General features: G+C 42.9%; 2 protein-coding genes, 1 non-coding gene and 1 pseudogene across 6 annotated transcripts; 2 read left to right on the forward strand and 2 right to left on the reverse strand.

Annotated features, from left to right (window-relative positions):
* Nucleotides 1–548: 548 nt before the first annotated feature.
* KCNE3 (potassium voltage-gated channel subfamily E regulatory subunit 3) lies at nt 549–31,444 on the reverse strand. 3 transcript variants are annotated; one of them, XM_053561293.1, is made up of 4 exons: nt 31,286–31,437; nt 29,791–30,400; nt 24,290–24,411; nt 17,738–19,977 (listed from the first exon to the last, which is right to left on the reverse strand). In XM_053561293.1, exon 4 carries the CDS (start codon nt 19,941–19,943, stop codon nt 19,620–19,622), a length of 324 nt encoding a protein of 107 aa, XP_053417268.1. In that variant the 5' UTR covers nt 19,944–19,977; nt 24,290–24,411; nt 29,791–30,400; nt 31,286–31,437; the 3' UTR covers nt 17,738–19,619. The 3 variants fall into 3 exon arrangements, 2 of the variants coding, with proteins under 2 accessions (XP_053417268.1, XP_053417267.1); XR_008374201.1 differs by lacking the exons at nt 17,738–19,977; nt 29,791–30,400 and adding an exon at nt 549–2,983 and having other exon boundaries at nt 31,286–31,444; XM_053561292.1 differs by lacking the exon at nt 29,791–30,400 and having other exon boundaries at nt 31,286–31,443.
* LOC128566119 (U6 spliceosomal RNA) lies at nt 2,560–2,666 on the forward strand. The gene has a single exon (XR_008374415.1). It is a non-coding gene; the product is annotated as a U6 spliceosomal RNA (small nuclear RNA).
* Nucleotides 31,445–51,447: 20,003 nt separating the features above from the next.
* On the reverse strand, nt 51,448–53,749 carry LIPT2 (lipoyl(octanoyl) transferase 2). The gene is made up of 2 exons (XM_053561052.1): nt 52,709–53,749; nt 51,448–52,271 (listed from the first exon to the last, which is right to left on the reverse strand). The coding sequence occupies exons 1-2, from the start codon at nt 53,172–53,174 to the stop codon at nt 52,042–52,044; spliced, it is 696 nt and encodes a 231-aa protein (XP_053417027.1). The 5' UTR covers nt 53,175–53,749; the 3' UTR covers nt 51,448–52,041.
* A 15,128-nt stretch (nt 53,750–68,877) lies between these two features.
* On the forward strand, nt 68,878–69,843 carry LOC128564945 (protein C1orf43-like; annotated as a pseudogene). Its single transcript, XR_008374177.1, has one exon. The product of XR_008374177.1 is annotated as a protein C1orf43-like (transcript).
* The last annotated feature ends 1,693 nt before the right edge of the window (nt 69,844–71,536 follow it).

The raw sequence follows: 71,536 nt of genomic DNA on the forward strand, positions 1-71,536 counted from the left end.
GTTGTGGCGTGCGTCTGTAGTCCCAGCTGCTCGGGAGGCTGAGGCAAGAGAATCGCGTAAGCCCATGAGTTAGAGGTTGCTGTGAGCCGTGTGACGCCACGGCACTCTACCCAAGGGCGGTACAGTGAGACTCTGTCTCTACAAAAAATAAATAAATAAAAAATAAATAAATAAATAAAAATAGCTCAAAAGTGGAAACAACCCCAACATCCATCAACAGAAGAATGGATAAATAAATTTGTAGTGTATTCCTAAAATGAAATACTCAACAGCAATGAAAACTAATGAACGGGCGGCACTAGCCGCATATACCAAGGGTGGCAGGTTCAAACCCGGCCCCGGCCAAACTATAACAAAAAAATAACCGGGCATGGTGGTGGGTACCTGTAGTCCCAGCTACTCAGGAGGCTGAGGCAAGGGTATCACCTAAGCCCAAAAGCTGGAGGTTGCTGTGAGCTGTGATGCCATGGCACTCTGCTGAGGGTGACAAAGTAGGACTCTATCTCTAAAAAAAAAGAAAAAAAAGAAAACTAATCAGCCGCATTTATACATGAAAACATGGATAAATCTTACAAACGTACATAGTTGTCACGGGGTTTGTCATGGTTCCCCCAAGGGAGCTGTAGGTCATTTTAATGACCAGTCTCTAAATTCAAATTTGACCTAGAATATAATTATTCAATTCTAATGTCACCTTGAGACCAAAGCCTCACGAGAGAGAGGTAAATATAGAAGCCAATGAAGGGGTCTAGGCATGAGAGGTGCTCAGTCGGGCCAGGGGAAATTACGGAACCTGACATACAGTTCATTACATCAAGGTTGTACCCCCTGTCAGAGGCAGTAAGTTCTGCTGCTGTGGAGATTTACTGAGGGTTGGGTGGCGGAACTATGGAGAAACCTGAAACCACCCAGGAAAACATGATTAGCAAAGTTTTTGAATGATATAACCCACTCCCTCCTGGCTGCACATTTCTGTTCTGTTCTGGTCCCTCAGTAGTTGCCATGCTGCTGCCGCTGTGACTGCTGTTGACAGTATTTGGCCCAGCAGTTCTTGAACCACACCGGTACTTTGTGCTTGCTCCACTTGAGCTTCTGGCTAGTATTTCCCTCTCTTTGCTGCTTGAGCACAGCCTTTCCTCAGGGAGCAGGGAGCAGAGAGTTTCTCCAGCTCTTTCACATGTTCTGCTCTGTAGGTGGAGCATTCCCAATGCTGTATCTAACAAGGAGGCAAGAGTGCCCAAGGCTCTTGCATTCTTTACACTTGCTCTGCTCCCTCTTGGATGTTAAGGTCTGACTCCTTTGTTCTGGTTAACGTAGCATAAAGCCAACTTTGGATCTCCATGTTTGTTTGGGCATGTCTGTTTTGCAGAAATAATGCTCCCCGCATGTGGCCTCCAAGCTTAGCCTTTGGGAAAGGCTGCTTGTTCTCATGTTCTCTAATCCAATTACCAGACATAGATACTGTTTTCCATCTGATTTCCATCTGATTTCTATGTCCAATTCCAAATTATTTCAGCATTCAGAGGAAAAGAGGTTAAGATTATGGGACATCAGTGAAATCTCAACAATTTTTAAAGGCTGATCTGAGACTTGAAGCCTCAAAGGCTAATGTATGCCCTATCACTCTTCTCTTTTAATACTAGGTACCATTTACAGAGCCCCTTCTATTGCCTGCAATTGCACCAGTCACTTTATATGCATTTCTCTTACTTAGCACTCATAGCAAATCTATGAGATCCTAATTATTACCTTATTTTATAGTTGAAGCCTTGAGAAGACAAGTGACTTGCTCAATTTCATAAGGCTATTAAGTGGAAGAGTTAGACTTTAAATAAAAATTGTTCTAATTACAAAGGTCCTACTGTTAACCATTAAGCTACAAGTATAATTTAATAATAGTAATGATTTATTTATTTACTTTTTTTGAGACAGAGTCTCACTGTGTCACCCTTGGTAGAGTGCTATGGCGTCACAGCTCACAGCAACCTCAAACTCTTGGGCTTAAGTGATTCTCTTGCCTCAGCCTCCCCAGTAGCTGGGATTACAGGTGCCTGCCACAACGCCTGGCTATTTTTTGTTATTGTTGTCATTGTTGTTCAGCAGGCCTGGGCCGAGTTCGAACTGTTTAAAAAAAAAAAAAACCTTATGACAGGGACTGAATTATAGGGAGCACTTTTATACATGGACACCAAGTGGACTAAGAAAGAAACCAGAGACCCTAGCCTGCCACGAATGAGAGGGAAACATCAGAAAGACAGTGTTTGTCTGGTGGTGGTGATGTTTGCCAAAGGCAATAGCACAGTCTTTCCAAACTTTTAAGTCTGGGAAACTCTGGTGGATAGACTGCTGAATTTTTTTTGTATCTGCACATCAGAAGTGGAGAGGCTTATATTATAGTGATAGCTGGTATGATGAGTTTTTTTAGGATAATAAGTCTTCAACATCTACATACTGTGTTCACCTGTGAAGTATTCCAGATCTTTTTGTCATCTGATTACTATTGTGCAAATAATTACGAACCATGCAAAGTTCTAGTCATTCATTCAACACATTTTTATAGTGCTCACTTTGGTAGCATATGTACTAAAATTGGAACAATGGAGAGAAGATTAGCATGGCCCCTGTGCAAGGATGACACACAAATTTGTGAAGTGTTTCATATTTTTGAAACATGGATTTGCCAACATTATCCTGAAATCAAAGCATAATCAAAGCAGTGGCTATCAAAAGGTGGAAGCACTCTAGTCAAAATAAAATCAAACAAGTAAGTAAGATAGGTCATGGCAACAATTTTTTTGGATGCTCAGGAATTTTGTTTTTTGACTTTATGGAGGGCCATAGAACAATATCATTTGCTTATTATGAGAGTGTTTAGAGAAAGCAAGCCAAAACTGTAGCAGAGAAATGCCCAGGAAAGCTTCACCAGAGAGTCCTTCTTTACACGACAAGCCACTCCTCAGCTCTTTCTTCAAATGAGAATGTTCTGCAAGAGGACAGATGGGAAATCATTAGGCATCTACCTGACAGCCATAATTTGGCCATTTCTGACATCTTTTTGTTTCCTAAATTAAAAATAAAATCTTTAAAGAGCATCCATTTTTATTTAGTTAATAATGTGAAAATGACTACATTGACATGGTTAATTTTTTAGGACCTTAGTACTCTAGGAATGGACTATATGGCTGGTATCATTGCTTGCAAAAGTGTCTTGAGCTTGATGGAGTTTATGTTGGGAAATAAAGTTTATATATTTATTGTTATCTTTCTGTTTCATTTTACCATGAACTTTTAAAAGTCCCTTCAAATAGTTGGTTCTTTTTTACCCCTTTAGCCACTGTATGTGTCTTTTAATTCAGAGGCTTTAACCATTTACATATAATACAATTATTGATAGGCAATGACTGCCTACTGCTTATTTTTAATTCTTTTCTCTCTGTTTTGTGTGTAAAAGCTATACTTAGAATAATGTGAAAACTTTTTGTTGTAAACACTGTCAACGCTCCCCCTCATAATACACACACACACACATATTTATGCAGCATTTGCCATGTGCTAGGCTTTTTGCTGGATCCTGGGGAAATAGTAGTAAAGGGAAATAGGCATGGCTTCTGTTAATGTCCAGTAGAGTGGAGAAGAGAGATAAAGTAAGCAGGCCATTACTGCGGAGGGTGATAAACATTTTGTTGGGGGAATTATGGGGTACTGTGGGTTGCTTATAGGAAGTATTCCTGACCCAGTCTAGGGGAGAATTTAAATAAAATATATTTTACCTCCTGAAATAAAGTGATATAAATGGATATCTGAGAGGTAAGTAGGAGTTAACCAAAATAATGCCTGAAATTTTGCTGCAGGTCAAGATTAGCTTGCTTCAGTAATGAGCTCCTGCTGAGGAGTTGTGAAGAAAATAAAGCATAAGTAGAATAGAGTCATGGTATTAGAATCATTCCTGACAGCTGAGGATAAGACCAGCCTGTGGCCTGGGACTCGGAGGTGACTAAATGGTAAGATAGCAACACTGACCTGGAGAAGGTATCTCAAAGGGTGACCCAGAGAGACAAAAGAACAGGAAGAAGGTGAGATTAAGGGACAGGAAAAGAAAGGGTGATATAAATGGAAAAAACAAGTGTCAGATAACCTAGAATCTGATCTTCGCTTGGCTATAAACTCCCTTTTAGTATATGATGTTGGATAAGAAATTTTCCCTCCCTAAGGCTCTGGTTTCTCCATCTATAAAATATGTGAGTTGGACTATCTGAAAGGAGACAAGCAGGGAATGCTACAGCACGGAAGGTGAAAGTGGTCAGACAGCAGAAGAGTATTGCAGTTCGGCAACACTGGCACTCTAGCCACAAGCCGACCAGAGCACAGAGGAATTTAGACCTGATGTTGAGTTGGTGAAGTCACTAGCTACCAATTCTAGAAAGGAAATTAACTTTTCTAGATGCTTGCTCACCTTTCTGCTTATTTATTACAGATTTTCAAAAGAAAGCAGACAGTGAATTTACTTAGTTTCCTGTCCTTGTCCTGCATGAGGTGCCATTTTGCTCTCCTCCTTCTGTTATAGGGTACCCAGACCATTTAAGAAAAAATAGTCCTGGAGATGCAAAGCCCAGACCAAAGCTAATTGATTACAAATGGTGGCACTGCAGGTCCCAGTGAGGGAATGATCTTTAGAAAACTGTTAGTGGACATCAATCATTTAGTCTATTGAGTACCCCATCCTTTCTTCTTGGAATAGCACCCCCTTCTTTTTGAACACTGATTCTCCCACTTCAATCATGTAGTTCCAGTAGGGGCTAGAAATCATAGTATTCCTCATCCTTGGCACAGGAATGAATATATCACTTCAATCCAGGGAAAAGAGAAATTTTGTAAATTGGAGATAAGGAGAGGGGTTCAGCCCCTCTCAGATGGCAAAACTGTGAGATGGAGCCAGAAGCTATTAATAGCCATCTCCTTTGCTGTGTGGAGGAAGCCAGTCTGTAGTTGGTAGGCTGACATCCAGAGAGGAGAGGTAGGCAGGATGGGAAAGGGGACAATAACAAGAATGCTACCTACCTTGTGGCATTATTGTGCCCATTTCCAATTGCCTAGCTACCACTTTGCCCTTAATTATGTGAAACAGTAAGTTTGTCTTTTGACATTTGGGGGTATCTTTCCTTATAATCTGACTCAGAAATCTTTAGTTTTCTGCTAAAGATGATTACTTCCTATGTTCAGAAATAATGTCACTCCTGGTAGTCTTGTACCCACTATAGTCTAGGTTCTCTGGAACAGCTCCTTCTCATGTGTTTAGTGTTTTCATACGTTTATCCAATAATACTTCTAAATTGCTCCTCACAATAACCCTTTAAGGTAGACATGGTGGGGATTATCTCCTTTTTGGATCAAGAATACTAAAGTGAAGTGACTTCCCCAAAGTCGGGTAGTTAGAGGTGCAGCAAGGTCATGAAGCGTGGAAGTGACTAGTACTTTTTTCATGATGCCAAGCTCTCTGTCCACTTGGGCAAGAGTATTGGAGTAGCTCAGAATAGGTTGCTCATTCATTCAACAAACACCATGAGCCTGTGCTAGAGCCAACCACCATTCCAGGGCCCAGGGTACAGTATCAGATAAGACCATATAAGGACCTCTGCCCTCATAATGCTGACAATGTAGCATGTGTATAGGGTAGTAAACAGGCAATTAGAATACAGCATGGTAAATACTATGGTAGATGGAGTCCTTCTGCACCAGATTGAGGGCACTAAACCTTTTCTGGTAAGAGTTGGGAAAGGATTCTCAGCAGGGCCACTGCCAATCCATATAGCACCTTTTTGTGAATCAGGGAGAAAAAAATGATGCCCTTTCCTCAAAACACCAACTACCAGAAAATTGCCATAGAAATATGTAAATCCTTTACATCTATCCTGTGAGGGGCACACCCAGGGAACGAATACTACTGTGTGTGGCATCCTGCTTCCCAGAGGAAATAACATCTGAGATCCAAATGGTCTTACCTGTAGGCCCCAGGCATGTCTGAGAATTGGATCTGCAGCCAAACATGCCATTATTTATTTAGGTAGCACAGTCCTCTGTAGCTGCTCTTGTATTCCCACAATCCCTTTTCCCTTTGTTTCAGTCTGATCTCCGTTAGAGCACAGCCCTCTCTCCCTGCAGGTCATTCAATCTCCCTAGACCTGTCTGTAACAGGGACTAGGTCAAGAGTTTGTGTTTCTGGACTATTGCTCTCAGTGGTGCTTAATTCAAAAAGAAACCTCAAGAGAAAACTTGATCCTCTCCAAGCAGCCGTGCCTGGAAGATTAAGTATCTGAAGGCCTGAAGATCACACAGCCTTTTCCTGATTGGCTACTAATTATGTCATTCCCTTGACTGCAGTTTTTTTTTATTTGCTTTGGTTTTTTATTTTGGCATTTTCTTTGCTCAATAAGAAGAATAAATAAGAAGAGATTATGAAACCCTGTTGTTCTTAGAATCCTAAAATAATAGGACGAGGGAAAAAACCACAGATGCTTTCCCCTCCCAGCATTCTCATCGACATGAAAATAAACGGCAAATGCAGATTTAAAGGGGGCTAGAAATGGTTTGTTTTTACAAGAGAACATTCGAGGAAGGTTTGATGAAGGACAGGAAAAGTTTCATCCTCTTTGCTTTAGTGACATTGGTGGCTCATGTGTTGTTGAAGGAATGTATGTAAAACTCAGATCTTTTAGAACCAACTGATAGGTGGAACTATTTTCCTTCCCTGATCATCTGCAACTCTGTATAAAGATAGAACAGTCACATTTTAATGATGTGTATGTCTCGATCAGGAAATTATCTCTACTTTAGAGTTGTTAGTGGCTCCCATTCCCAGAATCTACTGCCTATCATAACAGCTTATTATGATTACAATAGATTAGATTGTTAGGTTATGCTATGCATACTTTACAGGTATTTATATGATATTGTTCTTGGGTTAACAGGAAATTCTTTTCATCTTGTGCCTTTTCTGTTTCATGCCAAGATCTTCCAAGATTATTTTAAGGAAGCTTATTAGAATCCTAGACTGTTGAAATGGAAGAACTTTAAAGTATGTCTGGTTTAGCTCTGTAGATTACAGCCAAGGAGCACAGGCCCAGAGGGGCAGTGACAAAGGTCAGCCAGGGAGTTAGAGGCAAAGCTCAGGTGTCATGTCCAGTGTTCTTTATACTACTGACACTATGTTTTTTGCCAAGTGATTAGATTGGGACGAATTTTGGCATGGTGCTGAAAAGTCTGCTGTCTTACCTCTTCTAGCTACAAATCCCTCTTTTCCAGTTCCTTCCTCTTCCCTGTTTTTTCTTGAATCTCATCCAGGAGCCACAACAGGTGTTGAGCCTGCCTCTCAACAAATCCTGAATCTTGTCTGGCAGTGTCCTGGGGGTGGATCATGCCCTCATGCCAACCAGTTGGCTGCCAGATCAATTTCAAGGTCTCTCCAGTAACCTCCAGGTCCAATTCTACTGAAAGGCTCCCTCCTTGGAGCATCCAGTGATTGGCATAGAAAGTCTTAAAAACTCTGCTCTGAGTTCCCCAAGTGTGAAGAATATTTTATTGCAAAATTACTTAACCTCTCCAAGGATAGTTCTCTTTTGAATTAAGCTTGACATAGGGTTAATGTACAATGGAGGCTATTGAAACATACCTATTATTCACAGGAATGGTAATAAAAACTCACCTGATCACCTGAAACCTCCCCAGACCAGCCCTTTTTATACACCCAATAAAATTTTTAATAAATATGCGTAATGGGCTTAGTTTGAGCTTAAATTATGTCTACTTTTGGAATTCACACAGGTATGGCCATCTGCAGCGTGGTGGCCATAGGGAGTGTGCTGCTCAGATCTCCCAGGGAGAGAGCCTGCCAGGAGAGCAGTCGGCTGCCAGCCTCCAGTAGCAGCACCTGGGGGATGTCCTGCAGGGTACTCATCTAGGTTATGCTCTCTCTAGCCTCTTCGCTGCCACTGACTGAACACTGAGACATATTAAAGCCAGATCATTCCTGCCCAATGTGGAGCTCTTCTAATCCTCAGTTTCTGTTTTGTGGCTTCCAGTTGCGGCTAAGACTTTCTCAAAGCTGCTTTGAAGTCTGAGGCTCCTCCGGCCTAATCCTTCTTCTCTCTCTCCCTTTTTTTATTGATGTCAGACCTGCATCACAGTCTGAGGATCTCCACTTACTCTTGCTCTCTTTTCCCGTTTATTTTTCCACAGGTTTTTCCCCTAATAAATTTATTGCATTTATTTTTTATTTTTTTTGTTTAAGGCAGGGTTTGTCACCCTCAGTAGGGTGCCCTGGCATCCATAGCTCACAGCAACCTCAAACTCTTGGGCTCAAGTAATTCACTTGCCTCAGCCTCCCATGTAGCTGGAACTACAGGTACCTACCACAGTGCCAAGTTATTTTTAGAGACAGCTCTGACTCAGGCTGATTTCGAACCCCTGAGTTCAGGCAATCCACCCACCTTGGCCTCCCAGAGTGCTAGGATACAGGCATGCGCCACTACACCCAGGCTTAAATTCTTTTGTTAAGGGACTGGGCCTTGCTATGTTTCCCAAGCTGTTCTTGAATTCTTGGTCTCAGGTGATCCTTCAACCTCAGCCTCCCAATGAGCTGGGATTAAAGGCATGAGTCACCATGCCCAGATTTTATACTCCTTGGTCTTGGCATCTACTTCCTGGAAGAAGATCCAAATAGGCACATCTGACCTAGTAGGCATAACTCACCAAAAGCTCACAAGAGCTTTAGGTCTCTTCTGGCAGGGCATCCTAAGAGTGAGAAAAGCCAGTGACAGAGTCTTCAGAATCAAAGAGGAGTGGGTCCAAAGCATTAGGTTTATCATGAGATTTGTTTCTTGGCCTTTCTGCAGCCCTACTTCAACCTACCATTGGCTCGTGCTTAGTAATTTGTAGAGAGGAAATGGGAGTTAGGAAGGAATCCACAAAATATAGAAGAGCCGCTTTACTGAAAACTCTATGAGTCAAAGGGTCATAAATAATACCTACTAGAAGCTTATATGACAAAGGATAGCATGATGTGGGGAGAGAGGTAGTCTTCTCTCTTCTGTACATTTCACATAATGGATTCTATGTACTGAGAACTCTTGAAGGATCTATTTCATCTGGCATCTTATCAATACAGCATGTGAAAATTACTCTCTCCACTGCTCAGAAATTAAGAGGAGCATTTCTCAAGGAGTTAGGGTCTTTCATTAATAGGTGAAGGCAAGAGGTTGGAAAAGAATAAATTTGAATCACAGACTATAAGAGCTGAAGGGAACTATGGAGATCATCCCAGTCTCCTGGTTTTCAAGCTATGTTCCATAGAGATTCTCAAGGACTTGTGGGAAAAGAGTGTTACAGATGGAATATAGATGTTTGGTAGTTCAAAGAAGGGAGAGATTAATTTAACTTGGTCCAAGAGTGTACTCATGAGCAGATGAATTAATCCATTTTGGTCAAATGGCTAATAAACAAATGGAGAAAGAACCCTGATTTCCTCACTTCTTGGGTGACTTCATATGGGACTTTAGTTATTACTTTTGTATTGTGGTGACTGTAAGCAAATTACCCAAAATGGAAAGCATTTGGGGTCATGGTGTATGTTTTATTTTCCTATTCCTGGACCAGAGGCATTTTAGACCTGCCTTTTGAATGCAACTGGGTGACTCTAAATAAGTATGCTTTTCCTGGAGTCTGGTTTTCATTATTTTAGTATCCTCAGGCTCACAAGTCAGCTGGGACAGGGATACTGACACAAAGGCCCAAAGGTTTGCTTCTAATTTAGAATAAAAACAACCACACCCCACAGATCAAAACCCATGGAAACTTCCATCACCCTGAAGCACTATATAGAGCAGCATTTCTAAAAGAGTTCTAAGAGATACTTAATATGCTCCCCAAAAAGGATTCCATATCAAATACTTTGGGGCTATATTCTATGTTATATCCCTGTCTTGGAGAGTCAATGTTACACATAGAAAAGTCTCTGGAAAAGAGTTCTATTTAACCTTAACCCAGTGTTTCACAAACTTGCTTGTTGATGGAAACTTTTATTCATGGAATATCCATTACCATCATACAGAAAACACTTGGGAAATGCTGGGAATAAAGGAACTCTGGGTTGTGGTCCTGGCTTTGCCACTAACTTACATCTTGTACTTTTTTTTTTTTTTTTTGAGACAGAGTCTCACTCTGTTTCCCCAGGCTAGAATGCTGTGGTTTCAGCCTAGCTCACAACAACCTCAAACTCCTGGGTTCAAGTAATCCTCCTGCCCCAGCCTCCTAAGTAGCTGGGACTACAGGCACCCACCACAACTCCTAGCTGATTTTTCTATTTTTAATAGAGACAGGGTCTCATTTTGCTTAGGCTGGTCTCTGAACTCCTAAGCTCAAGGAATCCTCCTGCCTCTGTCTCCCAGAGTGCTAGGATTATAGATGTGAGCCACTGTGGCTGGCTCTGTACTCTTCTTTGAACTTCAGTTTCCTCATCTGGCAAAGAAGGTTAGAATCAATGATCTAAAGAGAAAAACTACTACAATTTATCGTACACCTACTTTGTGCCAGGTACTGGATGTGCCACCAGAGCCCATGCTCAGAAGAGCCCTATACTTGGTTTTAAGACTCTTTTGTCACCACACTCAAATTCTTAATAAGTTTTTGGTTTCTTTGTTTTGACACAGAGTCTTGCTCTGTTGCCTGGGATAAAGTGTAGTGGTATCACTATAGCTCACTGCAGCCTCAAATTCCTCGGCTCAAGGGATTCTCCTGCTTCAGCCTCCCGTGAAGCTCTGACTACAGGCACAAACCACCACACCTAGGTAACTTTTTTATTTATTATTATTATTTTTTTTTGTAGAGATGGAGTCTCACTATGTTGCTCAGGCTGGTCTCAAACTCCTGGTCTCTAGCAATCCTCTCTCCTCAGTCTTCCAAAGTGCTAGGATTATAAGCATTAGCCATCATGCTCAGCCAAATTCTTGGTAATTTTTTAACAAGGAGCCCCACAATTTTCATTTTGTACTGGTACTCACAAATTCTGTAACTAGTTCTATGTATCATCATCTCTACTCACATTAATGTAATGAGAGAATATTATTATTTGTGATATATAGATATAAAAGCTGAGAATAAGAAAGGTTAAATGAATTGCTAAAGGTCACATATGGAGTGAATAGTAAAGCCAGGACTTAAATCTAGTCTATCTGGCCCTAAAGCTTTTGTTCTTCCCACTAGGTCAGCTGCCAGTGCAAATGTTCTATGAATCTAAGATTCTTTTGCTCTTTTAAACTACTACTAGATCTGTCTCACTGTTTAAGTAACGGAATAACTGTGTCAATCCCATTCACTGAGTACATGTGTAGCTACATGAATTAATGAGTGATGGACAAAATGTCAGTGAATGAGTGGCTAGGAGACAGGGAGTGAATGGCTAAAGAAGTTAGACATGGAGTCCAGCAAACCTCGTTTTCCCATTTACTGGCCATGTGACCCTGAGTAATCCACTTGACTTCTCTAAGTCTCAATGAGTTCATTTAATCTTAAGTGAAATAATGCATTACCAACACATGGTAATCCCTCAGTACTATTCTTGTATTAACCTGACCAGGCTGTTGCAGGAAAATGAGGCCTGATGGAGAGAAAGAAAAATCCACACCCAAACATTCATGTTTAAAAGAGAAAGGGCTTTATTTCAGCTGGCAGAGCTATGGCAGACTACAGTCCAAAAATGGCCACTCTCCCCAACAGCTCTGTCTTTTCCCTTTTATCTCCAATCAAGAGTTCCTCATCCATGGGTACCCTTCTAATTGGTCAGTTTGAATCAATTAGATTGATTGATTGGAGAAGGTGAGCTCGGCCTTTTACCAAGCGTTAGTTTCCGGGTCCCAGGAAGTTAAGTTTCTGCAAATTCCTAAGAGCTGCCACAGGGATCTTGGTTTTAAGACCCTTCCTTAAGGGAGGAATTTGTAGGTGTGGCCTTGGGCTTCTGTGGTGAGAAGACTTGTGTCTCTCAGACCTTACTTTTCCCCAGTATCTTCTCTCAAGGCTAGATTTGCTGTTGTGATATCAGAGCTATGTAACCCATTTCATTTATTCAATAACAGATAAGTACAAGAACATTGTACTTCTTTTTCTTTTTTTAAGACAAAGCCTCAAGCTGTCGCCCTGGGTAGAGTGCTATAGCATCACAGCTCACAGCAACCTCCAACTCCTGGACTTAAGCGATTCTCTTGCCCCTCCCCTCCCAAGTAGCTGGGACTACAGGTGCCCGCCACAACGCCTGGCTGTTTTTTGGTTGTAGTTGTCATTGTTGTTTGGCAGGCCTGGGCTAGATTCTAACCCACCAGCTCTGGGGGTATGTGGCTGGTGCCTTAGCCACTTGAGCTACAGGCTCTGAGCGAACATTGTATTTCTTTATTTTTTTCTAATTCAAATCAAAGTTTTATTTAATTTAAATCCAATAAAATTTAACTTCATTCCCACCTGCTAGGTTGGTAAAACATGTAATTTCAGAGTTTTTGTGGGATGCAGAAATCCCAGGGCCTTCCCAGTCTACAAAACCTGAATACTATCTTTAGTCTGTTGTAGTTGTGATGAAGATGTTTATTGTCAAGCAGTTATGGACCAGTGAGAAGTATATTGCCTAGTTGCTCAAGGTATTTATTCTTTCATTGTAAAAATGGCCACCAAGAATTCCTTTAGGAGCCATGGTTTGGTATTTATCCCCCAAGTGTCCTTGTACTCATCACTAGAGTACTGGGAGGGCACTAGGAGATAGCCAAGCCAACCATGCTGAGTCTAGGTTTTGTAGAATCCAGCTCTAGGCTCCTTTAATCATCAGAGCTTTGTTTCTCTCAGTCTAACTTGGAAACAGAGACCTCCAAATGTTTTCCCCCTAAGGTAAAGGAAGCTTCCCCACCTAACTAAACTTCCAAATAGTGTATAGAGGAAAATTTCCTTTAAGTCTTTTTTACTAAGTCCACAGTAGAAAGAATTCATGAATTAGCTCACTGAATTACACAATGTCCATGAAGGCTCTTAGGATCCCTTTCTCCCTTGGCCACTATATTTTGCATCTAAGGTGTCTTTTTTTTTTTTTTTTTTGAGACAGAGTCCCACTATGTCACCCTGGGTAGAGTGCCTGGCGTCACAACTCACAGCAACCTCAAACTCTTGGGCTTAAGCAATTCTCTTGCCTTAGCCTCCCAAGCAGCTGGGACTACAGGCTCCTGCCACAATGCCTGGCTATTTTTGTTGCAGTTGTCATTGTTGTTTAGCTGGCCAGGCCCAGTTTTGAACCCACCAGCCTCGGTGTATGTGGCTGGCAGTGTAACCACTGTGCTACAGGCACCGAGCATAAGTTTAGGTGTCTTATCTTTATTACAAACTGGGAAACTGGGGAGAGGGGATAATGGCAGGACCAGACATTATGTTGCTGATTCTCTCCCTTCCTGGGTAAGAAATGTTACACCCAACTGCTTGGAATTCCACATTTCAGATCTTCAGAACCCCTTGGAACATGGAGAACAATGGGTAGGAAACACAGGCTTTGGAGACCTTGATTTAGAGAAATAAGTGTATATGTAATGGCACGGAAGAGTTGCTGCTAGGGTATTAGAACAGGCTAGGACACTGCTGTCCCTGGAATAGGTAAAAGAGAAGGAAGCAATAGGCTAACAAGGTTTTTTCCTAGTGTAGATGATTATGCTGGGTGTCTGCCGGATCAAGGGCAAAATGCTGTAGGCCTGTAGTGCTGGGCCCTCTAGTGGCTAGTTATGTTCAATGAGTATAATGCACACTACTGGTCTCCATTACTGTCTTTTTGGTTTGCTAGAACCCCTGACTGCCTCCATCTGTATTCTGTCATCGCATGCCTCCATCATTACTGACACCAACCTTGGAATAGGCTCAGTATTAGTGAACAGTTGCTGAGGGAGAGATTGATTCCCTTAGAAACAGACTGAGGTGGAAAATTGCATGCGGGTTTGGGGGAGAGTGCTCTTGGGAAATAAGGAAGTGAAGGAGGTGAGGAAGTGAAAGTGGGCAGAGGAAGAAGCTAACTCACAATGTCATGGAAGCCTCAGCTGTCCTATGGTGAGTTCTGGAGCTGAGATGGCCCTTCAGAGTTGTCCCAGATAGAGATAGTGAACCAGTCCACTGGTTTTTGGATCAGTCCATCACTGGTGGTGAGCCACCCCCAGGAGGGTGTGTAACACAGTTCCCTGTGGCCCAGGGCAATGCGTAGCGAAAGATACAGTAGTTCAGCAAATACTGATTTTTCTTCCCTTTTTCTTTCCTGTTCACTAATTGCTGACTCTCTTGTTCCCGGGAGTTTACTCTCCATCACACAGATAGCTCTCTGATTTCATCAGGCAGATCGTGTTCTTGGTTTCTTAGTAATACTTGAAAGAGGATTCTTCTTCCTATACAAGGTTGCCTGAAAGCCTTGCTTTGTCATTTCCTCCTATGCCTAAACCAATATCTTGGATATTACCATTCCAGTGAGAGGAGAAACCAGACTTACAGGTGCCAGGGAAAAAAAGAGCAAAAGTCACACTCCAGGACAGACTTAATTATACCCAAAAGGCTCCCACCCTCACTCCTCATCCCTCTCTCCTATTGAAAACATGATATAATTAAAGTAGCAGAATTTCTTCCTGATTTTTCTTATAGATGTTTTATTTTGACCAGTACTTGGGGAAGTGGGAGGAGGGTATGGTGAAGACCACCAGCTGTCCACCAGAATTGATTCTCTCCTTTTTCTGTAGCAATAGATGTTTGGCTGGGTCATGACTACTCAGATAAGCACCTCATTTGCCAGCTCCCCTTGTAGCCAGTTGTGGCCATGTTGACTAAGCCCCATCAATGGATCTGAGTAGAGATATAGGTAGGTTTTGCCTTGCTTAAGAGTAAATCTCTAGCTCGAGACTTGTATTCTTTCTCTCTCTTTTTCTTTCTCTTTCTTGTATTCTTTCTCTTTTGGTCACTAACCAAAAATACTTCAACAAAAGTAACCTTGGAAGCTACATGTTGAAGATGCCAGTCACTATCCTAGGTCCCTGAATGAGCAGAGGAAAGCCATCCACCTACTTGGAACACTGGCCTTGGACCATATTACATTGGACCTTCAAATCCTGCTAGTTCTTCATATCCTACTACAAATACCACTTCCTTCAAGAAATATCCATGAATACATTCTTCTCCTTGACCAATTGCGTCTGTCCCCGACGATTTCTGGTACTTAGTGATTAGATTGTTTTACTTGGTTCTATTTGGTGTTATTTTTGTTTTTGTTCTTTATTTTATGTGTGTCTCTTGTCTCTCAAACTAGAAGGTGCTCCCAAGCGGTGATACTCCACTTCTACTCCATTTTCCCCAACAGCACAGCTGTAATGGATGCTGAAGGGGCCCCACATGGGCCTCCTTCATAGGTTTCTGTGAGTGTTGGCTGCATCAACTCAGTGGCAACCCTTTCTGCAGAGATATGGTCTCAGCCAAGTGTGAGCACACCTGGGAGGTTACATGCCTTTGTAGGAGCCAGCAGCCAGTAGGCTGCCTAGCAGGGATCAGAAAAGATTGCCGTAAAAGGAAGGGCCAATTCTGTGAAGAAATTTGAGTGCCAGGCCAGGCATGGTGGCTCAGGCCTGTAATCTCAGGCACTCTGGGAGGTTGAAGCAAGTGGATTGCTTAAACTCAGGAGTTTGAGACAGCTTTAGCAAGAACGAGACCTGGTCTCTAAAAAAATTAGCCAGGCATTGCGGCAGGTACCTGTAGTCCCAGATACTTGAGAGGCTTAGGCAAGAGGATTGCTTCAGCCCCAGAGTTTGAGGTTGCCATGAGCTAAGATGCCATGGCACTCTTCTGAGGGTGACAAAGTGAGACTCTCCCTCAAAAAAATAAAAAGAAAGAAAGAAAGAAAGAAAGAAAATTAAACGTCAGAACCTTCCTGAGAAACCAGGCTGTTACTAATCTCCAGCCAAGATCACTTCCTTACTACGCTGTCTACTACCACTGCCCAAGCCTGCAATAGCTCACAGCTGCCACCCTTTGCAAATTGTCCTCAGCTGACCATTACCTCCTTATAACCATCATTCATTCCTCCCTCCCTGGCAGGGTGGCCACACTCGATGACTGACTTTGGGGATACAAAAGGCCAGCAAGAGTGCCTTGGCCTCAGGGGAATGTAATTCTGCCTGTGGTTTACTCCTCACTGTATAACCATTCCCTGTGGGTCAGCCAAAGCTAGATAAGGACCTGAGACACACTTTGACTCTTTCCCTTTTTTTTTTTTAATCTACTTTGCTCTCTTTTTTGCAAGTTTTTCCTGAAAAGTGCATCCCATCAATAAATGTGTCTATTTCAAGGAGGAAATAGACAGTTTCAAACAACTGGAGTTAATCCTCTGCCATCATTTCCTCAAATCACGTTCTCCTTCATTTCTGAGGACTTCTCAGATCCACACTCTGAATTGTGTGTGCCATGGGAGATAAGTTGAGTTGAAGGCATGTAAAAGGCACTAGATCAAAAACATCTGGGCTCTTTTGAGGTCATTGTAAGGAATACCTGCTACATAGGGTTGTTATGAGGATTTTAAAAGCTTAATGAGCTCAAGTGTATAAAATGCTTAGACCAATGCCTGACATGGAGTGATTGCTTAGTGCAGGGATTTCTTTGATCTTTTTGTTTACTTATGTATTCCGAGTGTGCCTAGGTGAATGTTTGGTACCTAGTAGCCACTCAATCAGTATCTGTTGATAATTGAAGCTTTGCTCTGAGAACACAAGGTGACATGCTAGGATTTGGTCAGCAGAGGGCAGAAGCCATGCAGAAAAAGCTCCTAGGGACTGAGCGAGATAGCAGGACAGAACTTACACAAATGGCAGAGTAGTGCTTGCATTGTAAAATAGAATGTTTACATTTTACCCCCTTAAGATTCCAGAATTTTATTTTGTCCAACTCTGGGTGTGTGCAATGAGATATACTGAGCTTCTACTTTGTGAATTCAGAGCAATAGATTATTCCAGGCACCAAGATCCCTGAAGTTGCCCTGTTGTCTGTAGCTTCTCTTTTGAACTTGTGAGCTGCCCCATACTCCTTTCATAAACCCCCTTTCATACTTATGCTAATATACATACATTGGGTTTCTATAAATTGCAAGCAACAAAATTCATATTATTTTATTATTAAGTTCTGTGAGTGTGAAGGGGCGCCTCTTCCCAGATGGGGGGACACCAAAGTCATAGTGTGGCCACATTGCACTTGCTTCCTGCTTGTCTCCCCAACTGACCTGCTCTCTCCAGGAGCATGTTCCCCCTCCTTTCTCCTCCAAGTCTCCCTTGTTCTGTTCCTTTTATTGGTTCTTCCTGTTTAGATCTGTCCAATCTTTCAAAGCCCAGTTCAAGTTCTCCCTCCGTCTGACTCCTCTAGATCTCTTGAGTCTCATTTCTCAAGATCCTTACAGCATTCATCATCTGACCATTCACTCTACACTCAACTGCATTTCATATTTTATTTGGGAGTTTGGGTTGGGTGGTCTCTAAAGTCCTATCAGCTATAGGCTTCTGAATCTGTTGTCTTCCCATATGTTACATCTTCCCATACGTTACATCTTCTTCCTTAAGAAGAGAGGAGAAAGAGCTTGAGTGCACATGGGGGTCAGCACAGATTTGCAGAGTCAACATAACTGTTTAGGAGAGCAAATGTGTTCCGTGACCCTCCATTCAAGAAACACATAGGGATTTATTTTTATTTGTTTCAAAGCAGAAGTAGCTTTTTTCCTTTTTTTATACAAGTAACATATTCGTGGTCAAGTGAGTCAAATGTTACATAAATTTATAAATTGCAAAGGAGAAATCACCCATAACCCTATTCATCAGAGATAACTGCGATCATAATATTCTGAGTTCTGCTATACACAAATATGTACATAGTATGTTTCAGTGGGGCCTTCAGAGAACCACTTGGATATACCTTAAACTGAAATTGGACAAACCCAGAACAGTGGATGGTTCCAGCCTGGGATTTGGGGTAAGTAGCTTGTGAAGTATTCACCAGCATACTGCACATATTAGGTTGAACCATACGAAAGTCTGAGATTTAGCTGCTGTTGATCTACAAATTCAGTAATTTCAAGTAGTTCGATCTAATGCATGCAAAGCCTAGAATGTCAGAACTGATACAGGCCTAGAGGCTTTTAAGTACATTTCATTTTGTTGAAGAAAAAAAGGATCAGAAAGAAGTGTCCAGTGTAAGATCATACGCCACATTGGTGGTAGAATCAGGATTAGTTCTCTTTCTACTGAACCATGTACCTGCCTTTCATACTCTTCTTCTTTTAAAATAACAATCTTCTAAGTGTTATCATAATCTTCTAGATGCAGATTTCAGTTTGTATCAGAAAATTTCTCATAGGACTAAAATCAAAATTTAGAGGTAGCTTAGTCCCCTTAACTAGAGATATGGCTGGGAAAGGCCCTGTGACTTGGCTCAAGAGGTACACGAACAATGGAGCTAATAAGGCTCAACGTTCAAGGCCCTGACCCACATAGGCCCCTTCTTAAGGTCTTGGCAAGGGCCATTTTAACATGGTGATATATTTTGTAATATTTACAAAAGTAAGATACCATTGAATGAGGGCTGAGAGTGGCGGCTCATACCTGTAATCCTAGTACTCTGAGAGGCCAAGGTAGATTGCTTGAGCTCAGGAGCTCAAGACCAATCTAAGCTACAGTGAGACCCTGTCTCTAAAAATAGCTGGGTTTTGTGGCAGACACTTGTAGTCCCAACTACTCAGAAGGCTGAGACAAGAGAATTGCTTGAGCCCAAGAATTTGAGGTTGCTATGAGCTATGATACAGCCATGAGTGCTCTACCAAGGGCAACAAAGTGAGACTCTGTCTCAAAAAAAAAGATACTTTTGAATTATTTCTCTGAAAGAGAATCTCCAGAATTGTATAAGCTTCAGGCCGGGATCCACTCCTGTATGGCACAGAGCTCTGGAAAGCACTAGGCAAGGAGACTAGAGTTCCTGGGTTCCACACGGCACTACTCTGGCCCAGATGGGGCACTGGCCCTGCTTTACTTACTCATGGCAGGATTGGGAGGGTGAATGACAGGGTTAAAATTACAAATGTTAAATGTGTTGAAATGTGAACAAATATAAATAAGTAATGTTACTCAGATTTCCTATCTGTGATGTGGGATAATGTCACTGCTTCTCATGACTGTTGAAGATAACATTAAAAACTATGTCCCCAGAGCATCTTCCCATTTTATTTTCCTCTGCTACAACTTTCTCTTCTTCTTTCTCTAACCTCCGGTTCCCTTAAATTCCAGCCATAGGACCAGGTATTGGTCATTTTCTTTTGCTTTTCTCTATGTTTTTTCATGCTTCTAGTATTCATAAAGTCTATCTTTGCCTTGAAAAAATCCTTATCCGAAAGGCCCAGGTCTGCCAGCCCTCCCACCCCAGTGATGACCTCCCTTTGCACCGTTTCTTATTGGTCTTGCACTGAGGCTTGATGTGGTCCCATAGCTGAGTTCTGGAGGCAACAGGAGTGATCGCTAGGTGTCTTGATCTTCCACATCCCCGGCCTCCTCACGTTAGATCATAGATATGCGGTTCTTGATGTACACATGGTAGGGGTCACTTTGCTTGTCCACTTTGCGTGAGCGAGTGTATCCCAGGATGAGGCTGCCCACAGTGACAGCAAACAGGAACATGACAAAGAGAATGTACATGTAGGAGTTGTCATCACGGCCAGGTAGGCTGGCCCGCCGTTCCTCAGTCTGGTTTTCTGGCCCTGGCCCTGACCCTGGTACTGTCTCCGGCCGACAGAGCAAATTGCTATGAAGAGTGGCATTCAGAGCCTTCAGCACAGCATGCAGGCTCTCGTACCAGGTCTCAGTCCTATTGGTGGTCTCCATAGAGACTGAGGTGGAAGAAAAATCGGAGGATGCTCTGGTGGGGAGGGAAAAGAAAGAGGGGATGGCTTCTGTTACCTGCAGCTTGACTGTTCTCCCCCCTCCTCAGATCCCAGCTCAAATGCCAGCGTCATACTTATTTTAACTTCTTGTGTACTTGTTTGTTTTCTCCACTAGACCACAAGCTCAATGAAGGCAAGGATATATCTGTTTTAATCGAGCACTTATGAGAGTACTCAACAGATACTCAATAAATACATGTAGAATAAAGACTTCCCTGATCATTGTAATCCACATTCATCTCTCCTTTCTTTGGATTCTATAAGTCACTGGACTTTAGGTTAGAAGGACCTTAGGAATTATTTAACTAGTTCCTTCAATTTTATACAAGAAACTGAGACCCAGAGAGATATACCAGATTACATGGTATAGTAGAGGTACAGCCAAGATAGAAAACACTGTTCTTCGATGGTCAGCTCAAAGCTCCTTCTACTTCACTAGCTCTCAGCAGGACTGTATAGCACCATTAGAAGACATTCATCAGAACTCTCCTTCAACATGGTTCTTTTTATGGACTCCACAGACACTATTTATAAGATGCTTGGAGATGGCTTAGTTTTCACCCTACCTAGAGGCCAGAAGCTAAATCATTTGGCCTCTCAAGCATCCTATGTCCCAAACATTCCAAGTATTACTAGCTATTTGGGGAAATTCTGTTGGAAGGAAGGTGGCATGGGGAACAAAGGGAGGGTGGTGACCACTGCAGGCACTGGACAGAAGAACAGGGGTTGGGGTGTGAAAGGGGTAGTCAGTCTGGTTTGGAGTTTACGTGATGCAGAAAGAAAAGACACAGTCACCTTAACTATCTATCCTGCCTTCAAAACAAAGCCACAATAATAGGTAATAACAAATGTTCCTTTTCCTTCCTCTCCAAGAGCCTTAGTCTATAATAATAAAAAAAAAAAAAAAAAAAAAAAGCTTGTGGCGGGCGCCTGTAGTCCCAGCTGCTCGGGAGGCTGAGGCAGGAGAATCGCTTAAGCCCAGGAGTTGGAGGTTGCTGTGAGCTGTGTGAGGCCACGGCACTCTACCGAGGGCCATAAAGTGAGACTCTGTCTCTACAAAAAAAAAAAAAAAAAAAAAAGCTATCCTGACACAAACTTGCATCTTTGTTTTTTTAAAAACCATATGTCATTCTCTTTAAACAAGGCTCCACACTTATTTCCTTCAGGAAGCTTCCATCCAGCAATCCCCGCCTCTCAACCATCCTCCACAAAGTTTATCGTTGCAGCCTTCCCTGACTTCAGCACTTACATGTAATGCAATGTGTGGCTGTCCTCTTGTTTGTGCTAAGGGTATCATTAGACCACATGGTTCTGGTCAGCGGGGCTATGTCTCTCCCCAAGGTCTAGGGGACTACACTGAGACTGGCTGGTGTTCTGTTCTTAGGGGACTGCCCTAAGACTGGACAGAGGCCTGCCCAAGACTGGCTCTCAATGGTCTCCAGTAAAGACGTCCACTTTCAGGACTTCTCTATAGGCCAAGCACTCACATTTCACTGACTAGTTCCTAAGTCCTCCATCTAATTACAACTGTCAACAACCCAAAATTAGCAAGCATGATTATTAACCATACATCTCTCCACCAGAAAAAATGATACTTCTGACCATGATAAACATTCATGAACAAATCTAGGTGTGCGGGCTCATGCCTGTAATCCCAGGACTTTGGGAATCCAAAGCAGGAGAATTGCTTGAGCCCAGGAGTTCAAGACCAGTCTGGGCAACATAGCAAGATCCCATTTGTAAAAACAAAAATTTTTTAAATACCTTGGTGTGGTAGTGTGTACCTATAGGTCCAGCTACTTAGGAAACTGAGGCAGGTGGATCACTTGAGCCCAGAAGGTCAAGGTTGCGGCAAGCTATGATCATGCCTCTATACTCCAGCTCCAGCCTGAACAAGAAAGCAAGAGCCTATCTCTTTAAAAAAAATTCATGAGCAGCTTTCTGAATGCAGAAGTTGTGGAGATGAATCCAAATAATACAGCAATCACCTAGGACTGGCCCATGTTTCATGCAAGACCTTTTGGCCCTCTGCTATCTGGTACTTGTGCAATCTTGTTTGGATGGAGGAGGGGAAAAAATAAGAGTTCACAGAGTTAAAATACAGGTAGTATAAGTTCTCTCATCCACTATTCCAATCCTCAGGTAAGAAATGTGTGCCCTGTGTGGGCCAAGGGCAGGTGGAAGCATCACAGTGAAATGAATGACTCAATGTGTCTTTCAGTCAGTCATCATTTATCTGGGGCAGGCCATGTGCTGGGAGCTCAGAGAGGCTCATATCCAGGCCCTCTACTCAGGTGCTCACGGCCAGCTCCAATACAATGCAGGGGACAAGCCGGAAGCTACTGAGGCTAAAAGGAGGAAGTGATGAGTTCTGATTTTGTCTTAGAGAATGTTCACACTGATGGGACACATTTGAGTTGGATCTTGAGGGGTTTTTAGGAAGAAGAAAAGGCCAGAGAAGGAAGCAGGTGAGCAAAGGCATGCCAACAAGTGCATAAAATGTTTAGAAGAATAGAAAGTAGCATAAAGAAGGTGGAGTATAAGATGCTTAGAAGGATAAGATGGGATGTGTGACAGGAAAGATTGGCAGGAGCCAGGTCCTAAAGGACCTTGAGTACCATGTTGTAGTTGGGGATGGCTTTTTTATTTCTTTATTTTTTATTTTAGTAGAGACATGGTCTCTGTCACCCAGGCTGGAGTGCAGTGGTATGTTCATAGCTCACTATAGTCTCAAACTCCTGGACTCTAGCAATCCCCTTGCCCCAGCCTCTCAAGTAGCTGGGACTACAGGCATGTGCCACCATGCCTGGCTAATTTTTAAGTTTGTTAAAGAGAAGGGGTCTCACTGTGTTTCCCAGGCTAGCTTTAAACATATGGCTTCAAGCAATCCTCCCACCTTGGCCACTCAAAGTGCTAGTGTACAATGTGAGCTACCAGATCCAACCTGGAACATTATTTTTAAAGGGGATAAAATGATCATATCCATGCTTAGAAAGGACACTCTAGCTGTTATGTGGACTGAAGCAGACAAGAACTGAGGCCCAGCTACTAGGGTCTTAAAATAGTTCGGATGCTGATTTCTGAGCCAAGGCAGAGGGAATGACAATGTAGGGGGCAGATGTGAGATGTGAGGAGGGAATGGTTAAGGTAAGGCTTGAAGGAGGAAGGGGCCTCGGACAATTTTACAGGAAGACAACAAGCAGACAGTGTATCTGAAGAAGCCCACTCTGAGGGAAATAAGTCACTTTCCCTGTTTGGGCTTCGGTTTCCTCGTCTATCAAAAAAGATCATCATCATGAGTTGTCATACAATAGGTATAGAGTTTCAGTTCTGCAAGACGAAAAACTTTTAGAGATCTACTGCACAACGATATGAATATAGTCAATACTACTGAGTATACACTTAAAATGGTTAAGATGGTAAATTTTATGATATGTGGGGGGTTTGTTTGTTTTTGAGAACAGGGTCTCACTAGGTCACCAAGGCTAGAGTGGTGTCATCATAGCTTACTGCAACCTCAAACTCCTGGGGTCCAGCTATCCTCCTGCCTCCTCAGCCTCTCAAGTACCTGGGAATATAGGTGCATGCCACCACACCCAGCTAATTTTTCTAATTTTCTGTAGAGATGGGATCTCACTTGTGCTCAGGCTGGTCACAAACTTGTGGCCTCAAGCAATTCTCTCCCCTCAACTTCGCAGAGTGCTAGGATTACAAGTGTAAGCCATTGCACCTGGCCTATATTATGCATTTTTTTTTTACTGCAATTAAAACACCCCAAAAAGATTATCACCCCTGTCCTGCCTCCCTCAAGGCTTGCTGTGAGCACGTGATTTATTATGTTGAAGATTTAAAAATTTTTTTCGTTTTTGAGAAGCAAATATGCATATACAGAAAGAGAAAGAAAAAAGAAAAGAAAGAGAGAGAGATAGAGAAAGAAAGAATGAAAGAAAGAAAGAAGGAAGGAAGGAAAGGAGAAAGGAAAGAAAGAAAGGAGGAAAGAAAAGAAGGGAACGAAGAAAGGAAGGGAACGAAGAAAGGGAAGGAAAAAGAAAGGAAGGAAGAAAGGAAAGGGAAGAAAGAAGGAAATAGAAAAAGGAAAGAAAGGAAAAAAGAAAGAAAAGAAAGAAGGAAAGAAAGAAAGGAAGGAAGGAAGAAGGAAAGGAAGGAAAGACCTTATTCTAGTGCTCCTTCCCAGGGCAGTCACTATTACCAGTTTCTTAGATATTATTGAAGAGGGGTTTTAACTGACAGGGGAGAGGGACGGCAATTGCAATCTGAAAAACTCACCAAACAGCAGGCAAATTCACTGTTCTAAGTCAGCTTCAGGAATTTTCTTGTGGATGCCCTCAGGCTCCTCAACCCCTCACTTCTGGGGTCTCAGTGACATCAGGAGTTGGGAAGGTGCAGAGCTGAAAAACAGGGGAAAGGCAGAAAAGGAAGAAACTGGACGTACAGGACAAACTTCAGAACCAGGGTGGATCGCTCAAGGCCAGGCCGCAAAGTTGTGCAATAGTCCTGCTGTGGCTCTGACCCCTTCCCGCTGCCCCTCCCCTTCCTGCAACAGCTGGGTCAGGCCAGCCTGGAGTTGCAGTTATAAGAATTATGCAGTGGCCAAGACTGTATGATCACTGTCCCCCCAATGCCAGGCTTACAATGTCTTAACTGGGTGACTTCAGGAGAAACTTCAGTTTAATATATGGTCTCACTCAGGGACCAGGTAATGGTGCTGAAAACATTCCTTTTTCTCAGGCACCTTAGCTTTTTGGAATCCCAGGGGAATGAAGTGAGTGGTAGAAAGGCAGTCGGCAGTTGGGTTGATACTTTATATAGGAACAAATGGAATATTACCCCTCAACCTATTTGGATAGTCATGGTCTCAGAATTCACACAATTATCTGTAGCATGGTTAGTTGTGAAAATTAAAGAATATTATGCAGTGCTTGGCACTAGCACTCTGCAGATGGTAGTGTTTTTATTGTTGTAGACCAGAGGCTGGAAGGGCCTTCTGAGTCCATCTAGTCTAACATCCTCATTTCACAGTGAAGAAAATGGAAACCCAGAGAGCTTATTCAGCTATTATTTGTATGACTTCAGGCATGTGACCTCCATTTTCTGGGCCTCAGCTTCTATCTGCATTTGTAAAATGCAGGTGTCTGGATTAGCTCTAACACCGGTGACAATGCGAATCATAGACCCATGCTGTGAGATTGGGGGAGATTAAGAGAGGCTGGTGGGGGAAGCAATTTGGGGCTTTCTACAGTCTCTCAAATCCAAGGATAAAGAAGGCTGCAGACTTTTTCATTGAGGGTTAAGACGCTTCTGAGCCCTGGGACTGACTTACTCCTAATCTTCAGTCTAGAGAAACCGAGGGCTAGATCAGTTGACTTGTTCATTTTTCCTCTTAACAGCTCATCTGCTGGGATGATCTAGCCTGGGGAGGAGAAAGACTGTGTGGGACAAAGGAGTACATAGTAGTGCAGAGGGTAGGGTGGGCTGTGAGGTGGGATTCAGTGCAGGGAACAGACATTCATTAACCTCTCTGGCTAGACCAGGATTTTTTTGGTGGTGGGGGGGCGGGGTTGAGGGCCTGGGTGTAAGGGCATTCTGTTTAGGTCAGGAGAGGCAGAGAGCTGATGAAGGGACAGGTTGATTCTCTATGATCTGCTTCTGGACCTCAAGTCAGGACCTGGCAGTCAGCAACATTGGGAATTTTGCTCCTCTTTCTGAACTCCTTGGCTTCCCTCTACAGGAGGGTCACTGGTTACAAAGCTGCTTGCATAGGGGAGACAGAGCTCCTGCCCTGGAGAGGCCTTGACTTGAAACAGGAGAATAGAACAGTTAGGAAGGAAGGTGAACACTTGAAGAGCAAGCTGAAAGAGATTTTAATGATCACCTACCCTGTTTCCCTGAAAATAAGACAGTGTCTTATTTTAAGGTGTGCTCCCAAAGATGCGCTAGGTCTCATTTTCAGGGGACATCTTATCTTTCCTGTAAGTAGGTCTTATTTTCGGAGGATGACTTATTTTCAGGGAAACAGGGTAGAATCTAGATTCTAGGCCAGTCCCTCCATTTTGTAGATCAGGACACTCTTCTGAGGCTCAGAAAGGAGAAATGACTAGTTCAAAATGGCATGGCTTATATGTAGCAGAACTCAGACCAGAAGGCAGATCTTTGGGGAGCTGCTCAGTGCTCTTGCCACTACAAATGGCAATGTTCCCTTGCATCTGAGCTGCTTATCAGACCAAATACAGCCTGCTGGTGGTCACGGGCTATCATTTCCTCTAACCCCAGCACTACTGCCTCTTCCTGCACTGTGGATTCTCCTCAATCTTAGTCAAGGATCCAGTGGAGGGGGAAGTTGGTAAGTTTTGGAGGAGTTAGCCTTGCTTTATGGTCCTGTCTCCCATGGCCCCTCCTGCTCTAGACCTGCTCTGAGCCTCTGGAAGAGCCAGGCTCACTCTCTTCCTCCACATTTGGTTCCTGCTATTTTCCTCACTTTATGTTCTCACTAACTATACTTGCCTTGAACTGTCTAACTTGCAACACTGTGATCTCAAGGATAAACCGGCTTTCTTAGTGGATTTTCTTTCAGGTTTCTCTCGAGAAAAATGAAATTCCACTTGGGTTCTATTTTAGCTACTCTTTCAGAATGTATGTCTTACATGTCTGGAAATGAGGTTCAGAGAGGCAGGTGGGAAAGGGCACATAAAGGAGGTAGGGGGTCCAAAGACAACTCCTGGGATGCACAATTTTGCCCTTGCCACCTGGACTGGAGAGCGGGTAGAGTAGGAGAGGACTAGCAGGAGTAGAGCTTAATATCTAGATGGAAGGACACAGGAATACAATCTGAGCTCAGGGGGATCTTAATGATCATGTTGTTGGTGCAAACTCCTCGTTCAACCAGTAGAAAAATAGACCTCCCACCACCAAGAAAATCATTTGTTCAAGATCTCACAGCCCAGTTGTGGCAGAGTAGGGACCAGAAACCAGGTATGTAGACTCCCTCCTCTCCCCCAGATCGTCCTATTACAAGTTTGCCTGTAGGACAACATCTAAAACTCTTCTGATTATCATTCAAGCTCCTTTGCATGTGACTCTGCCACTGGCCCTATCCCCTTAACAGCTCTTCCCCAGTGCTCTGTTCTCATGATACTGAGCTGCAGGCTATTCTCCAAACATTTTTTGCTTGTACACCTTTTGCCTTTGCTCATGTTGTTTTCTTAAGTAGGAATGATCTTTTTATCTACCTGACAAATTCCTACTCATCCTTTAAGACCCAGCTCCAATGTCATTCTCTTTTTTTTAATTTTTTTTGAGACAGAGTCTCACTTTATCACCCTCTGTAGAGTGCTGTGGTGTCACAGCTCACAGCAACCTCCAACTCCTGGGCTTAGGCGATTCTTTTGCCTCAGCCTCACGAGTAGCTGGGACTACAGGTGCCTGCCACAACGCTCGGCTATTTTTTTTGTTGCAATTTGGCCAGGGCCGGGTTTGAACCCACCACCCTCAGTATATGGGGCCAGCACCCTACTCACTGAGCCAGAGGCGCCGCCCCAATGTCATTCTTTATAGACCCTCTCCTGATACAACTCCTTCCTCACTCCCTAGCCAATTAGTCTCTCCTTCTTGTCTGTTCTCAAAAGCACTTTGAACAAAGCCCTATCAGAGCACTGTGCTATACTGAAATTGTGTGTGTGCACTGTGAGGTATGACGCAGGGACCTGTGCCTTATAACATTTCTTTATTCCTCAGGCCTGATACATAACATGAACTCAAAAGAGTAAACAAATCAATGCTTCTTCTATAAAAACATCCCCTCTCCAGCATGTGTAGAGGGAATGCGTTCATGAAAAACAGTTTACTTAAAAAGCAACCTCAGGGGCGGCGCCTGTGGCTCAGTGAGCAGGGCGCCGGCCCCATATACAGAGGGTGGCGGGTTCAAACCCAGCCCCTGCCAACCTGCAACAAAAAAATAGCCGGGCGTTGTGGCGGGCGCCTGTAGTCTCAGCTGCTCAGGAGGCTGAGGCAGGAGAATCGCCTAAGCCCAGGAGTTGGAGGTTGCTGTGAGCTGTGTGACGCCACGGCACTCTACCAAGGGCAATAAAGTGAAACTCTGTCTCTACCAAAAAAAAAAAAGCAACCTCAGTGGGGCCAGGCATGGTAACTCATCCCTATAATCCTAGCACTTTGGGAAACTGAGGTAGGAAGATCCCTTGAGCTTAGGAGTTAAGACTAGCCTGAGCAAGAGTGAGACACGTCTCTACTAAAAATAGAAAAAAAATATCCAGGTATCATGGTGAGCACTTGTAATCCCAGTTACTCAGGAGGCTGAGGCAGAGGAATCACTCAAACCCAGGAGTCTGGGGTTTCTGTGAGCTAGGCTGATGCCACAGTACTCTAGCCTGGGCAACAGAGTGAGACTCTGTCTCAAACAAACAAACAAACAAAAAAGGCTGGACACAATGGCTCACACCTGTAATCCTAGCACTCTGGGAGGTCAAGGTAGGTGGATCACCTGAACCTGGGGGTTTGAGACCAGCCTGAGCAAGAGGGAGACCCATCTCTACTTAAAATAGAAAAACTAGCCTGGTGGGCACCATAGCACCACAGCAGGAGCCTATAGTCCCAGCTACTCTGTCTGCTGAGGCAACAGAATTGCTCAAGCCCCAGAGTTTGAAGTTGATTTGAGCTATGACACCATGGTACTCTGAGAGAGTGAGACTCTGTCTCAAAAAACAAGAACAACAATAACAAAAAAACCTAAATGGCAGGCCCATACAGATTCCACTTGGACCAAGGAAGGGGATGTTCAAAGAAGTGAGGTGGGGTAAGTCAGAGGAGGAAGAATTCTAAGCCTTCTTTGGAAGCCCAGACACTCCCTGCACCCCTTTAATCCAAAGGGCAAATATTCTTGGCCCCAAAATTCCAGCATTGGCTTTGCAACCCTGTTCCTTGTGTATCTACCCGGGGTGTGGCAATACACACCCATCCACCACACACATACAGTCCAACTCCTGATCACTCAGCCTGTGATCTGCCTTTCAAGTGTGCTTTTCATGATTCCAATCTTGTCTGAGTGACCTTGAACAGTGTATTTACTTCCTCTGAACCTCATCTATAAGATGGGGATAATTATCCCTGCCCTGCGTACCTCACATGGGAACAGGAGAAGACAATAGATGGGAAAGTATTTCAAAAATTGCAAACATATGAGATAATTATTGAGCAGTCTGATCACACTGTTTCCTTTTCTGTGGCCACAACCTTCCCCACATATTATCAAGAATAGCCACTCCTTATTCCCCTCTCCTCACCCCAGCTCTCCTACCCTCAGAAGAAGCCAGAAGTTTGTCTTTCTTTCTTTTTCTTTTCTTTTTCTTTCTCTCTCTCCCTTCCTTCCCTCTTCTTTTTTCTTTTTTGAGACAGTCTCACTTTGTCACCCTTGGTGGAGTGCTGTTGCATCATAGCTCACAGTAACCTCAAACTCTTGGGCTCAAGCAATCCTCCTGCCTCAGTCCCCCATATAGTTAGGAGGGACTACAGGCACCCACCACAATGCCCCACTATTGTTAGAGTCTTGCTCTTGCTCTTGCTCAGGCCAGTCTCAAACTCCTGAACTTAGGTGATCCACCCGTCTCAGCCTCCCAGAATGCTAGGATTACAGAGGTGAGCCGCCAGGCCCAGGCAAGCCAGAAGGTTCTTACTACTCTTCTTGATTCTCAGAAACCTCATCTCCTTCAGAAGCCCTTCTTGTTTTCCACCCTCTGATCATCCTTGCAGTATCTTACCATTTAGGGGTACTCTTCTGTAGTTCTGTAGCTGGTGGAGAACACAGCAGAAGGGAAGTCAAGAGACTGGGTTTCTGCTCCTATTTTGCCAACATATCTAGCCCTGTGTCTTGATTAAGTCACTTTTCCACTCTGCGCTTCATTTTCCTCATCAGTGAGATGGAGTTTCTTGCCTTGTGTTAGATATTTTGAGCACCCAGACATTAAATTTATGGATATGTTTTCAGAAGTGTGGAGTGAATGAGAATATTGCTGGTTATCATTTCAAAAAGTCAATAAAATTTGAAGGCCGGATGCAGTAGCTTATGTCTGTAATCCTAGCACTCTGGGAGGCCAAGATAGATGGATTGCCTGAGCTCACAGGTTCAAGACCAGCCTAAGCCAGAGCGAGACTTCATCTCTAAAAATAGCTAGGTGTTGTGGGGAGCTCACAGGTTCAAGACCAGCCTAAGCCAGAGCGAGACCTCGTCTCTAAAAATAGCCAGGTGTTGTGGCGGGCGCCTGTGGTCCTAGCTACTGGGGAGGCAAGAGGATCACTTGAGCCCAAGAGTTTGAGATTTCTGTAAGCTATGATGCCAGGGCACTCTACGGAGGGCGACAAAGTGAGATTCTGTTTCAAAGAAAAAAAAAAAAAGTCAAGAAAATCTGAAAAGCAGTTCCCATGCCTCTTGCCACTGATAAAAGTGGCTGGATGCCAGGAGATAATACGGGGCTTATGCATTTGCAATGTCCTTTTGTAGGTGACATGGAGCCCTGGGTAGGGGTGAGGAAAATTGGGTTCTAGTTCTGTCTGGTCCCTGGGGTTAGCCATCTCCCCTGAGGCCTCAGTTTCCTTATATGCAAATTGGTAGGGACCAGGGAGGGAGGATTTAGGAAATAACTCCTGAACTCAATTTACTTTCTAGATAAAAGGTCCAGTTCCTCTTTCCAACCTCATGTCCCATGGGGTATGAGGCCCATTTTACAGACCATGACCCGGAAAGACAGCTGGCACGGAGCAGGTGGATGAATGGCACAGGTTTACACAACCTGAACTACAGCCCAAGTCTCCTGATTCCTCGCCTAGACCTCCGTTAAGTGGGAGCTGGAGGAGATGCCTTTGGGAGTTCCCACCTTCCCCGCACTGGCTGCGTTCTGGGGTGTCATTTCTGCGTGCGCACCGCTGCGGACCCGCAGGTGTTCGCCTACGTATCTGTTGAGTGTGGAGGAGCTTTTTTTGTAGCGGTCCTGAGATGCCTGGGAAGCCATTGTAAGCTCGCATGATTTCCAAGCAGGACGTGCAAAGAGCCCAGCTCTCCACTCCCACGTGGTGCCCCAGGATCCCTGTGCCCAGCCCGGGGGAATATCCACTCGGTGTCTGAGGCGCCCTCGACCTCGAGTCCTTAGCGGTCTCAAGGAGAACACAATCTGGCGGCCCTCGGAAGGGAGGCGGGAAGACCCCTCATTTCTACTCCCTCTGCAGCTCAGCCTTCCCAACTCTGCAGATGTGCCTTACCTGCCTCTCAGCAAGGCTCCGAGGGCGCCCGTTTGCCCGCTGGACTCGGCGCCCTGTGTTCAGGGTGGCCCGGGTACTGCGCCCCTATGCGCTGGGCAGGGGCCCCGCACCGCCCCGCGCCCTCCTGGCTCTGCGATCCCATCCGCTCTCGGCTCCCTTTTCCCTCCTCCAGGGCGTCCCCTCCCACGGCCCTGCCCGCCCCGCCCGGCCCCTAACACACCCACTACTGCCCCCGCAGGATCGGCGCCTCCGCCCAGCTCCTTGGCCTCACCGGCTGTGGGCTCCGACCCTTCCGTCCCCTGCAGAGCTTGCTTCCTGGACCTGAGACCAAGCGTCTGTCACTCAGCTTTGCCTGGGCTGGCTCAGCATGAGGCCGATCTCCAGGTGCTGGTGGAGTCAGCCTGTGCCCCTGTGTGGCTCTATGGTGGTGGTGGTGGTGGGCAAGGCACTGTTCCTCACCAGGTCTTGGCCTGGCTGTCAAATAGGTACAGTTTCTACATGCACTCTTCACAGGCATTAAGACCTTGGGACCTTAGAATCCAAAATATTAAAACCCGAGGGTCACTAGAGAAATCATCGATTGGAACTGACAAAAACCCTCTTTTCTTGACAGGATGCAGAGACCCAGATAGAAAGAAGGAAAATCCCCCTGGTGGCAGAGCTCAGACTCATCACCCTCTCTCTATAGCCTCTGCAGATGCCTCATTCCACCAAGCCTCACCAGTCCCTCATATGCCTGACCAATCTGTGTCCAGCCACACCTAACTCACAGCTCTGTCCCAGAACACTCCATTTTCCTGCCACCAGGCCCTCATACCAAATGTTGCTTCCTTGCTGGTGACATTACAGGCTCCAGAAAAGAGAAGCATCCAGGGACAACTGGGAAATGAGGGCCACAGTTCACAATCTCAGGGAACAGTTTGTCAGTGACTCTGTGTAGAGCTCTTATCAAAGCCCTCTTTACCGGCCTATGGGCTCAGAATAATTAATAACAAATGCAGGCCAGCTCTCTCACTCCCTTGCAAACAAAGATCTGTTCCAGGAGATCTGAGGCACATAACCTTCAATCACAGAATCTCAGATTGTATCTAAGAAGTGCTGTCATTTAGAAGAGACCTACTCCATGATGTGCAGTTTGCACAAAATTGCTAATCTTTATCAAAACACATTATTTCCATGGTTACATGTTTGACCCAGATATTCCTTCTTCTCTGTCCAGAGGTCACTTCTCAAAGAAGTCATCCTGGCCACTTAACATGCAGTCTCTATTTTCAGTCTGTCTAGGGATCACTTAGGGAATTTGTTTTAATTAAGTAGACTTTTGGGCTCCACTCCAGATATTCTGATTCAGGAGATTTGGAGTGGAGGCCCCGAGTCAGCATTTTAAACATAATTGCCAAAGGACTCTGATCCAAATGGTTCTTGAGACTAGCCATGAGTAAATAGCCTGGGCTCAGTGAGGGTTTCTACCCAGATCCTAGCCAGGGCTTTGCTTTTACCCTATAGGAGTATTTATTAAGCTTATTGAAAGTAACAAATATTACTGCTAGATTATGAGTTCTTTGAAAACAGAGATTGTCTCTTATTCTCATATATCTTAGAATCAAAGTCTTAGGTTCATACCATCTTAGAGGTCTAGAATTGTTTAATGACAGAACCTAAATTGGATGGATTCTCAAGAATTTCCTAGTCAAATCTCTCATAAGCCTAATGAAGGCGATTTCATTTTGACATAAGGCTGTTCAGCATCTGCACACCTCTGGTGACAGGAAGTTCATTGCCTCCAAGCAGCCACATGGTGTGATTGTCATGATGTTCTCTCATTTTGACAAAAACTGCCTCCTGTTGACTTCTACGCATCGGTCCTTGCTCCCATTGGAAATTTAAAATATAAGCCCAATTTTTGTTCACTTTTCAGTACTTCACTTAAGGTCTATCCTCCACTTTCTGGAGTGAGGATGCGGCAGTAACACTGTTAGAAGGCAGCTGGCCAAGAGACTATTGGATGATGGACTGCTCTGCCTCCTTTCCCCGAACTGTGTCGTGTAGCTTGCTATGAAGCTAGATGACCTACTGTGTATAACATACCTAGAGCTGGGCCCAGCACAAGGCATGTGCTTAATAAATGGCAGCTTCTATCGTTATTGGATGAGGAAAGGAAGGAGGAAACAGTTCCTATCCCTAAAGAAACTGTAGTCTTGAGGAGACCTTTTAAGGAGCTCCCTAATCCTAGAAAGTTAGAGACAATGTCTTGACCTTAGGAAGGGAGGGAGGAATGGGGTGGAGGTTGAGGGTGGGATGGGCTAACTGAAGGGATGAAAGGATGGTTCACCTAGAGTTGCAAAGGCCGTCACTTTGGTAAGGCCCTCTCTGACCATCCAATTTACAAATCCAAATCCCTCTCTTCTCCTGCCCTCCCTAACCTCCTTGCCTGCCTTGTTTTGCAGTAACATTTAACCAGATGTTTCTAATATATTTCACTTTTTTCCCAACATTTATGGGGAACCTTAATTTTTGAACAGGCAAAATGATCACATGGCACAAAAATGAATCTGATATTAAAAGATGAACATTGAATACCCTACCTTTACTCTGCTCCATTTTGTGCCCTTCCTCTCTGCCCCCTTGAGTCACCCTATTTTTTAAAAAATCTTTTGTTGTTGCTCATGTTGCATCCTCAGCTGAGGCTCAACAGCTCCCTCTGTCCATCAGCCCTGTCTCGGAGCTTTCCCTGACTCTGGATTCGTGTAACCATCCCCTTCTCATTCTCATTCAGGCCCAGAGGCAGTAGTAATGTCCAAGTGTGTTAAACCCCAGAGCACTTCTCCACCCAGTAGTTTCCCCACTTTCCACCCATCTCTGAATAAAGCCTCTTCATATTACTGATATGAGATGGCCATCTGCTTCCTGCAGGGACCTGAATGATGCACAGGCCCATTCTCTATGCTCCTATGGCCTCTGGCAGTTCCTATTCTCTGTTACAAGTGTCTACTTTATTAGTTGACTCCATATCTGGAATATAAGCTCTTTGAGAACACTAAACCATCCCTAGCACCAAATCTAGCACAAAGCAGACCTTAGTAAAAATTTGCTGACTAAATGAATGAATGATGGTCATGCAAGGGAAGATCACTAGGAATCGTGTTATCCAGGAAAGCTTCCAAGAAGAGATAGAACCTGAGAAAGACTCGGAGTAGCAGAGTACTTTTCAACCTCCAGGCCAAACTTCTCTGAGCACATATTCAATAAACTATTTGACATGTCTGTTTGGATAACATGTTGGGACTGGAACTCTTGATTGCTTTCCCTGGCTGTCCTTATGTTGCAGGAAAACAAGGCCCAATGGAGAGAAAGAGCACCTAAACACCATGTTTATAAGAGGAAGGGCTTTATTCACCAGCCAGGAGCTTATGGCATAGAAGAATTCCAAATGGCCAACTGCCTTGGTCTTTCCCTTTTTATGGACAGTCAAAAAGTTCCACCCCACAGGTACTCTTCTCATTGGCCAGTTTGAATCAAGTGGGAGATTCTAGTCCCGCCCCTACAGAACTATAGGATTTTACAGAACTTGGAAATTTCCAAGTTTTAGGAAGTTAAGTTTACAAATTCCCAAGAGCTGAGTCACCATGGAGAGGACCCTGCAGGTGTATCCTTGTGGTCTCCTCGAGAAGACCTGTTCTTCTAGACCTCACCCTTCTCGGGTATCCTCTCTCATTTAATCTTCTTTCTTTCAGTAACTGGTACCAACATCTGCTCGATTCTCTGTTTGTTTTCTTCATAGAAATCAACCCAATCTTCTATTTGTGCATTGATTTGGGGTCTGCCTATCCCATTTGACTGTAAACTCAATAAGAACAGAAACTAGTTGTATCTTTTTCACTATTGTATCCCAAGGATGTAACTCCATATCTGTCTAGAAGATGGGGGAGAAGAGTTGACAGGAAGGATGAATGTGGGTGGTATCAGAAGCCTGCATCATTGGAGGAAATGCAGTGTGACTCACAGAGGAAGTTTAACAGTTACGTTAAGTTATTTTATTGCAGTACTCATGAGGAGTCTCTGTGTTTGTGCCTCCATGATCTTATCTCCTCTTGGCCTGTTGGTTTGATCCTTAATTCCTTGCATTCCCAAATATGAAATGCTGTAACTCAGAAATCAGCTTGTTTCCCACTCTCTGCCTCCTTCCCTTTTGACCTCCCCTCCAAGGAGAATGCCACATTTTTCTTTCTGTGCTTGAGGGTATCATTCCAGAATGTCATTCTGATTCCAACAGCAAATATGTGTCTTTAGAGGAATGAACCACTTGCCCTCTATGGGCCAGTTTCCCCCTCTGCACAGGAAGGTATATGGCTGTCTGATCCCTAGGCTGCCTGTCAGATTTCACTCTCTTCAAGACTCAGCCTGGCCTCTGGGGAGGGGCAAGCACCACACCACAGTTTGCAGCTCATCCAGATATGGCATGTTGCTCTTCATAGTCTCAAAGCATCTTCACACTTAACTGTCTCATTTGGTCCTTCAGAGTCTAAACTTGGGTTCAAACTGTGGACTTGCCTCTAGAAAACTACATCATCTTGGGCAATTTCTTCTTCTGAGCTTTGCTTTCCTCTTCTGAAAACAGGACTGGTAATATAACCTTTTGGATTTGTTGTTTGCTGCAAAATTAAGTAATGTGTGTAAGGTGATTAGAACAGCCCTGGACCCTCATGGCTTGGGCTGGAGAGGGTCAGTGTGGTGGAATTGAGTTGATCTGAATACAAATAATTCCTCCCAGATTCCTGGCATTCTACAGGGCTCAGAATGCCCCTGTCCATCCTCTATAGATTAAGGCTGTGTGTCAGTCACAGTCCCAGCAGAAAAGAGATGGCACTCTGAACTGGATAATTTAAAGAGAATATGATGAGAGTTTAGGAAATTAAGAAGGACTAGTGCAGTATAACTGGATAGCAATGGCAGAGATGGAAAACACAATGCCCAGCAGTTTTTAGAGACAGGTCTCGCATTGCTCAGGCTGCTCTTAAACTCCTGAGCTCAGGTAATCCACCTGCCTTGGCCTCCCAGAGTGCTAGGATTATAGGCGTGAGCCCCTATGTCTGGCCTTAAGTCTTACTTTTAGAAGAAAGTATTTGATACTAATTTGGATTCTTTCAGAAGCAGGCCCTTAGACAAGGATCTGAGTACAAGTGGTTCACGTGTGAGGCAATCCCAGGAAATGCCACTGGAAGAGTGTGGAAGGAAGACAGGAGAGAAGGGAGCCTATAACAGGATGTACCATTAGCAAGCATAGCCCTGCTATGGAACTCTAGAGGCCTATGTAGAATGCACATGCAGACTTAGACCTCAGTAGAGGCAAGGATATTAGCAGAGTCAGTCATTCATTGAGGGCTGTTCCCAGGGGACATTAATTCTCCAACAATCCATCCTGACACATGGGTTGACAGTCCCTGCCCCTCCAAAAGTCCTGAGACAAAAGGTACAGATGCAGGGGGTGGAGACAAGATGGCTGACTGAAGCCAGCTTTCCACAGAGGGTCCCGTCCAGAAGGAGAGTTAAAGGACAGAAATTTAGCAAGTAACCTGGTGGATTAGAGCTGCACCAAGAGAGAAATTTGAAGAATGCACATCAACCCCGCTGAGGCGAGCTGTGACCCCAAGGATACAAACAAAAGGTACAAAATCCATCACCAAGCAGATGGGAGTCCCCTCCCCCATGAGAACGGCTTGGAGTGCCCCACAAACAAACGAGCAGTGTTCAAAGGTCCTCCCACTACACTCATCGGGATAGACCCTCTAAAAACTGGACCTACCTCCCCTACTAGGGTGCCACGGCTTTCTCCTGCCAGGCATAAAACTGTATATATTCTCTACCTGCAATTCTGAGCTCCCAGTGCTCCTCTCCACTCTCACTCTGAGGTCTGGAGTCCTGTCCCCCAGGAGACCAGATTCTTGGGTGATTTCTCGAGGGGTGTGGACAGGGCCTAGACTGCAGCTGGTCAGTGCTGATTCCACGGCATGGGAGTGAGGAGAGGACACACGGCAGAGAGGGAACCACACCAGAACTGTGGTGCCCCGAGGAGCAAAGCAGCAGCCGTTTTTGGCAACAAGAGGGCTCACTCCCAGATATTCCGAAGCCACACCCCCTGTCTCCCTGGGCAAGCAGAGAAGGCTGGGCATCTTCTCAGGTGGCAACCACCGCAGAACAGATCTGGGATGGAAACGCAGGCCCCGTGAGTAAAGGGTTTACCTGAGGTGGTACCGGCCTGGGTGGAGCTCGGGGACTAGAAAATGCACAAGCAGAGCCGGGAAATTCTCAGGGCAGGGCTGACCCAGAGGACCCCTTTACTAAGCCTAAGATGCACCCGGCCCTCAGGGGATCGTCAGCCTATAGACAAAGGAAGACAGGAGGCTAGAACTGACAGCTAACCAAATACAACCCTCCAGGAGCAAAGACAGGGCCTGAGGTGCAGGCTCTGGGAACTCAAAACAGTTTCTCTTCTGCAGGGGAATTTAGCAGGGACAGAAACAAATTCCCACAAAGTTGTTCTGTTCTATTACTGTCAACAGTAACATCAATCAGGGGCGGGGCTAGATCTGAGTGAACACCCCCAGCCTCCATCAAGCGCCCAAGGTTGTCAGGCCTCACCTTCCCCTGCTGGATAAAGGAAGAGCCCAGCAGCCTGGCTGAGCAGATATAGATTTCCTTGTGATTCAGGCAGGTGCAACCCCCTGGAGTATCTGTTCACTAGAGGCAACTGGGTCACAGCCCTGCGGGGCTATCAGTGACTGGGTGTGACAGAGGTGCAAGGTGGGAAGGAGGCATCAACCTTCCCAGACTAATGTATTTGCTGGGTGGTCCTCCTGACTTCACAGAGCACTAGAGCAAGTCATATCTGAGTAGTCACCAGACCCCTGTGATCCAGTTGCCAGAGACATTTTAAACTCTCCCACCTGAGACAGGTGCTGACTGAGATAATTGATTTGGACCTTTTGAACTGAGCCAATCACCTGAGGACTATTCAAGTGGTGCCCTGGGTGTGTGGTTGTAGGAAAGTTTGATTTTCCTTTTCTAGTTGTTGCCTGTGGGGGGCAGGGTGACTTAATTGCTGATATTTCTCCACAGCTGAGATTTCGACCCAGAGTAACTGTTTCACTAGGGTCGGACAGAGACCAGCTGAAAATAAGACAGAACCACTTAGCCCCACCACACCAAACAGGTCCCCAGTTTCTCAGGCCATAGCACTGTACACGTCCTCAACAAAGCTCCAGGGGAAAAATCAAATGGTGTAAAACAATCATGGGGCAGAATCAGCAGAAAAACTCTGGTAACATGAATAACCAGAATAGATCAACCCCCCCAAGGAAAGATATGGCAGATGTAACTGAAGATCCCATTCATAAACAGCTGGCTGAGATGTCAGAAATTGAATTTAGAATTTGGAAACAAGATTAATAGAATGGAGGAAAATTTGGAATTTGAAATTCGAGGAGCAATTCAAAAGTTGGAATTAGGGCGGCGCCTGTGGCTCAAGGAGTAGGGCACCAGTCCCATATGCCAGAGGCCGGAGGTGGCAGGTTCAAACCTAGCCCCAGCCAAAAACCACAAAAAAGAAAAAGTTGGAATTAGAAATTCGAGGAGAAATTCAAAAGTTGTCTCAAGAATTTAACGAATTTAAAGACAAAACCACCAAAGATTTTGATGCACTGAAGCAAGAATTTGCAGCCCTCAAAGATCTGAAAAATACAGTAGAATCCCTCAGTAACAGAGTGGAGCAAGCAGAAGAAAGGATTTCTGACATTGAAGACAAAGCTTTTGAACACTCCCAAACTCTCAAAGAGTAAGGGAAATGGAGAGCAAAAACGGATCATTCTCTCAGAGAGCTCTGGGATAATTCGAAGAAGGGTAATATCCACCTCATTGGAATCCCTGAAAGTAATGAAGTGGCCTCGCAAGGCACAGAGGCCCTTCTCCATGAAATTATGAAAGAGAATTTTCCATGCCATGAGATTCTGAAATTCAGGTAGCAAACAGTTTCAGAACCCCAGCATGACTCAATCCGAATAAGACATCCCCTAGGCATATCATAGTTAACGTCACTAAAGTTAATATGAAGGATAAAATTCTGAAAGCAGCCAGACGTAAGAAATCCATTACCTACAAAGGGAAGAATATTATAATGACTGCAGATCTCTCTGCTGAAACTTTTCAAGCCAGAAGAGTGTGGTCATCGACTTTTAATCTCCTAAAGCAAAATAACTTTCAACCCCAGATCCTGTATCCAGTTAAACTGAGTTTCATGTATGATGGAGAAATTAAATACTTTAATGACATTCATATGTTGAAGAAATTTGCCATAACCAAACAAGCTCTTCAGGATATTCTCAGATCTATCCTCCATAATGACCAGCCCAATCCTCTGCCACAAAAGTAAACTCACTCAGAAACTTTCGATCAAACTCCAATTTCCACAGTGGCAAAAGGATTAAAAATGTCCACTGGACTTTTGAAAAACTTGATACCCAAAATTTTACCAGACTTATCAATATTCTCCATTAATGTGAACAGCCTAAACTGTCCTCTAAAGAGGCACAGGTTAGCTGACTGGATACAAAAACTCAGGCCACATATTTGCTGCATACAAGAGTCACATCTTACCTAAAAAGATAAATATAGACTCAGGGTGAAAGGATAGTTGTCCATATTTCAGGCAAATGGTAATCAGAAAAAAGCAGGTATTGCAATTCTATTTGCAGACACAATAGGCTTTAAACCAACAAAAGTAAGGAAAGATAAGAATGGTCACTTCATATTTGTTAAGGGTAATACTCAATATGATGAGGTTTCAATTATTAATATTTATGCACCCAACCAGAAAGCACCTCAATTTATAAGAGATACTCTAACAGACATGAGCAACTTGATTTCCTCCAGCTCCACAATAGTCAGAGATTTCAACACTCCTTTGGCAGTGTTGGATAGATGCTCCAATAAGAAGCTGAGCAAAGCAATTTTAGATTTAAACCTAACCATACAACATTTGGATTTAGCAGACATCTACAGAACATTTCATCCCAACAAAACTGGATACACATACTTCTCATCAGCCCACAGAACATACTCCAAACTCAATCACATCTTAGGTCACAAGTCCAACCTCAATAAATTTAAAGGAATAGAAATTATTCCTTGCATCTTCTCAGACCACCATGGAATAAAACTTGAGCTGAGTAACAACAGGAATCTGCATACTCATACAAAAACATGGAAGTTAAATAACCTTATGCTGAATGATAGCTGGGTCAGAGATGAGATTAAGAAGGAAATCACCAAATTTTTGGAACAAAACAACAATGACGACATGAATTATCAGAACCTCTGGGATACCGCAAAGGCAGTCCTAAGAGGGAAATTTATAGCACTGCAAGCCTTCCTCAAGAGAACGGAAAGGGAGGAAGTTAATAACTTAATGGGACATCTCAAGCAATTGGAAAAGGAAGAACATTCCAACCCCAAACCCAGCAGAAGAAAAGAAATAACCAAAATTAGAGCAGAATTAAATGAAATTGAAAACAAAAGAATTATACAACAGATCAATAAATCAAAAAGTTGGTTTCTTGAAAAGGTCAATAAAATAGATAACCTTTGGCTAACCTAACCAGGAAAAAAAGAGTAAAATCTCTAATCTCATCAATCAAAAATGACAAAGACAAAATAACAACAGACTCCTCAGAAATTCAAAAAATCCGTAATGAATATTACTGTCAGAAATATGAAAATCTGAGGGAAATTGACCGATACTTGGAAGCACATCACCTCCCACGACTTAGCCAGAATCAAGTGGAAATGTTGAACAGGCCAATATCAACTTCTGAAATAGCATCAACCATACAAAATCTCCCTAAAAAGAAAAACCTGGGACCAGATAGCTTCACGTCAGAATTCTACCAAACCTTTAAAGAGGAACTAGTACCTATATTACTGAACCTGTTCCAAAATGTAGAAAAAGAAGGAAGACTACCCAACATGTTCTATGAAACAAACATCACCCTGATCCCCAAACCAGGAAAAGACCCAACAAGAAAAGAAAATTATAGACCAATGTCACTAATGAATATAGATGCAAAAATATTCCACAAGATCCTAACAAACAGAATCCAGCAACACATCAAACAAATTATACATCATGACCAAGTTGGTTTTACCCCAGGGTCTCAAGGCTGGTTCAATATACATAAATCTATAAGTATAATTCAGCACATAAACAAATTAAAAAAGAAAGACCATATGATTCTCTCAATTGATGTAGAAAAAGCTTTTGATAATATCCAACATCCCTTCGTAATCAGAACACTTAAGAAAATTGGTATAGAAGGGACATTTCTTAAACTGATAGAGGCCATCTACAGCAAACCCACAGCCAATATCATATTGAATGGAGTTAAATTGAAATCATTTCCACTCAGATCAGGAACCAGACAAGGCTGCCCATTGTCTCCACTGCTCTTTAACATTGTAATGGAAGTTTTAGCCATCGCATTTAGGGAAGAAAAGGCGATCAAGGGTATCCATATAGGGTCAGAAGAGATCAAACTTTTGCTCTTCACAGATGATATGATTGTATATCTGGAAAACACCAGGGATTCTACTACAAACTTTTAGAAGTGATCAAGGAATATAGCAGCATCTCAGGTTACAAAATCAACATTCATAAATCGGTAGCCTTTATATATACCAACAATGGTCAAGCTGAAAAAACAGTTAAGGACTCTATTCCATTCACAGTAGTGCCAAAGAAGATGAAATATTTGGGAGTTTATCTAACAAAGGACGTGAAATATCTCTATAAATAGAACTATGAAACTCTAAGAAAAGAAATAGCTGAAAATGTTAACAAATGGAAAAACATACCATGCTCATGGCTGGGAAGAATCAACATTGTTAAAATGTCCATACTACCCAAAGCAATATACAATTTCAGTGCAATCCCTATTAAAGCTCCACTGTCATACTTTAAAGATCTTGAAAAAATAATCCTTCGTTTTATATGGAATCAGAAAAAACCTCAAATAGCCAAGACATTACTCAGAAATAAAAACGAAGCAAGAGGAATCACACTATCAGACCTCAGACTATACTATAAATCAATAGTGATCAAAACAGCATGGTACTGGCACAAAAACAGAGAAGTAGATGTCTGGAACAGAACAGAGAACCAAGAGATGAATACAGCTACTTAACCGTTATTTGATCTTTCACAAGCCAATTAAAAACATTCAGTGGGGAAATGATTCCCTATTTAACAAATGGTGCTGGGTGAACTGGCTGGCAACCTGTAGAAGACTGAAACTGGACCCACACCTTTCACCATTAACTAAGATAGCCTCTCACTGGATTAAAGATTTAAACTTAAGACACGAAACTATAAAAATACTAGAATAGAGTGCAGGGAAAACCCTTGAAGACATCCGTCTGGGCGAGTATTTTATGAGGAGGACCCCCCGAGCAATTGAAGCAGCTTCAAAAGTACACTACTGGGACCCGATCAAACTAAAAAGCTTCTGCACAGCCAAGAACATAGTAAGTAAAGCAAGCAAACAGCCCTCAGAATGGGAGAAGATATTTGCAGGTTATGTCTCCAACAAAGGTTTAATAACCAGAATCCACAGAGAACTCAAACGTATAAGCAAGAAAAGAACAAGTGATCCCATCGCAGGCTGGGCAAGGAACTTGAATAGAAACTTCCCTGAAGAAGACGGGTGCACGGCCTACAGACATGAAAAAATGCTCATCAACTTTAATCATCAGAGAAATGCAAATCAAAACTACTTTGAGTTATCATCTAACTCCAGTAAGATTAGCCCGTATCACAAAATCCCAAGACCAGAGATGTTGGCATTGATGTGGAGAAAAGGGAACACTTCTACACTGCTGGTGGGAATGCAAATTAATACATTCCTTTTGGAAAGATGTTTGGAGAACACTTAGAGATCTAAAAATAGATCTGCCATTCAATCCTATAATTCCTCTACTAGGTATATACCCAGAAGATCAAAAATCACATTATAACAAAGATATTTGTACCAGAATGTTTATTGTAGCCCAATTCATAATTGCTAAGTCATGGAAAAAGCCCAATGCCCATCGATCCATGAATGTATTAATAAATTGTGGTATATGTACACCATGGAATATTATGCAGCCTTAAAGTAAGATGGAGACTTTACCTCTTTCATATTTACATGAATGGAGCTGGAACATATTCTTCTTAGTAAAGTATCTCAAGAAGGGAAGAAAATGTATCCAATGTTCTCAGCCCTACTATGAAACTAATTTATGAAAGCTATAACATAGTTATAACCTAAGAATAGGGGAAAGGGGAGAAGGAGGGGAGGGAGGGGAGAAGACGGGTGGAGGGAGGGTGATTGGTGGGATTACACCTGCGGTGCATCTTACAAGGGTACGTGTGAAACTTAGTAAATGTAGAATATAAATGTCTTAACACAATAACTAAGAAAATGCCAGGAAGGCCATGTTAACCAGTGTGATGAAAATGTGTCAAACGGTCTATAAAACCAGTGTATGGTGCCCCATGATCACATTAATGTACACAGCTATGATTTAATAATAAAAAATTAAAAAAAAATCAAAGAACATCCAAAGAGAAAGTAATGTGTCCCAAATTTGAGAATTCGGTTGTTTCCCTTTTTAAAAGGGATTTTGATGCTCTGAGCCTATAAAAGTCTATAAAGCAAAGTGAAGGAAGTGTGTGATGAGTAATATACTTCGCAGAAAATTAGTTAAAACTCTTTTGTATTGTTTTCCTTTCCATTTTATTTTAGGCTATTAATCAGATATCTTAAAATAAATGCCTTTTCTATTTTTTCTCTGTGAAAAAAAAAAGTACAAATGCTGGCAGTTAGCAGTAGACCTATACCACTGAAATGGAGAAGCCAGGGGAATATGCATGGGGCACCTAAAGCACCTGACAAAGTCTGGAGCAAGACAGGCACTTGCCCCCTCAACAGCTTCCTATCTCAGAGACTTGCTTGCTTCTCTTCTATCTGGAATATACCTTGTCTTCTTGTCTATCCCCCAATTCCTTACTTATCCTCTGAGGCCACAGTAGACATGTCTTGGTCTGCCAAGAATCTCTTCTTTTGAGAAAAGAAATTTTCTCTCGGGCGGCGCCTGTGGCTCAGTCGGTAAGGTGCCGGCCCCATATACCAAGGGTGGTGGGTTCAAACCCAGCCCCGGCTGAACTGCAACCAAAAAATAGCTGGGTATTGTGGCGGGCGCCTGTAGTCCCAGCTACTCGGGAGGCTGAGGCAAGAGAATCGCTTAAGCCCAGGAGTTGGAGGTTGCTGTGAGCTGTGTGATGCCACGGCACTCTACTGAGGGCCATAAGGTGAAACTGTCTCTACAAAAAAAAAAAAAAAAAAGAAATTTTCTCTCCTTTTAAAGAGTCACCCCTCCCTACCTTGCTCACAGCACATATGCTATTTTTGAAAAATCTGAATATTAACTGAATGCTTGTTGATATTGAAAAAGTATTTCTTGTTTTTCTTTCTTTCTTTCTTTTTTTTTGTTTAAGCAGACCCAGCCTGGGTTTGAACCTACCACCCCTGGTACATGGGGCCAGCATTTTAACTATTGAGCTACAGGCATCCAGGGGCTGAAGAAATATTTCTATGTATGATGATAATGTTATAAACAGAGTTTTAAAAGACACTTTATCTTTGGGGACTACATATTGAAATATTGTTAATTGAAACATTATGGTATCTGTGCTTTTCTTCACAATAATCCAAGGGGAAGGCAGGAAGGTGGTACCAGTTTAGATAAACTAGGATTGGCTATGAGTTGATGATTGCTTTAGTTATATGATAGGCACATGGAGGCTCAGAGTTGTATGTTAAAAATATTTTATAATAAAAATCTTTAAAAATAAAAACATGCTTCTAAGATTGCTATGGCTGGTATTTGGTTTGTTTGGCCCTGCCAAGTCCCATGTTGAAATTTGATCCCCAATTTTGGAGGTGTTTGGATTATGGGGGTAGATCCTTCATGAATGGCTTGGCATCATTCTCAAGGGAATAAGAGATTTCTCACTCTTAGTTGTGCGATCTGGTTGTTAAAAAGTGCCTGGCACCTCCTCTCTTTCTTCCTCTCTAAACATGTGATCTGCACACACTGGCTCCCCTTCACCTTCCGCTGTGAGTGGAAGCTTCCTAAGGCCTTCATCCGAAGCAGAGCAGATACTGGTGCTATGCTTCTTGTACTGCCTGCAGAAATGTGAGTCAAATAAAACCTCCTTTTTTAATGTCTAGCCTCAGGTATTCCTTTATAGCAACACAGAGTAAGACAAAGATGTTAGAACATTTAAAATTCAGGCCTTACCACTCTCATACATTGATGATGGGAGAATAAATTGGTATAACTTTTATAGAAGGCAATATGACAATATTAAAATGAAATGCACATATCCTACAAATTAGAAAATCATTTCTAGACACTCACATTTATATATGGATTCTCATTATAGTTTTGTTTATAGAAGCATAAGATTAGTAATAATCTAAATGTACTCAATAGAGGCTAGCTAAATAAGTTCAATAGGATACTACATAGTTACTAAAAAGAATGAGGATGGTCTTTATGTATTGATTGAATCAATCGTCCAAGTGCAGGACTGTGCATATGCTACTATATGAAAAAGAATATAGAAAATCATATATGCTTATACATGGATAAAATATCTCTAAGGTATATAAATAAGACACTTACCATCATATAGACCTCCAGGGAAGGGAACTTGGTTTTACAGGGGAGGAAGTTCAGAGCAAGACTTATATTTGAATACCACCATTCTGTACCTGTAAAATTTTATTCTATGTGCATGCATTACCTGAATAAAAAATATAAAGACTATATAGCAATGTAGGAAATGTTTATAGTATTACATTTGGTTTAAATGAGCATACCAAATTTTATCTACATAAAGTATATTAAAAATATGTCCACTCACAAGTACTGAAAGCACACACAAATGAAAAGGATGTTAGTGGGAGTACAAGCAGCTTTTAAAAAACTTTATAGATATAATATGATATGGTATGGGTCATTACCAAAGTTTCGAGATACACAAAAATCAAGAAACATAAAATCCACATGGGTAGAAACAAATGAAGCCCTCCCAGCCACACCAATAAGCTGGGCAAGTTGAAACTTGCACGAGTGAATCAGCAAGGGCACTATCAACTGTGTTTTTTGGAAGTGAGATAATGGACTATAACACAGTCTGTCTTAAAACTTTCATAGGACCCATGTATGATAATAGGTACAGTAAATGACAATTAGGTTAAAAATATCAGATTTAGATTGCAAAAGTCTGATTTCCATGGGAGTTTTCAGAGAGAAACTTTTTATACAAATCAAGGCACACCTGGCCATGCTGCCAGAGCTGCTTCTGTTCCGTTTCCTGCCAGCCTCACCACAGGAACAAGATGCTGGACCAGTAACAGCAGTTGGTCACGTCCTCACCCTTAATACTCCTTCACCAAATGCTGGACTATCTATTTATTTATGAGGAAAAGACTCTGAACAAACAAGAAGTTTTCTCGAAGGGGGAAAGCCAAGGGTGTTAAATATCCTTATTCACGTTCTCTGCTTGAAGGATCCCAGTGGGAAAGCGGAAGTTGGATCTATCCAAGCAGGAAGGAGAGTCAGGAACCCACAGCAGTGGCCTGATCCCATCACACAGCCAGACCTCAGCTGAAAGCTGGCCTTCCATTCTGCATCCTCTCCATGTTGACTGCCACTGCCCACCTGTCTTTGGAGGCTCTCTCCTCCAGGGTGCCTGTCCCATTTGCCCCTCAGAGCCTAGACTGGGAGCCCAGGACAGACCCTGCCCCTTACTACTGGCGTGACTGCATACAAAGCACACGTCCTCTCTGAGCTCTGCTTTCTCACCCCTACGATAACCCTGTTCATCTTGCTGGGCTGCCAGAAAACTGGATGAAGTCATCTCATCCCATTCTGTGGCCCCACACTATTACTCTGCCTGCTGCTTTTCATTCTCCTTGGCCTGCTCCTCCTCACCAGCTGTGCCTCCCATTTGTCAGTCTTCTGCCCCACTCCTTCCAGGATTCCCAGGTATAAACCATCACTTATCACACCTGTGCTCCAGATTCATACACCTAACTGCCTCTTGGCTCTCTCTGCTCCCCTCTACCTTGGGTGTCTCAAATTTGATTTTTCAAAGACTGAATTTATTATCTTCCTCTCCAGATACGGTGTTCTCCCTCCTAGCAATACCTCTAGCACCCATCCAACCCAGCTGCCCAGACCAGAAACCTAGGGATTTTCTTTGACTCTTCCCCAACATTCATGGATTGTAGCAACAGCCAGAGCAACAGCAGCATTTATTTTTCACCATGTGGCCCAGGAAATAGAGAACCTGGACTGAAGAGAGAGGGAATGAAGCAAACGCACACCACACAGTATGACAGAGAATAGGAGAGAAAAGACTACCTGGGTTCCAAAGGGCTTAATGCCCTGCTTCTGTCCTTGAGCCCAGTGGTTGCCCCACCCTTAGATTCTATAAGACCCTTGTACCACCTTTTCCAATAACCTCACCCTTATCTTGTTTTTTTTGCTTAAGTTATAGTTGGGCTCTACACTTGCAAATGCAAGAGTTCTAATTAATATAAACATGATATTCATCATAATAGGCTAGGTTATACTATAGAAATAATAACCCCTACATTTAGTGACTTCACATGTCCGTCATCAGCAGGGAGCTCATTGTGGTCCCCCAGGAAGCAGCCATCATCTCCAATGTTGTTGGTCACTGTTTCACTGAAAAAAGAAACTCTGAAGGTTCTGGCATTAGCTACTCAATGCTGCAGCTCAGGAATGACTTGCCACTTCCATTCATAATTCATTAACCAGAACAAGTTACCTTGCCCTACCTACCTGTAAGCGGGGGCCATGAAGTACAATCAAGCCATGTGTCCAGAAGGCAGAAAACCAGAAATATCTGGTGAACCTTAAAAACTATTGTACATTTTTTGCTGCCTAATCTGTGCCAGGCACTGATCTAGGAGCCAGGGACAAGAAACAAGTAAATCATAGCCCCTCCCCCACCTTTTTTTGAGACAGTCTCACTATGCTGCCCTTGGTAGAGTGCTGTGGTGTCACAGCTCACAGGAACCTCAAACTCTTGGGCTTAAGCGATTCTCTTGCCTCAGCCTCCCAAATAGCTGGGACTCCAGGCATCTGTTACAACACCCAGCTATTTTTTTGTTGTATTTATTGTTGTTTAGCAGGCCTGGGCCAGGTTTGAACCCGCCATCCTCAGTTTAGTGGCCGGTGCCCTAACCACTGGGCTATGTGCACCAAGCCTCATGGCCCCTTCTTAAAGGGCTCTTCATGACTATGGTGCTGTGGTGAAGGGGGTCTATGGTCCCTGAGTTTCAGTAGATTGGGGATCATCGATTCAAATGCCACAGGGCCATGAAGCTAATGTCAACAAGTGGGCTGGCAAGGAAAAGAGGTGTGGTGCTGCAGCTAACTGGAGAACACGATTTTGAAAACATCCCTACTTTTCAACTCAGCCAACTGTTATCAGGCAGAAGGCCCAATGTTTCTAGGTCTCTCCAATTTTCTTGAGAAGCCAGAAAACCAAATATCTATGTGAAAATTTCCCATTTTTAATAGTTGTTTGCAACTATTAAATAGTGGCATATACACACACACACACACACACATACATAGATCCTATATGCCAAACCCATCTACAGCACAGTCCCAGCCCATGAGTGCCAGTTTGCGTGCCCCACATCCAGCGCAGGGAACAAGTTTCCCATGCTCTGTGCTAGTCTGTCTACACCAAGAGGGCTATGCTCAGCTGTGGGGCTGCACCTAATGGGACCCATGTGAGCAAGGATTAGTACACAGGCCGGTATGCAGGCTGGGAGGAAACATTAAATATTTCATATTTACAAATAGCCTTCTGTATGTCAGGCCCAGTGCTTATGTGCTAGAGATACAGAAGGAAACAGGACAGATGCAGCTCTACTCTTGTGAGGCCTACCGCCTTAAGGGGAAGTTAAAGGATCTGGGGATAATTTCCCTGGAGAAGGCTCATAGAGGACAGATTATAGTAAAAATAATAATATTTACTGAGCTTTTATTCTGTGCCAATGCTACCCTCAATGCTCTTAATTCTCATTGTGCACTGAGGTAGGTACTATAACTTCTTTGTTTCATATAGTGCAACTGAGGCTCTGGGAGGTCAAGGGACTCAGTCAGCTACTACTACACCATGCAAAATGATTCTCTGTGGTCCAGGCAGGCTTGGGCAGGCTGTTGAATGAGAGAAAGTACTCAAGAGGGCTATGAAAGTTCTTGGCACTATAAATAAGTGCTAAGTAAATGTCTGTTTCTATCCCAGTGTCTGGGGGCATTCAAACAAGCTGTATGTTCACTTACTAGGGTTGCTAGAGTGGGAGGCTGAATACCAGATAGAAATGCTATGCATGACCTTCCAACTGTGAGAATCTAACTCCACTTTTCCTGGAATTATTATTTCTCTTCTTGGTAATGATACTACAAGGTAATTAACAACCATTCCTCACCTCCCCCCGCCAATACCCCTACAATAGCAGCATTGGCCCCAGAGGTGAGAAACTAAGGTCTAGAAAGGATATGGGCCAGATTATAGATGGACAAACCATCAATCAACTAAAATTGACTAAGTGTCAATGAGATGTAAAGTATATTGTTCTGAGCTCTAAGTCAGTGTGCAGAGAAAGAAAAGAACGTTGACAAAGGGGTTTGTACCTGAGGCCTAGTCCTGGCCTTGTCATTAATTTACTGTGACTTGGAGATTTTTTTCTAAGCCTTGTTTCATCTGTTTACAATGAGAGGGTAGGAAAATACTTCTAAAGTTCCTTTCAGCTTGAACAATTGATATAAATTATTTGCATTCAAAAGTCAGGCCTCAGATGCAGGAGGACCTTTCTTCTTAGAAGCCAACGAGACCAAAGAACCCTTGGAACTCAACTGGATTTTAGATGTGATAATGGTCTAAGGTGCCACTCTCATGTGACCAACAAGCATTTTTAAAATGTGGCTAGTCCAAAATGAGGTGTGCTATAAGTATAAAACACACGCTAGATTTTGCAGACTTAGTATGAGAAAAAGAATGTAAAATATCTCAGTAACTCATCTATATTGCTTTATGTTGACATATTTATATATTGGGTTAATGAAAATGTATTAAAATTTACATCACCCAGCTTTTACTTTTTCAACGTGTCTCCTAGGAAATGTCAAATTATGATGTAGCTCACACTGTATTTCTATTGAACAGCACTGGTTTAAGCCCAGGGAGGGCAAAGGACTTTCCCACAGAACCAGGACGGCACACAGGGTCCCTGATTTCTCATTTCAGGCTCTTTGTACTCTTCCTGAGCTGTGGTAGCCAGTCTCCATGATGGCCCCTAACGCAGCTCACTTCTTATTATCCTTGTGAAGTCCCTTCCACATTGAATAGGGTTCATCTGTTAGGGGACTGCAGAAATGACTATATGACTTCCAAGGCTGGGCCATGAAAGACACGGTGGCTCTCATCTTGCCTCTCTCTGGCATCACCTGCTCTGGGCAAAGCCTAAACAAATGTACTAGCATGAGACTAAAACACCCCTATGGAGAGGTCCACATGGTGGACTGAGACCTCCTGTCAGCAGCCATCTGGGAAGCTCATCCTCCAGCCCCAGTCAAGCTTTATAGATAACTGCAGCCTCAGCTAACATCTTAACTCCAAGTTCATGGCAGATCTCAACCTAGAAACACTCAGCTAAGCTTCTACCAAATTCCTGACCCACAAAAAATATATGCTAAGTTTTGGAGATTTGTTACACAGCAATAGGTAGCTAAGACAAAGCCCTATATGGGTTTACATAAGAAAGGACTTACCTAAGAAGTCCTCGGCACTATAAAAAGGACTTACATAAGAAAAATTCACTTCTATATTTGGCATATTTATAGTGTGAGAAATTATTACTTTTCCAGCCTCTGGCCAAGCTCAGGTTACCCTAACTAAAACTAGCTATTTTATTAATAACTTGGGGACTCCAACGCAGGAAGACAAGATCTCATTTCATTCTTTGAAGAAGCTTTTCCTTTTATTGCAGAAAGTACCCAGGTATCTTGCAAAAGCACCACATCATATCACCTTCACCTGGGCCATCCAGAGATTTGATTTCCACAAAAATCAAAAGAATAAGAGCTCAGAATTGGGGGCAGCACCTGTGGCTCAGTGAGTAGGGCGCTGGCCCCATATACCAAGGGTGGTGGGTTCAAACCCAACCCCAGCCAAACTGCAACAACAAAAGTCCAGAATTGCCCAGCTATATATAATAAATAAATGTGAGGAAATAAATAATTGAAAAATGACAGTCTTATGACATGTGAGTTTATCTAAGCTGAGACATTGATGTTAATAGTAGAGCCAATGTTTTATACAGCATGTGTTGCTTTTCATAGTGTTTTCACATCTATTATCTCTGAGGTAGGTGGGGACAATATAAATGAACCAGGATACATAGGAAAACAATGGCTCAGAGCTTATGATTTTCTGTTAGTCTCATGGTCACAGGCCAGGTCTAGAACCTGGGTTTCGGTTTGGTGACGCAAGTCAGACTTGGTGCTTCCCAAGGCAGGACCATTCTGGCTTTACATAACAACATTAAGGCTCTTCAGCTGCAGCTGTCCTCAGAGATCAAGGTGCACTGGTAGATCTCCTTAAAGACCACAAGGAAAGATGGCATTACTTCATCCACAGTGACGTGTCTCTGGAGCTCCTTACTCAGGGAAGTGACGCCTGTCCCCACCAACCCACAGGGCACAATGTGCTCAAACCACGTGAGGTCTGTAGAGCAGTTCAGAGCCAGTCCGTGGGATGTGATGTGTCTTCCACAGCGGACTCCTGCAAGGCAAGGCGAACGGTCTTAGAACAGATACCCTCCCCTTCTCAGGCTTCAGGATCCTGGGCGATGCGAGAATTGGATTAGAACACTGGTTTTCAAATTTTGTTTCTGGAGCAACAAGGGATTGCGCACTGATGGAACAAATGCAGGGGAGGGATATGTGGTTTCACAGAAGCTGCACTTATGGGGATTTCAGGAAATGTCCTTTAACACAGATTCTGTTACTTAAAAAAAATTAGCACTCTTATTGTCATTACATTGTGTTTCATAGTAAATAACCTGGCGATTCATTTACTCGTGTCTCTCCATGCATAACGAAGTGCGTTGCGCTAGACAGACGGAGAGGACCCTTCCGCCTCGCTCAATATACCCTCCTTTGGTTCAGGCCCCTCCACACCCGCCCCTCCAAGCCCCGCCCCCGCCCCACGGCGCTCACCGATGGCACAGATCTTTCGCTCTTCCAGCCAGACGCCGGTGTAGGGCGGGGGCCGCGCGCGGGCGTCCAGCAGCCCCAAGAGCTCGCACAGGCGCACAGCGGACGCCTCGAGCGCCGCCACGTGCGTGCGCAGGCGCAGGCCGAGGCGCCGCAGGTCGAGCACTGGGTGGCAGAGTAGCTGGCCTGGGCCGTGGAAGGTAGCCAGGCCGCCGCGGCCTGTGGCGCGCACTTCGGCGCCCAAGGCCCGCAGCCGTACAGTTTCCTCCGGTGTCAGGCCGCCACGCAGCCCGGCTGTATACACGGGTCCCGCGGGCTCGCAGAGCAGCAGCGCGCCCGCCTCAGTCCCGGACGGGGCCTCGGTGCCTGGCCCGGCTTGCAGCTGCCGCAGCCAGCGGTCCTGCACTGCCAGCAGCTCCGTGTACCGCACGCGACCCAGCCACACCAACCGAACCGCGGGTTGCCCCATCGCGCCCACTGCAGCGTCGGCGGGCGCTGGGACTGGGGGGTGTGCCAAGAAGGGCGGGGACTCGGGGGCACGCCCCAACCCGTGCTCCTGAGTTCTAGCTAGGAGTTCGTTAGAAGCTGTGTGATCCCAAGACCCAACAGTGGGTCGACCTCGTCCAATTCAACGATCAATATTTAGACCTTGCTGTTTTCTGCAGGCCCTGCCCTAGGCGCTTGATACAGCAATGCACAGCATGTGAGAAAAAAGATGTGTCCTGGTAAGCTTATGTTCTTACAGCACATGATAAGCATTAAAGTATTAAGTAAATAAGGTTATTTCATGTAATAATAAGTACTATGAAAACAAAAAGACAGAGTAACGTGGTGTGTCCTGGATTGCGCTCCTGAAGGACTAGAGGGCGATTAGCGTGGTTAATTGGTGGACATAGAAAGTGCTGGAAGACCAGCACCTTTGGCAGAGGGAGAAACTGAACTGTGGAATAATTGCAGCACAGGCTGTAGCCAATCCCAAGGAATACTCCAAGGTTAGAATGACTGGCCCCTTCAGAGTTGTTCAGATTGAAGCACAGCGGCCAAAAATTTATGTCGTTGACCAGTTATGGATACGGACAACACCTGGGGAGACACATTTTTTTTCCTTTTGTTTTTTGTTTTTTTTTTTTGGTGAGGTTGCTGCCCTCTGTTGAAACCGCTCACAGAGAGAGACTCAGTTGTGAGTCATCAGCAACTAACTCAAAGCACCTGGAGGAATGACTGGCTGGGACAGGTCCTGAAGGTGGATCTGGACCACAGCATCCATTGCATGGCAGTTGAAGTATCATTTAAGTAAGTCTGAATTCATTTAGTGTACTTATACTGACCAACTATATGTTTGTCTCATTGCTAGCTGAAGAGGATTCACGAGGCTATCCTGTCTCTGTATTCCCAAATAACATACAGAACCCATTTTTTTTGTATCTTCTGCTAGCCTCTGAATCTGTCTTCCATTCTGCAGCTGAAGATTGTTCCCTTGAAAACAAAGAACAATAAAAGGAAGAAAGTAGAAAAGTATAGAGTATCATGTAGAAAATCACTCTTTACCCACATCCAGTTTTCTCAAATTTTTGTATTTTGCTGTCTTTGCTAATGTTAAAGAAATAATAAAAATTTTCACCTTGCTTTCAATAAAGTTGGGTCATAGGGTACTTGCATGTTTAGTTTAGTTTTTTTTTTTTTTTTGAGACACAGCCTTAAGCTGTTGCCCTGGGTAGAGTGGTATGGTGTCACAGCTCACAGCAACATCCAACTCCTGGGCTTAAGTGATTCTCTTGCCTCAGCCTCCCAAGTAGCTGGTACTATAGGCATCCGCCATGACATCTGGCTATTTTTTGGTTGTAGTTGTCATTGCTGTTTGGCAAGCCCAGGCTGGATTCGAACCCTCCAGCTCTGGTGTATGTGGCTAGTGCCTTAGCCACTTGAGGTACAGGCACCTAGCCTGCATGTTTAGTTTTTTAAGAAACTTCCAAAATGCTTTCTGGGATGGCTGTACCATTTTACATACTTAGCAGCAATATATGAGTGATCAGTTTCTCTGCATCCTCACCAGCATTTGGTATTGTCACTACTTTTTATTTTAGCCATTCTGATAAATGTGTGGTGGTATCTTGTGATTTAATGTGTGCTTTCCTAAGGGTTAATAATGTTGATTATCTTTTCCTCTGCTTATTTTCTATTTGTATATTATCAGTGAAATGTCTGTTCATGTCTTTTGCCCATTTTCTGGGTTTTTTTTTAATGGTTGAGTTTTGAGGCTTCTTTGTATATTCTTTAATTTTTAAAATATTTTAAAATTTCTAATTAATATGTGAGGTGCATGTGATTAGGTTACATTGTTGCATTTGTAACCTAAAGCCCAAGTTACCCTTGAGTCCTTCACCCAGGAAGTGTGTCATATACCCCTACATTGTACCTGTTAGGTGGGAACTTACTGAACCCTTCTTTCCCCTCCTATCTATTCTAGACACTTGTCCTTTGTCAGCTATGTGGTTATAAATAGCTTTTCCCCAGTCTGTGACTTGTAGTTTGATCCTTTTAATAGGATTTTTGCAGAGTGAAAGTTTATAATTGCGATAAAGTCCAATTTATACACTTTTCTTGTAATGGTTTGTACATACTTTTGGTCTGAGAACTCTGCCTACTCCTGGATCCTGAAGATTTTCTCCTGTGTTTTCCAAAAACTTTTCTATTTTACATTCAAATCCATGACACATTGTGAATTGCTTAAATTTTTTTTTTTTACTTTTTATTATGGAAAATAATTGAGGGGGGTTAATATGAGGGTACATACAATTAGGTTACTTTTTTTTTTTTTGAGACAAAGTCTCCCTGTGTCACCTCCAGTAGAGTGCTGTGGTGTCACAGCTCACAGTAACTTCAAACTCTCCAGCTTAAGCGATTCTCTTGCCTCAGCCTCCCAAGTAGCTGAGCCCACAGGTGCCCGCCACAGCACCCGGCTGTTTTCTTGTTGCAATTGTCATCGTTGTTTAGCTGCCCCAGACAGGGCTCAAACCCACCAGCCTTGGTGCATGTGCTTGGCGCTGTAACCACTGTGCTCTGAGCCCATTGTTTGCATTTGTAAGGGAAACATCCAAAGTCAGACTTGTAGTTGATTTCTTCTCCCACAAGTGTGCCATATACTCCTACTAATTGTTAGGTGGGAATTTACTAAGCCCCTCCCCTCTTTTGAAATTGTTTTTCCCTCCTGTGGGCCTGTAGTTGTTGATCTACTATTTTCAGCTTCGTTCTGAGTACATGGGATGGTTGCTTTTCCATTCCTGAGATACTTTACTTAGGAGAATGTTCTCTAAATCCATCCAAGTAAATACAAATGATGGAAAGTTTCCATTTTTTTTAAATGGGTTAATATGAGGGTACATATAATTAGGTTACATTATTTGCATTTGTAAGGTAAAGTCTGAGCTGTAGTTAAGTCCTTCACCCAGGAAGTGTGCCATATACCCCTACATTGTACCCAATAGGTGGGAATTTACTGCATCCACTCTCCCTCCCCGCTTCTTGAATTTAATTGTATAGTAGACCTATAGCTATTAGTGTCCTGTTTTCGGATTAATACTGAGTTGTTGGGATGGTTGCTTTTCCATTCTTTAGATATTTTACTTAGGAGAATATTCTCCAAATCCATCCAGATAACTACAGAAGATACAAAATCTCTAACGTTTTTATGGCTGAATAGTATTTTATAGTATAATATATACCACACTTTATTAATCCATTCATGATTTGATGAATATTTGTGTTATTTCTACAGCTTTGCAATTGTGAATTGAGTTTCTATGAACATTTGAGTGCGCGTGTCCTTATGGTAAAATGATTTTTTTTCTTTTGGGTGGATACTCGTAGTGGGATTGTGGGATCAAATGGGAAGTCTACTTTTCTTTGAAGATTTTTCATACTTTTTCCAAAAAGGCTGTACTAGTGTGTAATCCCACCCCAGTGAATAAGTGTACCCCTCTCTCCACACCCGTGCCAGCATCTGCAGCTTTGGGATCTTGTGATGTGGGCTCTTCTTACTAGGATTATGTGATATCTCAAAGTGGTTTTGATTTGCATTTCTCTGATAATTAGAGCTGATTCGCATTTTTTCATGAGTTTGTTGGCCATTCATCTGTCTTCTTGGGAAAAAAGATCTGTTTGTGTCCAGAGTTATGAATTAGGTGTGAAACTTTGCTTATAGTTGTTGTTCTTCTATTCTTTATTTTTTTCACCTATTTCCCATTGCTTCAGCACCATTTGCTCAAAAGGCTGTGTTTCCTCTGTTGAATTCTTTTTATACTTTTATCAAAACCAGTTGTATGAATTTATGTGATCTTATTTCAGGGTTTTCTATTCTGTTACATTGATCTATGTGTTTGTCCCTCTACCAATACAGGTTGACCACCCTAATTTGAAAATCTGAAATCTGCAATGCTACAAAATCTCAAATTTTTTGAGCAACAACATTCTAAAAGTGAAAAATTTCACACCTGACCTCTTTTATTCACCAACGCTGAGGGACAAAAGATCTTCCTATCCCCTTTCAACTGTGATATATGTTTTCTGTACATGCCCAGATTCCTCCATGCAAGCACACCCACAAAGGATAATAAAATGGCGCGTGTGCAGGCTGTGTGTGCTAACAGCAGCCCAAGGCCTATGTGCATTAACACACTTTTTGCTTATTTTCTGTTTTGAGATGTAAAGATATTGTTGAAAATGTTGAAAAGGCCTGCAGATCCCCCATAGATAACAATGATAAGAAAAAGAGGAAGCATTTATGTTTATCTATAGCACAGAAAGTAAAGCTGTTAGAGAAACTAGATAGTGGTGTAAGTGTGAAGTATCTTACAGAAGAGTATGGTGTTGGAATGACTACCACATATGACCTGAAGAAACAGAAGCATAAACTGCTGAAGTTCTATGCTGAAAGTGAGGAACAAAAGTTAATGAAAAACAGGAAAACATTGCATAAAGCTAAAAATGAAGCTCTCGATCATGTGTTGAAAGAGTGGATCTGGCAGCGACGCAGTAAACACATGCCACTCAATGGTATACTGATAATGAAACAAGCAAAGATCTATTGACAATGAACTGAAAATTGAAGGGAACTGTACATACTCAACAGGTTGGTTGCAGAAATTTAAGAAAAGACATGGCATTACGTTTTTAAAGATTTGTGGTGATAAAGCTTCTGATTGTGAAGCCACAGAGAAATTCATTAATGAGTTCAGTGATGATGATGAACAAGATGGTGACTTTGAAAAATTCTATATGTCAAATGAGGAGAAAAAATCTGACCTAACATGTGCAAAAAAATATACATTCAGAGTCTGTCAATAATGTGGAAACGGTGGATATCAAAGAAGTTTTTAACATAGTGCAGCTCCAGTTGTTCCTTCATTGACTAATGGTAAAATGGTTCTGAATCAAGATGTTTATGATGATAAAGATGATGTTAACACTGCAGAAAAATTGCCTATAGGTGCCATGGTGAAAATGTGTGATGGACTTATTAAAGGACTAGAACAGCATGCATTCATAACAAAACAAGAAATCATGTCTATAAAATCAAAGAGAGACTTCTTAGACAGAAATCACTGTTAATGAGGCAGACGACTCTGGAAGGAATATTTGAAAAAACTATCCAGCACAATGCCTCCTCATCCCTAGAAGACCCACGTCCTGGTCCCTCAAGTGCTTTTGACGTTTCTTCTCACAAACCATAAATAAATAAAATGCACTGTACAGTAACCTTTTAATCAAAATGCAGCTTTGTAGGTGGAGATTAAAGGCCTGCTATTGACTGTTGATTGTTTTACAGCTAAAAAAGGCATTCTGGCGATGCTGCTACCCTGTTTCCCCGAAAATAAGACAGTGTCTTATATTAATTTTTGCTCCCAAAGATACGCTAGGTCTTATTTTCAGGGGATGTCTTATTTTTCCATGAAGAAGAATACAGTACACATCTATTGTTAAATGAAAATAAAGGAAATTTATTACCTGTATATGGTACGGTAGTACGGTAGTTGTCAACACAAACCAGATAAACTGTGAATCCTACAGTATCAAGAATTTACTCATTTATTCAATGACAATCATGTCACCATCTTCTGGAACATCATTATAACAATCCAATCCCTGAATTTCCTGGTGAATTTCTTGTGACTCCATTTCTTTCAGAATCAGTGGACCAAATCTCTCATGTTTAGCAATAGCACTGTCCTTAAATGAGTACTTCTTGTCAAGGTAGCCTGCTCACAGTGCATTTGCAATGCAACTGGTCAGTGATTTTCTCCCATGAATTCTTCACCCAAGTCACAACTTCTTGCAGTTTAGGTTTCATAAAGTTTCCACGCTGATTTCTCTCCATTCTATTTTCAATGTAGTCATTAATTTCCATGCACAAATTGTCCTTGAATGGCTTGTTTATTGCAATATCAAGAGTCTGGAGATAGGCCGTCATTCCTGCAGGAATCATTATTTGATCTATTTTTCTTTCGCGAAGAAGTGTCTTTAGCGCGGTGAGTGCTGGCTGCATCCCAGACTAGCAGACCTCTTTGGCTCCCTCGCATAACAAGTGGCAGCATTAAATCGACCCATTTCCTTATAACTGCTTGTGTGGCCCAGGCTTTTTCAGTTTCAAGAATAAAAATGCCCAAAACACGTTCAATCTTTTCCTTCTTGCCCTAAGAAATGATTAAAGGTGGGATTTTAGTGCCATCCAGACGAATTGCCAAAATAGAGGAAACACGTGCTCTTTTGTAAGCAGTACAGGGAATGTACACCAAGGAGGCACCCTGTTGTTCTATTGTTGTTTGAGATGATTGCCCATAAACACTGCAGTTTCATCCATAGCAATCATATTGGAAAGATTGTATTTAAAGAAGTCCGCATCATCAATAAAGGACTTGAATGCAAGTGCTCGCTTAATAACTTGAGTATCTTCCAGCCTAAACAATGTTGTGGATCTTCTTAAAGACAGTTCACTTCACTGAAGGAAATTATCCAGCCAGTGTTGTGATGCTTTGAAGTCTTCAGGGGCTATGTCAAACTGTGGTGCCATTGCAAGGACAAATTCTTGAATCTGAGCCCTATTCACAACGAAAGCCTTTGCTCTCCTGTCAACAACCCATTCACAGATCAGGTCTTCCAGCTCGGAAAATAATGGTTGCCGACCTGATCCACACTTGCACTTTTTAGCATTTCCCTTGTCCACTTGTTCAATGAGGTTACCATACTCTGCTCGCCATTTTCGGACCAATCGGATACTCAACATCTTCTCTTTACAGAAAGCAGTAAGATTTTGGCCCCAACAGTCTTCCACGATTCCTTTCTTGTGCTCCACCGAGTAGCTTTTTCTTTTTGTGCTCATTTCTAGGGGTAAAAAAAAAGGAACTGGGGTATCAGGGTGGGGGGAGGAGGATCACTTAAAATGACACAGTGGGGATCAGAGGGGGGAATCAAAATGGCACAGGAGAATCAGAGGGGGGATTACCATTTTAGTAACCCCTTTTGATCCTCCTGTGTCATTTTAATTGTCCCCTCTCCTCCTGTGTCATTTTGATTGCCCCCCTCTGATCCACCTGTGTCATTTTAAGTGATCCCCCTTCCCCCACCCCTGTGCTACTGAACACCTTCACCAGACATCCCCCCCCACCCCTTTATCAGACATTTCCCCCCTGGGGCCTGCCTGGGGACTGTCACTGGGCTGGCTGGGGCCTGGACCTGGGCTGGAGCAGGGTCTGCCACTGACTGAGAACCTTCAGTCATCATGAGGGCGGCCACGAGCATCAGGCAGTGTCACCAGAGACAGACCAGCACTCACCACCTTCGCCGCGTCCGGTCCGCTCTGATCCTCCTGTTCTTCTACACGCATCTGCGAAAGTCTCCTCCTCTCTCCCGTCCTGCGCTCACCGCTCACTCCGACCTCCACTCCGCCTCCACACTGCAGTGATGTCAGGACTCAGCCTAATGTCACTGGTTGCTAGATGCCAGTCGGGGCGGCCTTAGCAACCAGTTTGCAGTAAATTAATTTTTATTCCGAGACAGAGCCTAGGGGGGCCTTATTTTCAGGGAATGCCTTATATTTCACCCAGAAGGAAACCTGTAAGTAGGTCTTATTTTCGGAGGATGTTTTATTTTCGGGGAAACACGGTATGCTGTGTAGTTTCCCTGAACACATTAATGGTATGCCATTTTTTAATGTTAAGTACTTATGTGTGAATCATTGTAAGAAAATTATTTGCTTATTGGTAGCATATAAATTCACTGTGAGGAATGATAGCAATGCCAAACAATAGATTATCCACTTGGGTGGCTGAAATAGTGACACCTTTGCTTTCTGATGGTTCAGTTTATACAAACTTTGTTTCATACACAAGATTATTAAAAATGCATAAAATTACCTTCAGGCTATGTGCATAAGGTGTACATGAAAGGTATATGAATTTCATGTTTAGACTTAGATCCCATCTCCAAAATATCTCATTGTGTATATGCATATAATTCAAAAATTTGAAAAAAATCCAGAACATTCTGGGCTCAGGCATTTCACATGAGGGGTAAAAGGTACTCAGCCTTTTCCACATTAGTCTTGTTTGCTATAACTATATTAATCATAAATGTTGAAATCAGACAGACTGATACCTTCCACTTTATATTTCCCCCCCAAATTGTTTGTTGTTATAGTTTCTTTGCCTTTCCATATAAATTTTAGAATTATCTTTTTTTTTTCTTTTTTTGTAGAGACAGAGTCTCCCTTTATCACCCTCAGTAGAGTGCCGTGGTGTCACACAGCTCACAGCAACCTCCAGCACCTGAGCTTAGGCAATTCTCTTGCCTCAGCCTCCGGAGTAGCTGGGACTACAGGTGCCTGCCACAACACCCGGCTATTTTTTGTTGCAGTTTGGCTGGGTCAGATTTGAACCTACCACCCTTGGTATATGGGGCCAGTGCCTTACCACTGAGCCACAGCAGCCACCCAGAATTATCTTTTTTTAATTTTATTTTAATTTTTAGAGACAGAATCTCACATTATCACCCTCGGTAGAGTGCTGTGGTGTCACACAGCTCACAGCAACCTCCAACTCCTGGGCTTAGGCGATTCTCTTGCCTCAGCCTCCCAAGTAGCTGGGACCACAGGTACCGCCACAACACCTGGCTATTTTTTTTTTTGGTTGCAGTTCAGCCGGGGCCTGGTTTGAACCTGCCACCCTCGGTATATGGGGCAGGCACCCTACCCACTGAGCCACAGGCGCCACCCCAGAATTATCTTTATATCTTAAAAAAAAAAACAAAAAAACCTTATTAATATTTTGATAGGAATTACACTTAATTGGGACATCAGTTTGGGGAAAATTGACATATTTGCTACACTGAGCCTTCCAGTCCATGAACATGGTATGTCTCACCACTTATTTAGGTTTTCTTTGACTTGTTTCATCAGCATTTTTTAGTTTATGGTATATAGATGGTATGCATGTTTTGTTAGATTTATGCATATTTCTATTATGAGTAATTTAGTGGTATTTTATTTTTAACTCTGAGTCCATGTGTTCATTGCAAGTATATAGAACTGCAATTACACCTACGGTGCATCTTACAAGGGTACATGTGAAACTTAGTAAATGTAGCATATAAATTTCTTTTTTTATGGGTTTTTTGTTTGTTTGTTTTGTATTTTTTGCAGTTTTTGGCCGTGGTTGGGTTTGAACCCGCCACCTCCGTCATATGGGGCCAGCGCCCTACCCTTTTGAGCCACAGGTGCTGCCCAGAATATAAATGTCTTAACACAAAGACTAAGAAAATGTCAGGAAGGTTGTGTTAACCAGTGTGATGAAAATATATCAAACAGTCTATAAAACCAGTGTCTTGTGCCCCATGATCGCATTAATGTACACAGCTGTGATTTAATAAAAAAAAGAACTGCAATTGATTTTTAAATGTTTGTATTCTATCCTGCCAATTTGCTAAATTGGTCCTAAGCACTTTTTTTAGATTCTTTAGGATTTTCTGTGTAGACAATTATGTAATCTACAAATAGGGGCAGTTGTATTTTCTTCTGTTTTGACCTGTATGCCTGTAATTCCCTATTTCTTGCCTTACTGTACTGACTAGAATTTCTAGTATTATGTTGAATAAGAGTAATAAGAGCAGACATCCTTGTCCAGTCTTGGGAAAGCATTTAGTATTTCACTATTAAGTAGAATGTTATCTATAGGGGGTTTTTTTAGATGCTTTTTATCAATTTAAGAAAGTTCCCTGTATTTCCTATATTTTTGAGAGTTTTTATCATGAAGGGTATTGAAATTTGTCAAAAGCTTTTTCTGCATTGATTGATAGGATTATGTGATTTTTTTTCTTTAGCCTGTTAATTTATTGATCACATTGATTTTTGAGAGTTGACTAGCTTTGCATAGTTGGAACAAATCCCATTTGATCATGGTATATAATTCTTTTTATACTGTATACTATATATTGTATTTGGCTAATACTTTGTTGAGGATTTTTTCATCTTAAGTTTATGAGAGGTATTGATCTATAGTTTTCTTTTTTGTATTCTTTGTCTGGTTTTAATATAAGGATAATACTACCTTCATAAGATGAATTAGAAAGTATTTGCCTTCTTTCATGGAAGAGATTATGTAGATTGTGTTCATTGTGACACATCTCTCAGAATGTATCACCATAATTTAAGTGATGTGTGACTATATTTTGTTTGTTTGTTTGTTTGTGACAGAGTCTCACTCTGTTGCCCAGGCTAGAGTACTGTGACATCACCGTAGGTCACAGCAACTTCAAACCCCTGGATCCAAGTAATCCTTCTGCTTCAGCCTCCCAAGTAGCTGGGACTCCAGGCATCTGCCACAATGCCTGGCTAATTTTATGTAATTTTTTTTTTTTTTTTAGTATATGGAATCTCATTTTTGTTCAGGGTGATCTCCAGCTCCTGAACTCAAGGGATCTACCCACTTTGGCCTCCCAGAGTCCTAGGATTATAAGCATGAGCTACTGCCTGGCAGCATGACTGTATTTAATGTGAGTTTCTTATAAACAGCATATAGTTGAGTCCTGCTTTTTTTTTTTTTTTTAACACTGCCAATCTCTGTCTTATTGCTGCACCTAGACCATTTAGAGTTAATGTAATGTTGGTATGTTAGAGCTTAAGTCTTTTATTGTTTTGTTATCTCTTTACTATTTCTGTTTTTCCTCTTCTTGTACTCAACATCATTATTTGTCAAGGAAATCTAAATTAGAAGCATAATGAAATGCCATTATTGGCCTGAGTAAAGTGAAAAAGACTGACAACATCAAGTGTTGCCAAGGTTTTATTGCAGCCTCCCATAGGTGTTTGGTGTTAGTGTAAAATGGTAAAAATATTTACAGAAAACGGTGTTATGCAACAATATACACCAATCTTTTCTTTCTTCCTTTTTTTTTTTTTTTTTTGAGACAGAGTCTCACTTCGTCACCCTTGGTAGAGTGCTATGGTGTCATAGCTCACAACAACCTCAAACTCTTGGCCTTAGTCTCCCAAGTAGCTGGGACTACAGGCACCTGCCACAACGCCCAGCTGTTTTTAGAGATGAGGTCTCACTCTTGCTCAGGCTGCTCTTGAACTCCTGAGCTCAGGCAATCCATCAATCTTATGCCTTAGTTTTAAGGGTAGGAATTTATACACAGTAAATGAAAACATTTATACCATAAATACTACTCAACAATAAAAATGTAGAAATTATGAGTTCTATTAGTAGCACAGTGTATGGCTCACAATAGTTTCAACTACTGTGACTATGCCAAGTGCCTCATGCATTTTATCTTATTTAATCCTTCCAGCCTTATGAGGTAGTCACTATTATTATTCCTAGGTGTTTTGTGTTTTATGTATATTTATATTTTCTTATTTATCCCTTACAACTCTATGAGGTCTTTACATTTTCTAACACAAATTGATATACAGAAATATGATTTAATTCTTATGCCAACCATCCAGAGTTAAAAGCACAGTCCCCAGTGATACTATCTTCATTTCAGATGTCAGTTGCACTTTGGGGGTCCCCTGGGCCCCAACCCCAGGTTGGTACTTCTGACCAACCGGTTGCGAGTTTAAAGATTTGTTCAACTCCTTTGGGTTCAGTAATTGTTAGAACAAGTCATTCATATAACTAAGTTTATGATTATAGTTTTATTAAAAGAATACAAATCTTTACTAATTAAATAAAGATGCACAGCATGGAGCCTGGGAAGGTTCTGAATGCAGAGCATCTATGACCACCCCTTGTGTCATCACCTTTCTGACACATTGATGTGTTCACCAACCAAGAAACTCAACTGAGCTTGGGTGTCCAGAGGTTTTTTCTGGGGGGGCGGGAGAGGGTTGATAAGCATGATTGACTGAATATGCAATTGTCCTTAATCTCTAATCTTTCTCTCCTAGAAGATTGAGCCAGCTCAAAGTTCCAACCATCTAATCACATTTTTGGTCTTTCTGGTGACCATCACCCATCCTGAGTCATCTTATCTGTTAGCATAAACTCAGGTGTTAACCAAAGAAGCTCATGAATAATAAAAACACTTCTACTCAGGAAGTTCCAAGGAATGGTAAAGTCTTTTTACCAGGAATCAAGGACAAAGGCCAGTCAAGTTATTTATTCATAGGTAGGTGTTATTATTTATTGTCCCCATTTTACAGGTAAGTAGAAATCTATATTGGTTGTTCAAAGTCACATAGCTAGTAATTAGCAGCACTAGGACTCAAACCTAGATATATCTGAACACTATCTTGATACTCTCTTGTTTGAAAGTAATTGCCACATGCCATTTATGGAATTAATAATAGGAAAAGATTAATGATTCTGATATTTTTAGCTACAGGGACTGAGAATGATCAAGGCTTTTTAAAAAACTTCATTGGTCCTAGATACATTTATTTTTGTAGGTACTATCTCATTAAACTGTGGATATATCCTACGTTAAGTATTCTTTCCTGAAAACTTTTTGAAAGGAGTTTTAAATTTTTAGTTAGGAAATCATTTGGCTACACGCTCTCAAGTTATGATAGGGTTAGATTTTATTACACTCATAGGTGGAATGTTTGCAGGTGAAAAACTCTAACTTAGAAATTCTTTTCAGATATAACCACATGTTAGGCATACCAATGCCTTAATTCAGCACAGCCTAAGCTGCTTAGAGAACCTTTAAAAACAGTGGGGACAAAACCCACAGTGGTGATCCAGAGCTGGCAGGTCATTTCTGCCCTCCTCAAAGCAAGACTTTTGCCCTCAGCATCCTGCTCCAGCTTTTGCATTATGGTATACATCACAACTGGGACAGGACAGCCACATGGCACAAAGGCAGTGTGAATGCACCCCTGGGAAGTAGCCCAGTGTAGTAGCCCTGACCAGTGTGGAGGGAGAAAGTTGGAAGAAGGGCCCATATCTACCACACAACCAGAAGTAGCAGATGTTGTTTGTACTCACTTCTCAGGTCCAGAACTTAGTCACATGACCAAATCTAGCTTCAAAGGAGGCTGGGAAGTGTTATCTTTTGCTGAGTGACCTTGCACCTACTTAAAACCTGAGAGTTCTGGGAAGAAGGGAATATGTAGCAGTCACTGTCATAATTAAGTTTAACAACCAATGAAGTTAGCATAATTTTACACTGGTAGATATTTAATTAAATATTAACTTTGATTTTATAGTTTTTGTATTTTGAATTATGTAAAACAAAATGAGAGGCTGTGTTTAAGCTTCTTTTTAGGCCTTTGAACATCTTAGCAGCTGCAGGTGCTGTGCCTGTGGAAACAAGATCTATGTGGGTGTTGCGGCCACTAACGGAACTTTGGGGACTACTGATCTCTTTCTGCCTGGTCCCCTTCTAGTCAGGAAGGCAGCCCCTGAAAAGGAAGTCTGGCTAGGTTCAGTATGGGATGTGTGGGGCTGAGGGAGTGTAGACACTCAAACAGACATTAATCCTTATGTAGTTGAGGAACAGTCAGGGTTGGAGGGAGGAAGTGGGAAGGGGAAGAGAACAGAATAATAGCCAGACTGAGTGTCAGGGTCAATGAATCGGGAAGGGAGACAAAATAACAGACAAATGGATACAACAGTAGGTTTCAGAGCAGGTTAAGAAAGTCATTGTGACATCATGACTCATTAGTGGCAGTTCTGTTTTAGAAGTAAACAGCATTCAGATAGCTGTAGGCTCCAAAAGAAAAGAGAGGCTGAATTACACAAGGTCCTATCCCAGGTCACCTACAAATTATAAATATGTCTGAGGTGAGAAGAGTCACTCAAATGAAGTTCTTGTAGAAGATGAACTAACTCAGTGCCCCAGCCTGAGAACTGGCCTGACATGAAGTAGCGGGAGGCCAGGCGTCTGGGTTCATATTCTGCCTGTCACTCTTGATTTGAGAACATGAGACTTTTTTGTGGTAGGTAGTGCATAGTTTTATTAGCCCTGGATCTCCACCTAGCCTAGTGCCTGGGACCCAGTAAATTTTTAGCAAATATTTGCAGAATGAATGAACAATTTGTTAAATAACTTGCTGTGTGACTTAAACTGAGACTTTTTACCTGAGGTCTTTTGCATAAAAGGAAGCTGTGGGTCAAGGTAGCCCCAAGATCCCTAGTGACCCCACATTTTCAGAACTTGAGGACTGTTATTTTGTTCCCCATGTTATGCTGAATCAAATCTAAACTTAATTTACAAGTTTTAGCTCAAAGATTACCTCCTCCATAATGCCTCCCCTCCTCTTCCCTCAATAAATTGTACCTCTGCTGACTCTCTTCTGCCTTGATTATTCTGAGTTGGGCTTATCCACCCTTCTCTTACCCCAGGACTGTGACCTGAGAATACATAGTAATAGCTAATCCTTAGGTAACACTTGCTGTGTGCTAGGTACTCCAAAAGCCTTAAAACCGTCAGTGTGTTTACTGTCTTTTTTTTTTTGGCCGGGGCTAGGTTTGAACCAGCCACCTCCGGCATATGTGACCGGCGCCCTACTCCTTGAGCCACAGGCACCGCCCTGTGTTTACTGTCTTTATGACCCATAAAGTAGGTACTCTTATTATCCACATTTCACAAATGAGGAAACTGAGGCACAGAATGAGTAATTTGCTACCAGTAAGTGGCAAGGACAAGATTCAAATATGAATTGTCAGGCTCCAGAGTCCTTGCCCTTTTTTTTTTTTTTTTTGTAGAGACAGAGTCTCACTTTACCGCCTTCAGTAGAGTGCCATGATGTCACAGGACTCACAGCAACCTCTAGCTCTTGGGCTTCCGCGATTCTCCTGCCTCAGCCTCCCGAGCAGCTGGGACTACAGGCGCCCACCACAATTCCCGGCTATTTTTTGGTTGCAGTTCAGCCAGGGCTGGGTTTGAACCCACCACCCTCGGTATATGGGGCTGGCTCCCTACTCACTGAGCCACACCAGCACCTGTCTTATTAGTCTTTAAATACCCTATAACAAACATTTCATGGTTGACATATAGTAGGTGTGCAGCAAATGTTTGCTGAATAAATTAATAAATGCATGCAGTAAGAAATCTGGGCATCAGAAGGGCTTGAAGCAGGAGCAGGGTCTGAGATGAGGTCCACAGAGTCTGCTCTAGGACCTGAAGGACAAGCCAGTGACAGCCAGGAGAAGAGCCCCTGTTAAGGTTTAGGGTGGTGGCTCATGGGAAACAAGCGAAGGCTGGGTGACAGTGTTGTGAAATGAGGCCAGAGAGCCCTACAGGTCACCTTCATGTCTTTATCTTAAGAGCAAAGGGAATGCAATTGAAGTGTTTTAAGTAAGATAGTGGCATGATGCCATTTATGTGTTGAGATCCATCTGGTGGTTACGTGGAGAACAAGCTGGAGAAAGGCAGAGAGGCCTCTTTAAGAAGAGATTGTTGTAGTCCAGGTGGCCTGGGCTGGGCATAGGGGTGACAGTAGAGATGGAGAGGGGGAGAAGTTTAGTTTAAGATATGTTTTAGAGACGTGGGGAGGAGAATCGGGAAGGCGTAGTGCTCCTTTATTAGCTCCGTGTGCCATGTTTTCAGGCTGGAGCTGTCTTAGGCTTACCGCCTAAGGAAATGGCCCGGGAGCCCCAGGAAACCCAGGCCGTCGCTTCTGCGGAGCCTGGGAGGAGGAGGCAGGGCGGCGGGGTAAATCTGAGCGTTCGGCGTGAGGTAGAGAGGTCATGGCGTCCGGCAGTAACTGGCTGTCGGGGTGAATGTCATGCTGGTGATGGCCTACAGGAGCCTGGTGTTTGTACTGCTATTTATTTTTGTGAAGAGGCAAATCATGCGCTTTGCAATGAAATCTAGAAGGGGACGTCATGTCCCTGTGCGACACAATGCCCCCAAGGACTTGAAAGAGGAGATTGATATTCGACTATCCAGGGTTCAGGATATCAAGTATGAACCCCAACTCCTTGGAAATGATGACGCTAGGCTGCTGCAACTGGAGACCCAGGGAAATCAGAATTGCTACAACTATCTGTACAGGATGAAAGCTCTGGATGCCATTCGTTCCTCAGAGATCCCCTTTCGTGCTGATGGCCAGCATCCTCGTTCCTTACTGTGCAAGAATTTCTGCTCCTACTTGCTAGATCTACGAAACACTAGTACTCCCTTCAAGGGTGTGCGCAAAGCCCTCATTGATACCCTGCTAGATGGCTATGGGACAGGGGTCTTCGGTCAGAATGAATACCTGCGCTATCAGGAGGCCCTGAGTGAGCTGGCCACTGTAGTCAAAGCACGAATTGGGAGCTCTCAGCGACACCACCAATCAGCAGCCGAAGACCTAACTCGATCCCCTGAAGTCTCCCCAACAACCATCCAGGTGACATACCTCCCCTCCAGTCAGAACAGTAAACGTGCCAAACACTTCCTCGAATTGAAGAGCTTTAAGGATAACTATAACACCTTGGAAAGTACTTTGTGATGGAACTGAAGGACTCTCACTGCAGACTGAAACAGACAGCTGCAGTGTGCCAGACAGGCTACTTGCTGGAAGCCCTCAGGACATCTGGTTCAGCAGACCCAACCTATATCAGCTGAGGCTCCCATTGTGTCCAGAGTTCTTAGACCTTTTGGCTAGACAGTCATTCCCAATTCCATACAGGCATTTTTGTATCACTGGCTAAGACTTTATAGCATTTTTTTCTGGATTTGAATTCAGATGTTACTCTCCATGTTTCTGTCTAAGCCTCCTTAAAAATCCTCACTAGGAGGGCAGCTCCTGTGGCTCAGAGGAGTACAGCGCTGGCCCCATATGCCAGAGGTGGTAGGTTCAAACCCAGCCCCTGCCAAAACTGCTAATAAATAAATAAATAAATTCTCACTAGGTTTTAGTTCACATACCAATAGGTGAAAGTTGGAGTGGGGTACTTTCTCTGTCTACCCCTTCATCCATGGTTAAATGGAAACTTTGGGAGTTAGGCTATCTCAGGTTTGATTGGTAAAAAAGCCAGAAGACACTGGCAGGGAAATGTGGTGAGGAAGGGGGTGGTATATGGGAACAACTTAACCCTGGTGCTCCTCTTAAACCAAGATGTGTTGAAACATTAACACAGCTTCCCTAACATGCAAGGGTCTGTCATTCCACTTTCATTCCCATCCCAACTCAGGAGTTGCTCAGTATTTCCAGCTTAACATAAAAGGGAATGTTCAGGCACCTGGTGCCAGGCTTTGAGACAGTGGGAAGGAATTGTTTCCCCAAACCAATGCAATGGTCTGACTTAAAAATTATTTAATAAAATGAACTATTAAAAAAAAAAAATAAATAAATAAATAAAAGATATGTTTTAGAAGTAGAATCCACAGGACCAGCTGATGGATTGGATGTGGGGAGTGAGGGAAAGGGAAGAATCAGGATGTGCTCCTGTGGGCCTGAACAAGAGGGGCCCTCCCTTGGGCCCTATGCTACAGAGGCCTTTTGGGTCAACACACACATACACCTAAGGTCCCATACACCTAAGTCTCCTCCTGCCTATCCTACCCTCATTCAGGCCCCAGGAAGTCACAACTCCACCTATCTTGCCTTATGTCCTCAAAACAAAAATAATTGTATATCTCGCATACAATAAAATGCACACACTTAAGTGCCTCCTTTAAGGAGGTTGGACAAATGCATACGGCTATGTGACCACCACCCATGCAATCACACCTATAGAGTATTCCCATACTTTCTGTAATATGACTATGTCTGAAGTTCTGTGCTGCTGCCTACACTAGAAGAGGCCCCTGCTCTCTCTGGAGTGTGGGGAGCATGTGCATGGCAGAAGTTCGTTGGTAAGAGAAGAGACACATCGATTAGCTGGCCCTCAGAAGACTGTCCTCCCAGACAGCATGTGCGGATAAAGGGGTATCATTTCCTAGAAGAGCAAGAGTCTATTTTTTTGCTCCTTTTTTGTGTTCCAATTCATGATCTGGGAGGAACTCAGGAGTTGCTCGGTATTTCCAGCAGTTACACATGGCAGCTAGTAAATATTTAGCAATGTTAAGCAATTCATACCACTCTAACATTTATTTATATGTAGTTCTATTTGTAGCATGAGTGAATCATGACATTGATTCTTTATAGACTTAGCTATTGCTTTTAGGAACAATGAAAATCACTATATGAGTGGTAGTTTATATGATGAAATAAATATATTATTTATTACATGTATAATGTTTATATATTTCAATATAGAAATATAGTTATTGTGTAATATGTAAGTAATTATGTGTTCCCATAATACTTGACCGTAATATGTATATAAAACTCGCAATACAATTTTTAATCTAGAATATTGTTCTAAGAATCTTATTCAGAGAGCCTGTTGTCCTGCAAAATTG

This window comes from Nycticebus coucang, chromosome 14 (assembly GCF_027406575.1).
Source record: "Nycticebus coucang isolate mNycCou1 chromosome 14, mNycCou1.pri, whole genome shotgun sequence".
NCBI lineage: Eukaryota > Metazoa > Chordata > Mammalia > Primates > Lorisidae > Nycticebus > Nycticebus coucang.

Coding starts and splice junctions, on each gene's coding strand:
- KCNE3 (XM_053561292.1), bottom strand. CDS start 19,943: ATGGAGACCACCAATAGGACTGAGACCTGGTACGAGAGCCTGCATGCT.
- LIPT2 (XM_053561052.1), bottom strand. CDS start 53,174: ATGGGGCAACCCGCGGTTCGGTTGGTGTGGCTGGGTCGCGTGCGGTAC. Junction 52,272..52,708: donor GCGAAAGATCTGTGCCATCG/GTGAGCGCCGTG, acceptor CTTGCCTTGCAG/GAGTCCGCTGTGGAAGACAC.